We start from the raw sequence: 72,089 nt of genomic DNA, 5'->3' as shown, positions 1-72,089 counted from the left end.
CTTTATTTATTTGAAAATTATGTATGTTTCGTAAAACTATTATTCTTATTGTTTATTTGCAATAGGGCATAAATTAAACGGTGACTATTTATGTGACCTTACAGAGCAAATGCTAACAGAGCTTTTACCTTTGATAAAAGATAGGATAATTTTTTTTTGTCTTTTGAAAACAACAAAACAATCTGTTTCAGCAGCATTAGATAATTCTAAATCTACCTATATTGCAGTTGTCAGTGTAAATAACGAAAAGGGCGAAACAACAAATAGTTTTTTAGAAATTGAAGAAGCAGAATCTGTACATAGGTTTGTTATAGTATTTTTACTTTATATACATTTTTTTTTTTTATAATAACACTCTATCATTGATTTGAATTTATGAGAGTATTTGCATACTTTTATTTAATTTTAATACATTAATGTTTGTATAATACCTGTGTTTAAGAACTATTATGCATTTAATGATGAATTTCATTGTTATAAATTATACTTTTACCCATATTAAATTACAGTTGAATGAGATATTTTAAATCAGAGTAATTTTTTTTTTTTTTTTTTTAGATTATTCACCTCGCCAAGGCCCGAAGGAGGCCACTACAGTCGAGGAGGCTACTCATTTTTTTGTGTTTTTTTTTTTTTAGTTATTATTCGTGGTGCAACCCTCTCTCAATTCTTTAACTCCGATACACGAACCTTGCCGAGCAAGGCCGCTGCGCGGAGAAACTAAGTTGAGCGCGGTACTTCCAGGGACGTGGTGGGAGTCGAACTCTGAACCTCTTGCTTAAAAAGCGAGCGCTCTTGCCACTACACCACTACCGCATTATATTTAAAGAAATTACTCTGGTTTGCTTGAATTACTGTGATAGTTTATTTTATTTATTTAGCCAGATGCAAGAATTTCCTTTTATAAATCAGTTGCCACTTTTTCTGGATAATATTATAGCTAAGCTACAAGACAAAGCTAGTTTTGGTTTAGGCTCAAAAGCAAAGCCCTCTTAATTGATGCACTATTTGATGACTTAAAAAGACGAGACATTTTGTAAGTTGAAAATTATTGTTCTTGTTTTATACTTTGCCGACTCTGAGTTCGCCATTTCTCAATTTCTATTTCATCAATTTTTCATTATCAATTTTAAAATCATATTTAAAAAAATAATTTGTTCTTTACTTTGCCACATTTATATTATAATATTAATATTAAATATTTTGTAATGTTTTATCACAAACTGTTTATACAGGTATCCAGCCAGAAGAATATATTCTGCTATTAGCTCAGCAGTTAAATTAAAATATCCTTTTTTGGCTGATTACGATGGAAGTAGTGTAATGCAATTAGCATTCCATACTTTTTTACATACTTATATTTGTCATCATCTATTTAATAAGAAAATTATATTTTAAAATTCAATTTATATGTCTATTTCACATTTTATATGGGTATTTTGTGTTTAGAATACTATTAGAGTAGCTCTTCGAAGGAATTTTAAAAAATACAGACAGCCCCTTTGTAGCAAAAATTCAATTGATGTAACAAGAGAAAAATTTGGAACGCCTGGCGTTTCAGCAAGAAAACGAAAGGTAGATCAAGTTGAATTTGATCAAACTGACAACAGCACCCTCTCAAAAACAGCTCGAGTTAAAGTATGTAATAATGTATATAGATATTACTTGCTATAACTTCGTAAAATTATCGTAATGTTATGTTGTTTAAATGTCAAAAATGTATATTTTTGTTACGATTCACAAGTTCCAGCTGATTGGTGTAAGGTAAAATACTTCTATATGTACAGTTGTAACTATAACTTCTTTTTATTAGTTGGCTAATGTGATACAAGGTGAGGATCACATAAGCATTAAAAAAAACAAGATGCTTTAAAAAAAGAAATAAAAAAACTGACACCTAGCTTTGATTTGATCAAAGATAAAATAAAAAGAACTTGCGGGTACAGACAACTTTTATATTATTTATATAAAATTATATATATATATGTATATAGATATATATATAATTTTATATTATATATAATATATATATATATATATATATATATATATATATATATATATATATATATATATATATATATATATATATATATATATATATATATATATATATATATATATATATATATATATTTCAAAAAAAGGTCATGTCTCAAAAAAAAAAAGCCCTAACTTATCATTTCCTCAGAACATAATTTAGAACTAAAATTTTTTTTTTTGAGTTTTCGAAAATCCTAAGGGTTCCTAAAAGGGGCAATTTTAGAGGCGTTTTGTACCACTTTTAAAACTGTTTGTAGGAAGTCTTGTCATTAAAACTTTTAATTTTTTTTTTTATTTATTTTTGTAAATATTTATTTAATCTAAATAAAATGGGGTCTATTCTCAGAAAAATTTAAAGCTTATAAAAAATTGTTTCCAAAAACTCTAAAATCCATAAATATTTAAGAAAATAAAAATACAAATTATTCTTAAAGATATTTTTAAAACTCATAAAAGTATATTGCTTTTTTTTGTTTATTTTTGATACAGTACAGTATTGATTTCTCACTTATAATCAGCTTCAGGAGTTATTCTGGGAAATATATAAGAGAGAAGGCCTAGACAGAGATAAAAGATATATTTTTTGTTATCAATAGTGAAAATCTTTTTTCAAACAAAAATTAGTTAAGTTGTACAAAATTTTAAATCAATAGCAAGGTTTCTTTTAAATTAAAATACAGCAATCCCAGTAAATTTATGATCCTTTTTATTCTCTCTTGAAGAAGTGATATTTACAAAAAAATGTCATAAGAAACAAGACTTGTGTTTGTACTAGCGGCTTTTTCATAATTTATTTTATTCAAACCTTTTCTGTAACTTTTTTTATAACTATTTGTAAAAAGAAAGGTGTACTGCCTTTTTTTACTTCAGAATATGCTCTATTTATTAGGTCTTAAACTAACTTAACTGCCATCTCAGAGCAGTCATTAACAACATCAAACCCCTTCACTCTTGCTCTAAATCCTAGATAAAAATTGTTAAATTTCAAAAATTTTAAAGGAGTCTTTATCGATTGAGTTTCTGTTTTTCCATGCCTAAGCATGTCAAAATATAGCCACGACTTTTCTGTTATTAATGGAGTCAAACTAGGACGCTCATTTTTACTGACGTTGAGGCTATTCAATATAGCTTGGTCCGTTACCTGGTGCTCCAAAGGAAAACTGTCACTTGGACATCTTTGTAAACTATACAGTTTTTTGGCCATATCACCACGTTCTCTACACTTTTTATCTGTCTGGGCAAAAACTATTAAAGTGGGATCTAGATACCATATATGTTTGAGAATAGAGATTGCAACAGCTTATGAGCCAAGTAGATTCTTTTCCTCAAACCTTTTCATTTGCCAGCGTGCTTTTTTATCCTAATAAATAATATTGATTAACATTTTGAATTACATTAATCAATAATGAGCTTTCTTACTTATTAAAAAAATAATAAATGTCTGTAACTCTAAAAATTTTAGAAACCACTCTGTATAAAAAAGACAAATGAATAAAGCTATATCAGTTATTTCTTCCTTATGTTTGTAAGTCAGGTTTTGGATTTTATTCATTAAAAGGTACAATTTTAAGTAGTAAAAACCTTTTCCTTGAAAGGTGAACTAGTCCTTGTAAGTGAAATTTAAACCTATTTAATGATACAACCATTAAAGTAAGTTCAGCTAGTTCATGGTATTCTTTTCTTATATTTCTGTTCTAAAAGGTTTTGAATATATTATAAATTTGTAATAAGTGTAACTTTTTAAAAATTAGAATTATTAGAAATAAAATAAATAAAAATAAAAATATCACCTATTTGAAGATCTTTAAACTGATCACATTATGGCAAAACTGAACAGCAGCCAGCTTTTGATTATACAGTATTGGACAAAGCATTTGCAACCAACATCGAACAATGCTAAAAAGTGTTCCTAGTTTTACATGTCTTAAAAACGAAACGAACTATACTACCACAGCAAACAGTTCAGGAGTCTGGAGTTATAACATGCCATGACATAAGCAATCAGCTGACAGGTGACAGCACACAGGCAGAACTTCGTTGACAAGTGCCATTTTGCAGCGGACAAAACATGTGCAACTTTTTTGGTTTGTTTCATTTTCTTAGGTCTGGTCAGTGTCAACGTCACGGAAGTTTTTCAATAATTAAAGTAAGTATCCAGAAGCTTCCAGAAGTTTCCAGAAGCATGCAGAAGCTTCCAGAAGTTTCCAGAAGAAGCATCTGGAAGCATCGAGTATCCAGAAATATCCAGAAACATTCAGAAGCATCCAGACGCATCCAGAAGCTTCCAGAAGCATTGAAAAGAAGCATCTATAATCTTCCAGAACAAGTTCACACAGGTTCATTTTACTATATAAGAGACATGTAAATCGACATGTAATTCAGTCAGTATATGGAAGTCAATCAGTCAGTATTATCAAGACAGTTTATCGAAGTGAGTTTTATCAAAGTGTTTTATCGAAGAAAATCAATACAAGAAGTGAAACACAACAAGTGTTTCATTACATCAATACAGTCCACATCCAACCAAGACGTTGTGTTCCACAGAGCATTATTGTATCATCACAAGGTAAATGTAACACGGTAAGCATTGAGAAGCGTGATTATTTATTTTTATTATTTTTATGACTTCAAGTGCAAAAATGGCTCCCGACAGTCTTGGATTGGAATTAAGAAAGAAAATTATTGGCGATTACGTTAGGTGAATGTCACAAAAAAGTATTTGTGATAAATATTGCGTGAAAAGTGGACCGTATCAAGACTATGTTCCAAATATCGTTCTACGGGGAATTTGGCAGCAGATAACAAAGGTGGAAGACCGCGTTCCACCACTTCTAGAGAGGATTCTCGGTTCGTCAGATCCGTCAAGAAGGACCTCTGGATACCATCATTTGAGATACAAAAGCAATTAGAGCTGCCTGTATCGGACCGAACATTCAGACGACGTGCTGTTGAAGCCGGATTGTTTTCTCGACGCCCTGCAAAGAAACCGCTGATTTCACTAAAAAACCAGAAGAAAAGACTCCTGTTTGCTACATCTCTTATTGACTGGAATGTGCAGAAATGGCGAACTGTCCTGTTCAGTGATGAATCGAAGTTCAACATCATTGGGTGCAATGGCATTTGCCGTGTACGTCAATCGGCCGGAAAACGCCTCGATTTACGTTACTGCCGTTAAGCATGGTGGAGGCAATGTAATGGTCTGGGGGTGTTTTTCTGCTAACGGTCTAGGTCCAATACATCAAAACGATGGAATAATGGACAGTTTCATGTAAAAAATATCCTGAAAGATGTTATGTTACCTCATGCTAAATGGAATATGCCAATAAAATGGGTTTTTCAGCAAAAAAGGCCTGGGCAGCGATTCCACAAAGTTTCATTGATCACCTGATTGAATCTATGCCTCGAAGATGCAAGGCTGTGATCGACAACAAAAGATTCGCCACGAATAATTTATTAATTTTTGTGAACAAATAATGAACTTTGTGATGAATAAAACTTGAAGAACTTTGTCTCTAAACAGTTACATAGTTATTTCTCTGAATTGAAAAAATGCAGCACTTTTATATAAAGAAACTAAATTAGCATCATTTGGTTGCACTCGTTTTGTCCGATACTGTATATCCATGTTCCAGGTAGTTATATTATTCTTTTCAGATCCTTAGTTTCAGCATCAATACTGTTCCAGTTTTGTTTTAAAATTTCAAATAGTTTGTTTCCTGGACCAGAAGTTTTTCAGCTTGGATAAGTCTTATAAAATTGGGCTATGTGTCACTTAATTACATGATGTCTACATGCAATCAACAATAATGAACGTTGAACTTGTTGAATTAACCTCATGCAAGTACCTTGCCATCATCCTGTATTTTCTGAAGTTGTGTCAAAACAGAGAAATTGAACCTTATATTTTAATCCAAAAAAAACTTCATCAACTCCACAACAACTTGTCTAGAACTTGAACTAGAATCTATTGGAGGAATACCAAGTAGTTTACGCATCAATCCTTACCAAAACTGTAATGCCATTATTTTTAAACTGCTTTCCTCTGTTAATTCATTTACTATTTCTCCGTCAAAGTGTATAGTCATTAGTAAGTCTGATGTGTTACTGTGTTTTTTATTATTTTTTCATTTCTTTAGCTCTGACAGCTATTATGTTCTCTGCAGCTCTTTTAGGTGTGGATTTAGAACAATTAAAGTTTGCTACAGAACCACCAGCCATACCAATAGCACTAGTAATGCTGTATGTTGGTGTGGTGTTATACCTTCTTCCTCTGCTGTATGAGCGGTTGATTGAAGAGCAGAATTTCGAACATTAGGATGATCAATAAAAGTCAATATCTGTTTCCTCGCCTAATTCGTCGCTAGTGTAATTAGCAGAAGTTAGAAAATCTAAATCACTCTTATAAAATTCTGCTGATGAATTTCTATTTAACTTTAATGAACTTCTTTTACTTCTTACTACATAGTACTCATATCTTTTATCTCTACCTCCAAGTCATCTTTTTCTTTCACTAAGCTGGTCTTATAAGAAAGCAATATTTTCCTCTTTTTCTTTCCTTTTTATCATTTTATTTTTTAATATTTCTTTAAACATAACATAAGGATGTTCTCCAATACAAAATACTTTATTCATTCGCTCTTCAAAAAAATGTCTTTTTTTTTTTATTTCAGCAGGATTTGTTCTGTATCTTCGATCTTTTAATTTCATCCACTCCTTCAATAACTTATCAATTTTAACCCTGTAAAAATATTGTTTAACTGCATAGTTATGGAATAAACTTATGGAATAAGTTATAATAATTTAGAACTTGTTGAAAATATTACTTTAGCTTATGTATTGTAAGTACTCTAAATCCACCAAGTATCCAAAGAACCATTAGTTTAGACAGTATGCAGCAGTCAGACTGATCAAATGGAAAATTAGGTATAAAAGGGGAACTTTGGTTAAGACAACCTATTAAAAACTTTGCTTTTTCTTCATACTTTGATTTTCGTAGAAAGAGATAATATTGAATTATTTCTTTAGCAGCTGCAAATTTTTTTGCTGGAAGTTTTTCGATTAACTTTTTAACTAAAAATATTTTATACTTTAAATTTTTTTAACGGTGCCATTTTATTAATTATTTAAGTTTATAATCTAAAAAAAAATTAATATGAAATATATTTCAAGAAAACATGTTGTTTACTGAAAAGAATTAAAACTTTATATGAAAAAAAAAAATGTACTGTGTAAAAATATTTTTATTTGTTTAATATTTATAGATTTTTAGGGTTTTTTGAAATAATTTTTATAAGTTTTTATTTTTTTTTTTAAATAGAACCCATTTTATTTAGATTGAATAAGTCTTAACAAATATAGATATTAAAAAAAAAATTAAAAATTTTAATGTCAAAGACTTCCTGTAAACAGTTTTAAAAATGGTACAAAACGCCCTAAAATTACCCCTTTTACCCCCTAAAGAGACCCTTTTACCCCTTTTACCCCCTAAAGTACCCCTTAGGATTTTAAAAAAATTTTTAGAACTAAATCATGTTCTGCGCAAATGATAATCTAGGGCGTTTTTTTATTTTGAACACCCTAGTATATATACATATATATAAATATATATATATATATAAATTCAAAAATAGTCAGAACAGTGAAACAAATAGAAAATCCAGTAATTCTTTTTTCTCACAATGTTTTTATTAAAAAAAATATAATTACCAAACAAAATTACAAATACAAAATATTTTTTATATATATTTAAAAACTATTAGTACTAGAGGCCTTTCAAATAATCATCTTTTTTTTTTTTAAAGTTATAAGTTTGACGTTTAAAATAATTACAACTCTCATATTGGTAAAATAAACACATGGCGGGGGCAAGAAGAAGACAAAATAGTCTTATCGCTAAGCTCCCAATAATCCGTAAATAATATAGCTATCAAACCTTGTCATTAAAAAAGTTATCAAATATAAAAAGAAAAAAAAAGAAAATTTTTTTTTTTATTTTTTTTTTTTAAAAAAAAAAACAAAAGCAAAACCTAAAACAAAAACAAAAATAAAAAACAAACAAACAAACAAACAAAAGCAAACAAACAAACAAACAAACAAACAAACAAACAAACAAACAACAACAAACAAACAAACAAACAAACAAACAAACAAAAACAAACAAACAAACAAAAACAAACAAACAAACAAAAAAGGACAAAAAAATAGAGATAATAAATTCTAAAACTTATTTTCAAATATAATTGAACACAAAGCAAAAATGAAAAAGAAACAAACAAACAAAAATGATATTTGAAACAATATATAAATGTTTTTAATTATTGCGATTAAGAATTCTTAATTAGAAAATATAATGAAAAGAATTTAAACTTCTATAGCAAGACCTTTTGTTTTTCATAAAAAGAAAATAAAAAATAAAAAATAAGTTTTTTAGTGAACTAAGTTTTTAAACCTTTGCAAATAAAATGAAAATATACTATACAATATTTTAAAGACCAACAAATAAATATAGCTCTAGAAGAAGTCCTTCATGTTTTGATTAATTAAAATTATTTCATTTAGTTTTGATTTAAAAATATTTATGTTTGCAAGCGTTTTGATGTCATTTCTAATTACTTTACTCCATAGTTGTGGGCCTCTAGTTGTGATGGAAAACTTAGTGGCTTCAAAGTGATTTTTAGCTTGAACATAATTATTGTTTGCATGTCTAGTAAGGTATTTGTGCTGTATTTTTTTAAATAGCGTTTTAAAAATATTTGGCATCGTATCGTTATTGATTTTATACATAAAAATTAAATGATGATATATATTTATTTGGTAAACATTTAAGATTTTTAGATTAATAAATAGTGGTTGTGAATGAGAGAGACGGTCTGCGTTGGATATTATTCTTATGGCATGTTTTTTTTTGTTAAATAGTTTGTTTAGTTTTTTTTTATTGGTGCTGCACCAAGCAATGCTAGTATAATTGAGATAACAATGAATAAAAGAGAAGTAGATGTATTTTAAGCAAGTTTGATATAGATAAGGTTTTATCTTATAAAGTATGCCAATATTTTTAGAAATTTTATTTTCGATTAATTTTAAGTGGTTTGTCCAGGTGATATTTTCGTCAAGAAGAACACCTAGAAACTTCATTGAGTGTTCTCTTTTTATAAATTGATTCCCGATGCTAATATTTGGAAGCTTTAGAGGAATTTCGTCTCTCTGATAAAAGCGATGAAAAAAAATATGCTTAGTTTTGGTTAAGTTTAATGACAATTTATTTGTATTAAACCATTCAGTTACTTTTAACAGTTCTTCGTTGACTGTTTTAAATAGAGTTTTTATGTTACTATGGGAATAAAATAAATTGATATCGTCAGCAAACAAAACAGAGTCTAAAATATTCGAAACTCTGCTTAAGTCGTTAATGTAAATTAAAAACAAAAGCGGTCCTAAAATGGATCTTTGAAGAACTCCACAAGTGATTGTCCTATTGTCAGTTTTACCACCATTATAAGAAACATACTGCTTCCTATTAGACCAGTAGCTTTTAAACCAAACTATATTTGCATTCTTAACTCCGTAATTTACTAGTTTTTTTAGTAAGATATGGTGGTCAACTGTGTCGAAGGCTTTGCTAAGGTCTATAAAAATACCTAATGTATACTCTTTTTTATCAAAGACTCGAAAAATATCATGAACAAGTTTAAGAATAGTATGATCAGTTGAATAACCTTTTTTGAACCCAAATTGTTTGTTGTATAAAATATTATTTGTTTCTAGAAAAGAGAATAGTCTATTATACATTATTCGTTCCAGTATTTTTGAGAAGCAAGTAAGAATGGAGATAGGTCTATAATTAGAGACATTGAAGGATCACCCGATTTGTAAACTGGTATAACTCTTGCAGTTTTAAAACTTTCTGGAAATATTCCGTGTTTTAAAGAAAGATCAAAAATATGCAACTGTGGTGTTATTAAATAATGCATAGATTTTATTACAACATTACTACTTATTTCATCAACTCATAATCCTTTGTTTAGTTTTAATGTTTGAAAAGCAATTAATAACTCATTTTTAGTCAGTTTATTGTTGGTCATTATTGTATTGTTAGCAGTTAAATATGACTCTACGCTAAATTTACCAAGTTTTAGTTTTAAGGCTAGATTTCATCCTTCACTAACAAAAACTTGATTAAATGTTTTTGCAATTTTTGATTCATTAAGTGTATCAACGCCATTAAAATTTAATGTTTTTGGAAGACAAGTAGTTGATAACTTTTTTTTACCAATTAATTCTTTAATGATATTCCAGGTTTTCTGAGTGTCGCCTCTGAATTTAAGTAATTGATTTGAATGATATATTTTTTTTTGAATGATTTATAACTAGCTCAAAAATACCTTTTTTTTTTTTATAATTTTATATTATTAAATGATTTTTTTTTTAGAAATTTTTCGTACAAACGTTGTTTCTTTTTTGATAATTTTAATATTCCGGTAGTTATCCATGGGTTCAAATACATTTTAGATTTAATAATTTTTGTTATCTCTGGAAATGCATTATTGTAATGTTTTTGAAATATTTGAAGAAAATTTTCATAGGCTTTGTTAGTACTTTTTATTTGCAATATATTTTCCCAGTTTTCATAAGATAAAGATTGATTAAAAAGTTCGATAGAAACGTCATTAATGATTCGCTTGGTTATTTTTATTTTTTGCGAGTTTTTTGAAAGATTTTTGAGTTGCAATAAAAATTGGAAAATGATCCGATATATCAGATATAAATATTCCAGTTTTAACTTTTGTGTCTGAAAATTTGTTTGTTATAATTTAATCAATTGAGGTTGCACTATTTTTGGTAATTCTAGTTGGTTTATTTATGATAGGAATAAATCCATTTTGAAATACTAAATTAAGAAAATTTCTGACGTTTTTATTTGAGTCATATTCTAGTACGTTTAAATTCAAATCGCCCACAAGGTAAACGCATTTACTACAAACATCTTTATTTGTAATTAAACTTTTAATGTGTTTATCAAATATTTTCATATTAGCTGAAGGCGGTCTGTATAAAACATGCACAATTACGTTTTTGGTGGTTTTACTAAATATTTCAATTGACAATGATTCACAATCATTACTTGCTGTACAATAATCACTTCGCGGTTTATAAATTATTGAGTTGTGGATAAAGATCCTCCACCTGGTTTTTCAGAGTTTCTAAGTTGATGAACTATTTTATAATTTTTTAACTGAAAATTTGAATTGTTTTCAATTTCAATATGTGACACCATGTTTCTGTAAGGCAAATAACTTTAAACTCCGTTTTTGTGCTGAGTAAAAAAAGTTTAAATTTCTCTAAATTTTTTTGAATGCTTCAAATATTTAAATGAAGGATTGAGAATGCATCTATATCTATTTCGGGATTTGAAGTATTTAAGTTGTAATATAATGGACTTATTTTTTTGATTTCATCGCTACTATTATAAAAATTAATATCTGGATCTAAATGACTCTCTAGAAGAATATTTTTGTTTACTTGAAAAGATTTAAATTGTGAGTTTTGATAAAAATTTATAGTTTTATCCATTATAAATAGAAAAGTATAAAAACCAAAAAACATAATAAATCGAAATGATTAAATTTTAGCGTTCTGATTTTTTCGAAATTCTTTTACTATTAGTTTGTCATAAATAACAATCGAGTATATACCGTTGTTCCTGTTGACTTTCATTTCTTCAAGTAATTTTTTCCGTATCACCATTGTATTGAAAGAATAATCCTCGTTTATGTAAATATTCGTTCATTTGCTGTTTTTAGTTTTATACAAGATATTTGAATTAAAAACAAAAATAACTTAATTTTTATGTTGTTGCTATGGGTAACTATTGATTGTGAAAGATTGAATTGTAATTACCGTAAACCGGGGTAACTTTGGCCAGCGGGGTAACTTTGGCCATTTATAAAACTTTTAACTAAACATCTGTGACTTTTTAACAGTTAAGTAACGTTTTACTATTTTTATTTTGTTTGTAAATGCAATCTTTCTTGCTTAAATTTTGATGTGAAGTTTGTTGCAAATGCTCTTTACTATAAGTGAAAAAGAATGAAAACTACATCTTGGTAAAACACAATCAAAAACTGTAAAACAGAATGTTGTCTGGGCAAAGATAAAAATGATAGCAAACAACTAAGTTTTAGTTCTGTTTTAAAGACAAAGGTTCAGATAAAATTAAGTGAAAAGTTTTTGGCTCAATTAACAACATTCTGGTTTTTTTGCAGGGTGGTCAAAGTTACCTCGTAGGTTTATACTCTTTTGGGGTAACTTTGGCCATGTAAATAATATTCATTTTAAAGTAGTTTGATCGTTATTTATTCTAACTATAATATTTTTTTGAAGCATGTTATCCGAATTGTTTATTTTGAAAAACGGTTTTTAGCATGAATGTATTTTAGGATTATTAAAAAAGTATATTTTCTTGTTAAACTATTTGTTGTTGTTGTTGCTAAATCATAATTTTGTTAACTTTATAACAAAATTTAGAGACTCTTATTTTTAAATTTAATTGCAATTTAATAAAATTATATTATAGTTTAATAAATTACAACATTGCAGTTTGCTTGTGTTGTTTATATTCACTTTTGTTTAAAGCATAATGTCTCGTAAATATAACAAGCATAGTGTTGGAAAACGTGCATACAACACTTCTAATACCATTCTTTTGAAAGAGTGTATCGGTGCAATTAATGAAGGTATGTCTATTCGTCAAGCCTCAAAAAGGTTTAGTATACCAAGAAGCACTATACATAATAAAATAAAGTCAAAGCATAAAAAATGCATTGGTGCACCAACCATATTTACTTATGATGAGGAGCAGTTATTTTCATCTAGAATCAAGGTCATGTGTGATTGGGGATTTCCATTAAATAAACTTGATGTTAAAATGTTAGTAGCTGGTTATTTAAAATCGCAAAATCGTACTGTAAAAACATTTAAAAACAATATTCCTGGTGATGATTGGGTCTCAAGTTTTATGAAACGTTCACAGTTAACCCATAGAATAGCATCAAATATTAAAAGAAAACGTGCAGCTATAAACAAAGAGCAATTAAAAATTTATTTTGACGATATTAGACTTGAGCTTGAAGGAGTTCCACCTTGTAACATTTGGAATTATGATGAAACAAATTTGCGTGATGACCCTGGAAATAAAAAAGTTGTTATGAAGCGTGGAACTAAGTACCCTGAGAAAATAATGAATAGCAGTAAAGCTTGTTTCTCTGTAATGTTTTGGGGAAATGGTGTTGGAGAAACTCTTCCACCATACACAGTTTTTAAAAGCACACATTTATACAATTTATGGATAAAACATGGTCCGAAAAATTCTCGCTATAATAGAACCCAATCTGGCTGGTTTGATAAAGTTACTTTTGAGGATTGGTTTTTTCGAACATTTTTGCCATGCATTAAGAAACAAACTGGAAAAAAAGCATTAATAGGTGACAATCTCTCCTCCCATTTAAGTCATAAAGTTTTTCATTCTTGGGAAAAATATAACATTAAATTCATATGCCTTCTGCCCAATTCAACTCATTTACTTCAACCTCTTGATGTTGCATTCTTTGCACCATTAAAAAAAGCCTGGAGAAGTATACTTCTGGATTGGACACTTACTTCTCGTGGTAAAAAATTTGCAACGTTACCAAAAGAAGATTTCTCTAAGTTGCTGAATGATTTAATGACATCCATTAATGAATGTTCGAGAAAAAATTTAATCAGTGCATTTAGAGCTTGTGGTTTGGTGCCATTTTATCCTAATGTTGTGTATATCAAATTACCAAGTGAAAACGCCTTAAGTCCTCGTAAAGCTTTAGACCAGAGCCTTTTAGACATATTAAATGAGAAAAAAAATGAAGGTGGTGATAAGAAAGATGTTACACAAAGTAAAAATAAGAATTAAAAAAATATATCCAAAAAAAGACATAAAATTGAACCAGGAAAATCTATTTCTGTAGAATACAATAGTGAAACAGAAACAGCATCTGAAGGTGAATCAGTCTCTATTGAATTTATGATAGATTACAGAAGAGATGCCTAAATTTTTCTTAAAAAAAACAGAGTTTATGTTACAAATTGTTTGTTTATGTTACAAATTGTTTATGTTACAAATTGTCGCAATTTGTGTTACAAGTTGTGTCATACAAGTTTTGTTATAAATTGAAATAAGTTGTGTTACTAAGAGTTTATGTTACAAATTGTTTGTACTCTCTTATTTTTTGCTTTTTCTGACATTTAATAAAAAAATAATTGAAAAATAAATAAATTATTTTAGCTATTATGTTTTTTTAATACTGTTTATATTTATTTTTATTGTCCCTTTTTTAATTTCTTGACATATTTTAGGTATCCCTTTTTGAAATAAAAGCTACTGTAAGTTTAAATTACATTAAATGTGGTTAATAACACTTAATTTACATCCGGTGATAAAAAAACAATTTACTATGACAAAGTTACCCCATTGCCGGGTAACATTGACCACCTCATTATTTCCATAAAATCTTGGATTTGGTGAATATAATGAATACGCCATTTTACTAATTAAATGATATTAGTAATGCACATCTTTTAGCATCAAAATAGTTTTGGGAAAATATTCCTTTTTTTCAAAAAGTTATCTTCTTTATCAAAATTGGTACAAAGTTATCCCGGTTTACGATACAGGAAATATCAATTAGGGGTATCATGTTTTTGTTTGTGCAAATGCTTTTCATATGATAACAAAAAACTTTCATTGTTAAGCTCAAAAAAGACGAAAAGTTGGAAAAAAGGTTCAATTACACTTTCGTGGGCACGTTGACAAGTATAAACATGGTTGTCAAATCGATCAGTTGATAAGCCAGTTCTGCAACTAGAAATATGTCCGTTTATACGTAATCTTAAATTATTAGTTTTACCAGTATATGTTTGTTTTTTGCATGTTATAGATCGGCATATTCAAATGCAAAGATATTCGGTGCAAAATTTGCAAATTATACCTTCAAGAAGTAGATAAGTTTAAAACATCTAACGGAACCATTTGGAAAGTGAAAAGTCACATCACATGCAACAGCAAAAATATAATCTATTACCTAAAATGTTTGACAACATTTAATTTTTCATGTATATTTAAATATACATGAAAAATTAAATACTGAATGCGATACTTCTAGCGGTACGAGGACTTAACTGGCAATACCAATTCAAAAAACAGCAATACCATATTAAAAGTTAATGAAATTAACTTAGAAGTGAAGTAATGTTTAGTCAAGCTGCAGAATAAAAATAATGACTTAAAGAAATGAGTCTAAGCACAATGAGGTGGTAAGTGACTTAATCTTAAATTTAAATCACCTTTAGCAAAATCACCTTTAAAGTTAAGTATTGCTGATAAACAAATATTCAATAACAATGGCGTTGCTTTAGATTTTGATATTATACTAATAAAAAAACTAGAAGAAAAAGTCAATTTTTTAAGAAAAGAGAATAACATTAAATCTGAAATTATTAAATCACTCACGAACGGTTCACTGAACCATGACAAAACCGATTTAGCTTGTAAAGTTACAAAAAATAATTTTTGCACTAATTGCTCTTACAGGAAAAAAAAGTAAACAATTCATTTTTGCTAGATAATAGTAAAAGTCAAAATAAAGATGACATTATCGATATCAGTAACTTATGCTTGGGTAACGCCATCAGCCCGCAATCAAGAAGTTCTAAAGATTCATATATAAAATGTAAGAAATTTGCAAACACCAAAAATTCTTTTAATCAACGATTAAAAAATCTTGCAAATTACAATAAAAATCCATGATTTAGTGATAGTTAATCAGGAAATAAAAAACAAAATAATAAAAAAAATATATATTATTATCGTCTGTGCCCCCGTGCCTATCCTTAATAACAGCGAATATTCAGTCTTTGTTACCCAACCTTTATCAAAACTTGGCCTAAACGTAAACTCATTTATGAAAATAAACTGCTATCCAAATTCAAACTCCAACTTTAAGCAATCTTGTCCATCAATTTATTCGTCAGTTGAACTAAAATCAAAAGAAGATTATCATCTTGCTATCAGAAACTCTTGTACAAAGTGATGATATTTTTATATAAAGAAAAAAAAGATTAAATGATCTTTTACAGAATAATAACACTCTTGATCAACCCCTTCGTTTCGTCGTCTGTGGTAACAGAGTTCGTTGCCTTGACCACCCAAAAAGTTCCGAAGCTTAAAAAAATATTTACACCGAACGGCATCAATTCATTGCTGCAATTAAATATCATTGCTCCTAATAATACCACCTCCAATCCGAATCAGTCAGACCTTCATTTTTTTACAAATTATTATCCAAATAAAATAATAATCGGTCACATAAACATTAGTTCAATCAGAAATAAATTTGAATCTTTAAAAAAAACAAGGCAGAATTGATATCCTAATGATATCTGAAACTAAAATCGACCACTCCTTCCCCTCAATATGCTATATGTTAGAAAAGATATACCCTCTAGGATACTAACAAAAACCTCGTCAATCAATCAGTTTATTATAAATCTCGAATAAAATCTCGATTATTTTTCAGGAAAATATGTATATTTAATAGTCATGGACGATTTTAATGCCAAGATGATAAATGAATTTATGGAAGAAGTAGGTATTATGTATAAATTAAAATCTCTTATAAAAATACCAACCAGTTTTAAAAATATTCATAAACCAAAAGTAATTGACCTCATCTAAACAAATACTCCGAAATATTTTTGCCAATCAAATGCAGTTGAAATAAACTGAAATGAAAGTTCATAAACTGGTAATCTCGGTCTTGAGATGTAACTTTCCTAAGCAAGTACGATGAATAGAAACATACAGATGCTTCAAAAACTTTGATAACGAAAATTTTTAAAATGAGCTAATAAAGGAAATAAATTTAAAAAAACGTACAAAAGTCTGGATTTTTTTGGGTTTAAAGCTACCGTAATAGTTACTTTTAATAAGCATGCACCACAAAAAAAGGTATGCACGAAAAAACCAAGCAGTACTAATGAAAATAGAATTGAACAAAGAATTGGTCTAGACTACTAAACCGTTATTGTTAAAACGAATCTAGTAAAAAAGCATACAACCGTCAAAGAAATTATTGTGTAGGACTCCTTAGAAATACTAAAAGGTCATTTTTTGAAAATCTTCAAACTAAAAATGCTACCGACAATAAAACCTTTTGGAAAACAGTGAAGCCATTTTAAGGAGAACTCACGCTTTAATGAAAAAATTGTTTTAGTGGAAAATGATTGCATAACATAAGATGATAAATTTGTAGCCAATATTTTTAACGCATATTATTAAGACACTATATTGCAGTTGTGCATCAAACCAATCCCTGAAACTATCGAAACATTTATCTATGACCCCATAGAAAATTCAATATTTAAATACAAATCCCATTCAAGTATTATTAGGATTTAGAATTTAATAAGAAATTTAATATCCTTTTCTTTTTAAACTTTCCTATTCAAAATCTAATCATATTTCTAAACAAAATAAATCTAAAGCACGACAAAAGGACAATTACAAACCAGAATAATCAAAGATAACATTACCAATTATTCTAACTTTATATGTAAAGACTATAACTACGCTATTTCAAACAGCATTTTTCCAGACCTATTAAAAAACGCTGATATTACTCCAATGCACAAAAAAGGCTCCAAAGCAGATAAAAGCAACAACAGGCTGATCAGTATTCTATTCAATCTATCTAAGGTATATGAAAGATGTATATATGAGGATACAACTGGTTTCTTTGAAGCAATTTTATACAGACATCAATACGGTTTTCTTAAAGGTTATAGCGCTCAACAATGTTTGATTGCAATGACCGAAAAATGGAGAAAAGCCTTTGATCACAACGGATGCTTTGGCGCTTTACTAACTGATCTCTCTAAAGCTTTTGATTGTATATCCCATGCGTAACAGATTGCCAAACTAGATGCTTATGGTTTTATTCAAAGCACTATAATATTTATGTCTTTCTACCTTATGAATAAAAAGCAAAGAGTAAGAATAAATGATGAGTTCAGCTGTTACACTGGTATGCTATACGGAGTTCCGCAAGATTCTATTCTCGGACCTCTGTTATTTAAAATTTTTATATGTGGTTTATTTTTTTTCCTTCCTGGCATTGAAGTTGCTGGATATGCAGATGAAAATACTCCATACGGCACAAGAAAAGACGTTACTTCTGTAACTACCAACCTCCAAAAAGCTGTAAATCAATTGTTTATATAGTTTAAAAATAATGGAGTGAAGGCAAATCCTGAAAAATATCACTTTATCATTAGCAAACATAGTAACCTTTAAGTTACTATTCCTAGTTTAACAATTAACACATCCGCAAATGTTAAATTACTCGGAATAAAACTCAACAACAAACTTTCCTTCGAAGAGCATCTGAAGACTTTATGCCAGTATGCCAGAAGAAAAGTAAACGCACTTTCAAGAATCGCACCTATATGGATGTTTCACAGCAGGAAACTTAATAAGCGCATAAATCAAATCCAAGAGAGAGCTTTTACAATTATCTACAAAGACAATGAATCTTTATTTAAAACTCTCTTACTAAACAGCGGTACTTTAACTATACACCAAAAAAACCTGCATTGTTTAGTCACTGATTTTTAAAGTAAAATTACAAATTGCGCCTGTATCTTCAAATGAAGTTTTTAAGTTTCTCAAATCAAATCTGAGACATGAAAAGCCAAACTCCACCAATATTCGTACAACAAAATATGGATAGGAATCTCTATCTTACCTAGAACCTAAAATTTGGAAACTAATTCCGAATGATTGTAAAACATCTTTATTTTTGAAGGAATTTAAACTTAAAATAAAAAATTGGATTTCCAAGCAATGTCCATGCAAATTATTAATAGGTTATTTTAATGCATTTATCTTGCAATTTACATTTATAACGAAATTTATTTTTGAAGCATGAGAGTCAGTTGACTTAAATTAGCCAATTATAGAGCTATCAACGCAACAACTATATGTGTCAACTATAAATAAATAAATAAATCAAAGATGGATTTAAACCTCGTCAAGTCCTTCAAGTGAAGAGGTAAAAAAATAAATGTAAATCATATTCTCATTCTGCTTTTAACCTTAAAAGAGCTCGTCGATTGTGTAAAAATAATCCAATCAGAAAAAAAAAAGTCAGAAACAACCTACATTTATTGCAAAACTTTTATGACGTTTAAAAAAATTCAAAAAATGTCACATTGCGTTACTTTTTAACTGCTGCAATAGTTTAGCGTTTCAAAAGTAACTATTAACCTTTATTAAAAATCATCCTAGAAGATTTGCTGCACATTTTTGCTCCTTAAAGAAATATTTCAAATTAAGTAATACATAGTTTTATTAAATCCGCCTCTTTTTTTTTGTGAAAAAAAAGTTGTTTTTGGACGGTAGTTTAATTAATATTCAATCAAAAAACAAAAAAATAACTGTAACTGTTTACAAAAAATTAACAGTAAACTGACCTCACGGTGAAGTTAAAACTATTTTAAAATATCATACATATTGTATGATATTTTGTTGATTACTACATATTTCCGTTAAATGATCAGATCTGTAAATTATGAAAAGACATAAAAAATTAAAATGATAAATTTTGGAGTATCATAAAATATAAATGTTTATAGCAAAAAAAACCAAAACGAAGATTCTTTTTTTTTTTTTTTTAAATCTTCCAAAAATCACAATTGTCCAAATTTTAATAAGATTTTAAATAAATCCATTTTTTAGGTGAAATGAACATTATAGTTTAAAATTATGATCTGTTTTGATTGTTTATTGGCAATTTTTCTTAATTATGAGCTCTTTGTTGGTCAGAATTCTATATTTTTTGTGAAAATTGATACAAATATTGAGCTTTGACAACTATATATAGTTAATATACGTCAAACCGATTAGAACTTGGATCGATAGTAAATTAAGGAACTTTTTCAAAAGATTTTAACTAAATTCATGTTAACGCTGATGTGCGGAATTGATCTAAAGACTCCAAAATGGTGTTCTTTAGATTCACTATTACGGGTAGTAAAAAGGTTTTGAAAATTACATATAAAAAAGAAGTTTCTTTAAATAATATAAAAACCTGAAGCAAAAAAAAGTTATACCATTTAAAATTCTTGTTTGGACATAATACGCCGATAAAATCATGCTAATTCCAAATAAAAGAATTCGGATAGTTTCTAAATTGCCTTAACTACACTGAATTCGTTCTAATTCTAGCCGATTTCCAAAAGCACTAAAATCTTTAATAAAGTGTAAGATTGTTCTGTTATAAAGCATAAAAAAATAATATTTCTGCTTAGTAATTTTTAAAATATTCAGTTTAGAATATATGAAGACTAGGGTGGTTCAGATTAAGGTGATAAATTTTTTCAAACTAGAGTGGAAGCTTATAACGTGCGCAAACCCTTGTATTATATATGAGACATTTTTTTTTTTATTTAAAAAGAGTTTTAGGGTGGCACACGACCCCAAAGTACTGGTAATACTGATTTTTTTAAATTTAACAGTTTTTCATCATTTATTTACACAAACACAAGTTATTTCTTTGGATAAGGTCGAAGTTGTCACGTGATTGTAATGTTATCATCCCATTCGAAATGGTAGAATGGTGAATTGTTATGAAAACGTTAAAAAGCATTAAAAAAACCTTTAAAAAAATCGTTTAAATTTTTCTTTTATTCGATTTTTAGCAACAATGTAAACATTCTTTGCGCTGCTTTTTATTTCTAAGTACCTCATTGAGCTTCAGTAAACGATAAGTTATTGTTTATTAGTAAGTAACTCTTTTAGTTAAATATTTTAAGCAATGTTAAATAGATAATTTGTGATATCATTGTATGTTTATATTGAATATACGTTTATAAGCATGTCAAAATTTAGCAATAATAAAAAATAAACGACTTAAATTCCGTATAAAAGTTATCTATACTTTATTATAAACAGTTCGGCGGTTAATTTACGCAAAAAATTGTATAGAATTCAAATTTAAAAGTCGAAAAAAGTAAAGAAGTGATTAAGATAAATCTTTACACTACTTTACATTATGTTGTTGTTTGAACAATTTTGAATACGACAGGTTTTTAGCATATTTATTATCAATTCTTAACAACTTCTTTGTTCCTTTATATTTACTTCTTCGCGTGATCTCATAGCTCTTTAATAACCACTTCTTCACGTTATACAATCTTTTTTAATTCTTTAATAACCACTTTTTTACGTTATACAATCTTTCTAGTTCTTGTACAGTTAACCTTACCTTACTCGCATGACCTAACTGAACAACAGCCTATTGTAAATCAATTTTTAATTCCAAAAAAAAGAAACTGTGTAAAATAAAAATTATATCATTTTTTAGGCACGTTTTCATAATGATTTTCTTATAAGATTTTTAATTATCAAAAATTCTTTAAGGATTTTCTCTTATTTTTTGCTATGTTATCACCTCATTCAACTTGCCTGCCGATGCGATTGTTTTCGTTTGACGTCAGAGCGACTTGATGGATACACTGTTTCTATGACAGCAGTGTGATTTCATTGTACTTATGAGGCCGGGTGAATAAAATGAGCAGTTGCTCTTTCTCAGTAATTGGTCTGCTTTACGTGAATAAAAACTTCAGCAATTTTGTTTAACTTTTTATTCACGTAAAGCTGAATTATTACTGAGTAAACTGCTTAACTTTACGTTAATAAAAATTTAAGCGAAACTCCTTAGTTTTTATTTACGTAAATCTGATCTATTACTGAGTAAAAGCAATTGCTCATTTTTATTCACCCGGCCGATGTATTAACCATGCTCAATTTTCAACATCTGCCATTTTAATAATGTTGGACAAAACTTTAACATGTGTTAAATTTTGATTTTGTAACTTTAAATTTATATATTATTGGTTCTTGCATAATATTCAATGAAATATGTTTTTAGAAATTCTGTCAACCAGCACACTGAAATCATAAGCAGTGTTATTATTATCTCAGGAGGAGAAATAAATGAATTTGCTTTATCTAAATTATCATCTCTTCGAGCTATAGATAAAGTGATACATTCAGAAGCTCAAAAAATAAGACAGTATATTAAAGACTTGGCAAGTTCCACATATAAGCTGATTTCTGTTCATTTTGACGGAAAGTTATTTAAAGAGTATACAGATAACGTTTCAGCCACAAGAGAAAGAGCAGAGCCGGAACCAGCTTTTTTTGGTCTTTGAGATAGTTAACTTCCACACATGAAGCAAACGCCAAACATGTATATGTTTATACTTATGTCAAATAAGGATGCTTTGCAAAAAATTGCGATGATTGGAGGCTGGGAACAAAAAAGCCCCAAATTTTGTGCTCCCCCTGCCCCAAACGTGAGAGCAACAAGTTGATTAAATATTTTTTTGTACTGTTTTTAACTAGGCTAATATTCATCGATACATTTTAAATTTCATAGTAAAATATTTTAGCTTTCAAAAATTATGACCATATAAAGTTTAAACCCCCCTCAATTTGAGGGAGTTATAAATTTTATATGGTCGTTATTTTTGAACGCTGAAAGATAATACTATGAAACTTAAAATTTATCGATGAATATAAGTCTAGTTGAGAACAGTACAAAAAATATTTAATTAACTTGTTGTTCTCACGTTTAAGGCAGGGCGGGGGGGCACAAAATTTGGGGCTTTTTTGTTTCCAGCCTCCAATCATCGCAATTTTTTGCAAAGCATCCTTATTTGACATAAGTATAAACATATACATGTTTGGCGTTTGCTCCATGTCTGTAAGTTAACTATCTCAAAAACCAAAAAAAGCTGGTTCCGGCTCTGAGCTGATTAGTAAAAGTAAACAGGAAGAGTGAGCTTCAAGACATTCCTCATATTGAGTCAGGCTCTGGAAAAATACAATTCGATGCAGTTTATAATGTCATAAAATCTTTTGGGATCAGCCATTATATACAGTGTATATGTTTTGATACTACTGCGTCCAACACAGGAAAGTACCACGGAGTTATAACAAGAATGATTCAAAAGCTTGGGCGGCCGCTACTTCTCCTTCCCTATAGACATCATATTTTAGAAAGACATATTACTCACTTTAACAAGATTTATCCCGGTATTAAAATGTCTGGTCCAGACAATTAGCTTTTTAAACACCTAACATCAGTCTGGAATGATCTTGAAAAAGACACTTTTAACAAGGATTCAAACTCATGCAGGAAATTGAGTAAATAAACAGCATCTTGAGGCTGAACAGGTCTACAGAGATGTAATAGATAATAGCATCTACGAAAAGGTTAAGAATAACTGCATTGTTTGTACTAATTTGATAAAATTAATTTTAACAATTTGTACGATCAAAATATGTAATACTAAATCTTTTAATTTTAGGAAGGTAAGTCAAAAAAAGATTATCAGGAGTTAGTTGAACTATCATTAATGGCAGTTTCTAAAAAAGAGAGGTTTAAATTTCGTTTTCCTAGTCCGTTACATCATGCAAGATTTATGGCAAAAGCATACTACCTTAAAATGTATTTACTGTTGGAAACTACTTCAAACTTATCAGAAGAAAATATAAAAGAGATTCGTGATATGGCTATTTTTGTAGGCATTTTTTACAGTCAGTGGTTCTTTAGGGCAATATCTGCAACTGCTGATCCGTTCCAGGTTAAAAATAATAATAGTAAATATGAAAACAGATTAAAAATGATTAGTTAATTGTTTAATTGATGAATTATTCTGATTTTGTTAAAATATTATGTAGGAGATGAAAATGCTGTGGCAGATGAAGAGGTTCATGGAAATAAATCTTCATAGAGCTATTTCAGAACGAAAATCATTTGACAGGTAGAAAATGGCTAGATTTTACACAAGATTAGCCTCAATGTCTTTGCGCTCTAGTAACTGAGCAATCTTGGCTCATCATTGATAAGATTGGACATGGAAAGAGTGAGTTGCAGTGACTTAAGATTTCTTCACAGTTCTGGAAGTTCAACAATTTTTATCTTGAGTTTGAACTTATTACTGAATTCCTTGATGTGGTCAATGACTTATCAGAGAGGGCCATTAAACTAGTTAAAGAACTGATTGGAAAATCAACCAAAGAAAAGAAAAGACAGGATTTGTTCTTGCTTAACCATGTTTACAAAAAAGGTAGGCAAAAAGCAAAGAAAACAGATTTAGCATCAAACACAAACTAACAGTATTTTAAAATAACAACTTGTTAATAACTTAATAAAAGTCTAATATTGCGTTAGTTTTTTTCTTCTCACTCATCCTCCTACAACTTGAAAGAAAGGTATATTAATAGACGAGAGCTAACCCACCTTACTTCTGATATCTCACTTAGTTTGATATTCAAAATAATATGTCATTTTTTAATAGCTTATTTATAATTTGATTTAAGTGGATTTTGTAATAAAAAAGACCGTAGAAATGGGAAAATAATTTTTTGTTCTACTTTATTACTTATTCTATAACTTTTTCAGTATTGAGAAAAAAATATACAGAAAGAGTGCTTTTTTTTTTTTAATATTAGTTATTGGGAGAATAAATAGAGAGAAAAAAATTAAATAAAATAATGTTAAAGGGTGGCACACATGGGTCAAAAATATCAAAAAAGAGTGGAAAAAAAAACTACTTTGGGGCCGTGTACCACCCTTGAACTTTTTTTAATTAAAAAGAAAAAAAAATCTTACATATAAAACAATTGTCTGCACACCTTGTATGCTTCCACTTTAGTTTGAAAAAAATTTTCACTTTAATCTGAACCATTTTAATAAAGACTTCCCAATGCTTCAAAAGCATATAGAAATATTTAATAAACTTCTTGTCTCGGTAAACTCAAAGTTTTTATGATTACATTCAAATTCTTAAACGTTTGTAAATCGCTCGAACTGCTAGTAATATTGAAAAATAATATTGTTAAAACTGTATAATATCAATAACTCTTTTAATTTGTGAATTTCTTTATACAATCAGAATTTTAAATGGTTTAAATGGCTAGAAATAGGTATTTTAGCTAGCATCTGAAAAATTGATACCTAAACACATGTTAACTTTAATTTTTTTAAAAATTTTATATAATTTTATTCATCGTTAAGTAATCTATTTAAATCCAAATTTGTTTTTTATATTATCCGATACGAATTTATTTTTTTTAATAAAGGTAATGTAGCCAGAAATTGGTCAGTTGGTCACCCGAGCGTAAACTATTCAATTGGTCACCCTAGCGTATTTTTTTTTTAAATATTCGCTTTAAAACCTTATTATATTTGATTATAAAGTGTTTTAGCTTGTATTTAAAAAAAGAAAATTAAATCTTTTTTAACAATACGTGAATTTGAAACGAAAAACAAAAGACTTAGTAAAGTCCTTGTTGAATTTACTAAAACTTCTTATTTAATTCATGATTATAAATTTAGTAAACTAAATAGATTATTAGAGATATTTATTTAAAATATCTCTAATAATCTATAATAAAAATTTTTTTAAAGCAATTTGGTTTGCCTAATGCACAATACTCTAAGGAAGCTCTAGAAAGCCTCAGCAAACTGCTCTGAAATGCAAGATTTGCACAGCACAACAAAAGTCATCACGATTTAACACTATGAGAGATCAGATCCACTATGTTTTTATCAGATCCACTATGTCTTTATTAGATCGGTTCCTTATAGATAAAGCATTTCCTTTGCAAAACTTCAGAAATAACAAGGAAAAGCATTGATTGCGTAAGCGTAATGTGTATTGTATAATTAAATGCGTAATAATTAAATGCGTAAGCGTTGATTTAATGATAATATATTTTGGTTCATAAAACCAAAATGTTTAAATATAAATAGTGGTTACAGTTGTTTAAGTTCTCTAAAGCACGTTTAAACGCGTACTTGTGCGTTGTACAAGTGCTTATTGGATGCAAAAAAAAATTCAGTTCCATATTTGAGTTCCTTGGCCGAAAGAACCCTTATTTTGATGCTAAACTTCTGTTTAACTCATGCTTATCTAATAGTTTAGTATTTTTTTACGTTTTTAACTTTTCCGCCTTACCGTGGAACGCATTCATTATTAAAAAAGATTTTCTCTCGTCTCCTCAAATAATTTATGAAAGTTAAAAAATTCTAGCTATTTAAGGTAAACAAAAGTGTCTTAATCAATCTTTATTAGCATTTATCTTACATCAGGTCGAAACAACAAGGAATCTCTCTTTAAGTATGCGCAACAGTTAAACCTTCGTCAATTATAAAAACTATGAAAACGTAAGGGAATAAGTTATTGCTGGAGATTTTCTGTCATATCCCAAAAAAATCTACGATTCTGAGTACCGTAATAACAAAAAATGCAATAAATTTTTTAAGCCTTTCTCTAGTTTCATTAAATCAAACAAACTTTTGTCTATCGATATAATCAGTTGCGTTGGTACAACATACACTAATCAGCATTAAACTCTCTCTAACCTGTCTTACATCGATCACATTGCACCCCTAAAAACGTCATCTTTATCCTTTATAAATACCAAAGTTATTCTTCTTTTTGCCATTTAACTTAAGCGATCACTTACCAATAGTTTTGAGAATTGCTATTGCTCATACTAAATTATCAACCGTAATAAATAGGGGAAAGGGGGCTAAATAGCACCCCCTAAGGAAAAAAATTAATAAGAATAAAACTAAATGTAGGAAAAAGCTTATTTTTAGATAGAAACAAGCATTGATGAAACTAAAACAAACAATCATGATTTCAAGATGTAAATATTAAAATAAAGAGCAAACTAATAAAAACTAAAAACAAACAAAGTGGTACTAATTACCCACAAGAAGGTTCAAATAGTACGACTAGTGAGGCTAATAAGTACCAAAGGGTATGAAGAAAAAAAAAGCTCAGCACTAATAATAAGTAATAAATAAAACAATAACTGGTTCATTCTACACTTGTAAAATATATTTATTGACATAATTCACATTTATAACTATCATGTGACCCATTTTGAGACTCAGATGATGAGCATGCAACATGTACCCATGCTCCACAAATTAAACACTGGATCATATCCTCCTCAATGTCCTCATCACACATGAAGCAGTACCAATGCTGCCCTTTGTTATCTTTAGAGGTTGGGGTAATTAGTACTACAGGTACGATTTACCCCACCATCACAGGTACGATTTACCCGACTATGACTAAACATAGTTTTCTACTTCAGTGTTTTAATGGGCAAAGTGAATCGGAAAAAAACGTATTTATTAATGAAGAAGAATGGATGGGCTAACACCATAAAAAAATATAAATAAGTTACGTATATCCACGCCTGCAAGGTACGACTAGTAGGACAGTGTAATTGTTACATCAAATAGTGTAAAAGGGAAACAGACTTACCTCCTTTCTTTAACGTTCGATTCCGCTATTTTTTGGTCAGTATACATATTTCATCTGCTGGCTTGATTTTATCGCGTTTCCGCCGATTTCAACGAATCAGAAAAAGAACAATGACGCTGGTACGAATTGCACAGCGGTACTATTTACCCCCCTTTCCCCTAGCATTACAAAAAAATATAGTTATATTCTAAAATACCCTTGGAATGAAAAAAATTTGATTTACCTCAAATGAGTTCAGTCTCTCACAAGGAGTGCGACAAGGTTCTATTTTATCGCCTTATCTATATAACTTTTATACTAAAACCGATCCTAAATGCATTAGCCTTAGAATGCAAAGTAGGATCGACAATTAATGGCATTTATACTGTATCGTTGCATACGCTGATGATGTAATTTTGCTAATTCCTACGATCTCTAGCCTACAAGATTGATTTTAAACCTTTGGTCTGCAAGATTGATTTTAAACCTTTAGTTTACAAGATTAATTTTAAACCTTTAGTCTGCAAGATTGATTTTAAACCTTTATTCTGCAAGATTGCAAGTCTGCAAGAACTGATTGATAGATTCTAAACATTTAGAGTAGCAATATTTCTCAAACTGAGAAAACGAGGTTTTTATATACCTGTGTTTCCAATCAGATAATGATACTAACAAGAAACAGATTGCAACACAAGAAACAGTAACATTCTCGTATCATGCCAGACCTTTTAATTGAAAGGTTACCAAGTTTGTTGGAGCATATTTTGACGAAAATATATCTTGGAGGAATCATATTGATGTCTCCCCTAAAATTTCTAAATACATCAAAATTCTTTGTAAAACAAGTGACATATTTAGTAAACACTAGTTAACACAATTATATTATTTATTTATACATTAACATATAAATGCAAATATTATATGGGGAAGCACTCATAGAACGAAGCTTAAATCTCTTTGTCTTTATCAGAAAACAAGCATGCTAGCACAATAAGTTTAAAAAATCGTTTTTTCAACACAAAATAATTTTTTAAAGAAATGAATTTTTGAGATGTGGATCAAATGAAATAGTTAAAAGTTTTAATTCTTTTTTTTTTTTCATGAAGTTATTTGTAAAAAAAATTTTTTAAGCTTAATTTTTATTTTAAAGTTCATAAAACCATTTCAATCTACCCTCATATTTGAGTTTCATAAAATATACAAACTGGTGGGTAATTAAAAGAATACTTAACTGAAAAATACAACCAATGATAAAAATTAAAAAGCGAGTTGACTGTGGAGTTGTGCTTGGAGCTGGTGCTACACAACGTATACTGATGCTAGATGTTGTTGGCGTAGATTTGAAAGGCAGTAGCTGAGATGGTGTAACTAGTGGTGCTGGTGGTGGCACTGGGATAGATTCTGGTGAATAAGATAAAAAAAGCTCAGGTTGAGATGAAAGTGCTTCACGCGTATTAGCAATTTATAATTTAAATTGGTTGATGCTGAATGGAAACCAACCATTATTTTGAAATCTAGTTGGCTATTTAAATAAACGTGGTGCAGTGGTTAGAGTTCTGGCTCAGAACCCAAAGGTCCGAGGTTCGACATCGGCTCTGGTGAAGAAAAGAGGCGTAAACTTTTATGTTAATTTTTCTTCCGCGGTGTTTTGAAATAAGATCGTTAGGGCTACTGGGAACACCAGGTAATAAAAATAAAAAAATAAAAATTGCAGTGCGTGCAAAACTTCACCAGCTAAAACGTTTTGCTAACAAAATGCTGAGTCTCTGCAATTTTTGCCTCTGCATAAAATTATTGAAGTAACTTGCGCAAGGCCTTTTTGATATGGCAATAAGCAGTGACATCTACTGACTGCAAAATATGTGACAAATGAGCTGGTAAGCCAATTAATAGGATATTGTTTTCTATATAAACAAGTACAGCCCAATAGGTAACAAAATATGAGTACCCATAATTGGATAGCAGCCGTAGCGCAATAGTTTGCGCGCTTGCCTCAGAAACTAGAGGTCCGTGGTTCGATGCCACCTCTGTGCTAGTTTTATAACATCGGTAAGGAAGAAGACGTAAACTTTCTTTCAAATGCTCTTTTGTGGTGCTCAGTGATAAAATTGTAAGGACTTCATAGGTCACTTAAAATTATAAAAATAAAAAAAGCAAAGTTTGATTTATTCAATTAAATAATTAATTGAATAAACTAAATTTTAACAAGCTGGCTAAACTATTTAACTGGACTTTTGTTAATGGCAGAAATATACACGCCAGTGAGCACAAGATTGATTCCTTATCTTTCATCCATCCGGACGGAGATACTGCGTATATGCCATTGTCTGAATCCATTAAGCACCAATTTTTGTACAAACATTTTTTTGATTTAAAAGTATAGTACAAAACAATAAGCAGCAGAATATATAAAAAGATAAAAACAAAAAAAAATTTTAAAAAATAAAAATTATAAAAAAAATAAAAATTTGATGTATGTGAATGGATATATCTGCAAATATTGTGTGTATGATACTTTTGGAAGTTAACCATCCTTTGACAGTGGTTTAGCATTTTTGTCGGTGGAAGCGTAACCGTCAACGCACCAACATTTGATAAATTCTTCTACACAGTCTTTTGGACAACCCTAAAGTGCATTTGGATGTACCTAGTGCAATCATATTCTTATTATTTTCGTTTATTTATTAATTAATTAACAATTAAAATTAGTGTAATTGTAAGATACATTTGAGTAACAAGAATCAGTGATCGTATAGATGCGAGTAAGATGCGAGACGTATTTGGTTATCCAGAATAGTATGATGTGATTGTTTTTGCTTGAGTCATGCGGTTCAGAAGAATTGGTATTTCAATTCAAGCCATAAAGACCATAACTAAAGAAAAGTTTAAAATTTGTATTTATTTTTGTTTTTTCTAAAATCTAAATTAAGTTAAAAGTTCTTCAACAGCGGTTCTCGGTGACAAGACCTTATGGTCTTCTTTGAGTTTCCGCATTCTTTATCTTTATTCTTTATTTTTTTTTTTTTAACGATTACTTTGCATGTAATTTTTCTTATTGATATATTTGTAAATATTGTATTAACAATTGTAATAGAGAACAAAAAAAAAAAAAAAAAAAAAAAAGAATTGATGCAGAATTTTCCAATTGTATAATTAATTTTTTCGATATTGCCAACCAATTTTAATGGTCGTTTAGCACCACGTCTGCAAATTTGTCGCTTTTCTTGATTACCACAGAAGCTAGTTTGATCAAAATTCCACAAATGATATTAGTTAAACTCCTTTTGAAGTGCGCTGAAAAACACCTCTATTATTTCTTGCTTGCAAGAAGCGGCTCTGAGTGAAGTATTACTAACGGCTTTTGTCCTTAACGCATGAATCCACCGATGCTAAAAAGCTTGTACTAATCTTTCTCTGGTGTACTGTTGGAAAACAGATGAGATTGACCTTGGTGTTGCAAATATTTGGCAATATAGGGATAACGTTATTTTCGGTTCTGCCAAAGTCCCAATTGGATAATTTGATGAGTGGATCTACCAGAGTTAATTCAAAATGTTGCGGAAACATGGGTTTGAACCGCCGCTGATTAATTCCCCTTTGCCGTTGACACGCCTATAAAGAGTTGCTACTTATATGTTAAATGATTAAGCAGCTTTGTTGAGTGAAAGCCACTATTTATTTTCGCTACTGTAAGCGCGTTTTCGGTGTATATATATATACATTTTTTTTTTTTTTTTTTTTTTGCGTGCTAGTTTTTTCGAAGCGTAATTTTTATTAGAATAGATTTGATAATATTCGATTTAAAAATTGAAATAATTGTTTATAAAGATTCATTGGTCAGTTTAGATTAGTGATGTGCATTTATCGGTAAAATTTGAATCTAAATTTACCGGTAAATTTTGCATCGGAGAGGGTAAATTTTCCTTAGTGAAACAAAAATTCAAAATTTTCCGGAATAATTCAAAATTTACCAAAAAGTTTATCGGAAAATTTTCCGGTAAATTTTACCTTCGCAACACTAGTTTAGACATAATTAATTAAAAAAAGTCCTATTTACTAAGCAAATTATTGGCGTATTTATTAAACCCCATAGTTTACCGTTTCCATTTTTAACTTTTTTTACCGGAAATAGCAAATTTAATTTTGGAATAAAGGGTTTAGCTGGCGTAAAAAGTTATACAATTATGCATTTTTAAGTTCAATGTCAGCAAATTTCACTTCCGAGAGCTTTATGTCCATTTTTCAACAAACAAACAAACAAAAATTAATACGCAATGGAAAATTCACCATTCATAAAAAAAAAATTATTTCTTTTTTATTAAAATTTTTATATCATCTTATTCAGAAAAAGATTCTCCACAACGCGATCAAAAAATATTTGCAAAATTTTTATTCAGTAAATAAGTAGGAGTAAAAGAATAAACAGCGTCATAACTACTTCATGTCTATTCTCTATTTTATTTGACACGTCATAAGTAATATTTTGTGCTTTATGTTTAAACACAGTAAAAATTCGTCACTTAATGAATTTAAAAGTTTTTATAATTTGAAAACTAAGGTGGTAGTTATAATTTTACAGCCTCGTTTGCCAAAAAGAGGCTGTAAGATTTAATTAATATTTTTATAAAAAAATAGTAATCCTTAAGAAACTTAATAAAATCCTATGTTTATTAAGTTTCTGTTTGAATGCTTATATGCTTCATTAAAACAGAAACTTAAAAAAGTTATATTTTCAATAAAAATATATCTTCATTTATTTTTAATCGTTTTTTGTATATTTTTTCGTTTAACAATTTAACCTAATTACTTACTTAAATCAAATACATTAAAGTGTATTATTATTTCACTACAGTCAATGTATTTTTATTAAAAATGACACATTTATCATTGAGAAGACCTCATGGTCTTCTCAATGATAAGACCCACGTGATCTTTATGATTTATCTGTCAAATGTAAAATTGTAAAACATATTTGGTTTACAAACTATTTTTAAACAGCAAAATATATCAATATAAAAAAATATTTTTAGCTATGCCAGAATGATACAAAAATTTAATTTATTTCTTGAGAATGATACATACTAGAACTTATTTTAAAAAGTACAAATTTCATTTTCAATTCAATACAAATATGATTCAATTTCAATTCAATACAAATATGATTTATTTTAATAGCTTTTGGCAAAGACTGCGTTTTTATTTTATGATTACCAGTGGTTTCATTTATTATTTGCCATGTGTATTATAATGTGTCACGTTTTGAATAATATTTTTATATCTCAAAAAAGTTTGTTACTATTTTTTGCCTTAATTTTTTTTTTTAATTTTTTCTTTTTCTTTCAAATTGCTTTGCGTAGTTTTTATAAAATTTTTTACTTTCAACTTTTTGGTTTTATTTAAATGATGTAAAATTTTTGAAGATTTTCTGAGACCTTTATTGATTTGTGATAATTTGAAAACTTTTCTTTTACTTTGCAAATTTCCTGAATATTTTTGAAGATAACGTTATACATACGTAACCTTCGATACAATACGTTGATAGGTATTATTAATGAAGCGTTTGATCAAGACCTGTTTTTCCTGTTGTAATGAACCGCTATAGGAAAATTATTTTAACCGCTATAGGAAAATGATCAGATGTTACACTTTTAATTATTCCTTTCTTACTTGTTTATTATATCAAAGGTGGTTATATTATTGTATTATAATGAAGGCTGATATTGCAGTTAAGAAAACTCATGTTGTAGTTAGTAAGGTCATTTTGAAGTTATATATAAGTTTTAATTATTATTTCAGTTTAAATGATATTCAAAACAATCTAAATTCATATCGGCAATTATGTTATTCAATTTCTTTTTGTGAAACTTATTAAATGTCAGCATTTGACATGTAATAAATTTTTCAATTACGCCTAAAGGTGGGCAGTAAAAACAGCTTAATAACTACGCCTTTAGGTGAGCAATAGTAACAAATCAATAATTACGCCCTGGGTGGGCGATAACTACACCTCAATAATTATATTTATAGTGTTGTATTGACTAAATGGATTCTAGATCTCTGGTTAGACTAGTTGTTTTTTTCTTTGAAAAGTTTTTTAAACTGTAAACTTTTAAATGTTACATATAACTTTTTAAGGTCATCTAATACAAAGAGGTTATTTAATACCGTCAAAATCATTTTACAACCACTTAAGTTATTTTATTGGGTGGGTTGAGTTAATGGTTTAGATGTATATTTTACACGTCTTTTATTAAATGATGAACTGCCTATATCTTAAACTTATCAGAAAACATACCAAGATTTGGACAATCTTACTGTCAGTAAGATTGTCCAAATCTTGGTATTTACTTTTAAAAAGCGTTTTTTTTTTGTTTTTTTTTTTGAGACTTAATTTGTCATTTCAACTTTAATGTTGTTTATTTCTAATGCTTTAATAATAAAAAATCTATTTTGTTTGTTTAGAGTTCATTATTTAATGTATCTTCTGCAAATCTAAAATTTTATTTCGCTTCAGATTCTGATCTTAGAATTATTAAACAATCATTGCTGTATTAATTTCCTGTTATAAAATTTACTTTCAGTATAATCTTTATTAAAAGAAACAATAAATTATAGAATGAAGTTTTCTTCAAAATTTATTACTTATTTATTGCAATACTTTAAAGTAACTTAAATAAGTTTTATTAAATAAAATAAAATTTAAAATTTCTACGAAAAATGTTATTTTTTTCAGAGCATCATAAGAAATAACTCGCAGTGGAAAAATTAATAAAGATAATTGAAATAAGGCGACGTCCATATATTACACCTTGCTCTTGGATGAGAGAGTGAGAGGAGTAGGTAGTGGTTTTGTGCCGACTCGTACGGCGCTAGGTACTAAAAAGTTACAATGTATATGTCGGTCAAAAATTGCGAGACATAATTTATGGACGACCCCCAATCCAACTTTAGCATTTTTGCATATCGATTTTGCAGTGTCAACAGACTAATCAATATATTTTAATTTTATTGAAAACATTACAAAACATTTTTGTTCATGGTATTAACAAAATAAAGTAACCAAATACAAAGCAAATAATTACTAATATTTTCTTCTTCAAAAATTCAAAAACAACATTTTTGTTTTTAAGCAACAGTAAAGTTAATAAAGTATCACTTAATAGTTAAGATAAGATCTTGTTCCACATCTTAATGCGTAAAAAAAAAAGTCCTTTAGAAAAAGAGTGTGTGATTAGGGGGGGGGGGGGCAAAGACGGTTGTGCCCCCCATTGCTCCTCCGGTTGCGTCGGCCATGCTTGTTAAGAAAATAACAAGAAAAAATGATTGTTTTTTAAGTTTAATTTTATGAATCTTAAAATAATTAAATTTAATTTTATGAAATGCTACGTTGTACGTTTGTACTTAGCATACACAAAGTAAAGTTTATGTACGAGTTTTTATATACGATCTATATATCTAAACGCAGTTTGTCAGTTTTGAAAGGAAAAAAAACAACGTAAACTCGGAGTCCGTCCCAGGAAATAAAAGCCGTTGCTACGCCAATGTTAACCATACCAAAAAATACTTTATAACAGCAATATAATTTCAAGATCAAACAAAACTATACTTTACGTTATCCAAATTTTATATTGGCTGTATCTACATTATTTACCGCGTCTCGGTAATTCTGACAATTCCAATTGATTAGCCTACAACCTTCATCTTCATCATAAGTCTACAACCTAAATCTTCATCATTAGTCTACAACCTATTTTTACATGCTAGAGGGGGCCTAGTTTTATAAGTTAACTTTTGACAATATTTAATAATATTGTTTTTGAGATTACTAAAATAGTTACATTTTTAATAATTTTAGTATTAAAGATACTATTATTAAAGATACTAGTATAAAAGATACTAGTATTAAAGAAACCAGTATTAAAGATACTAGTGTCAAAGATGCTAGTATAAAAGATACTAGTATTAAAGATACCAGTATTAAAGATACTAGTATTAAAGATACTAGTATTAAAGATACTAGTATTAAATATACTAGTATAAAAGATACTAGTATTAAAAAATTTCAAAAAGCTTAAACCATTATAAAACCTTATTAAAATTTTAATTTTATAAAATAACTAATAAACTTGTTGTTTATTTATATATCGGATTGTTTTTTTTATTTTTGTACTGCGTGCCCGTCCAAAACGCTTTGTCTATTTTTGTTTTCTATATAGGTCAGTGGCCATATGTGGTTTTGCTACGGAAATTAACAAGCATGCTTTTAAAGCTCTATTAAAAACAAATATATTTAACTTAACTATCCCATGTTCCTATAAACTGTTGGTTTACTCTATTTAACTATAGTTATATGCCGATAATCATATTTTAAGTTAATCTAATTTTAACTAAGAGCTTAAGTAGGTATTAAACAAGCGTTTATTACATTAAACTATGTAAATTTATAAATCGCTTATCCCAGTGGGCATGCTTCTTCCGGGGGACGTCCGTCGGACGTCGTACGGACGTTTGTATGTCCCCCGGACAACTCATGTCCACTGGGATTTAGTATTTTGTATTAGATAATATCAACCATTATTTCACATTTATTTTAAAAGTTTTTTTCTTAATTACATGAGTTCCTGCCTATTCAATACTTTTAGTTAAAGGATTTTCTGAGCATATTTCTATACAGTTCAGTGGCTTTGGGTAAACTTTGCATCAAAGTTGAATAAACATGTTTTTGAAGTTCCCTATATGCAAACATGTTTAATCCGACTAGTTTCCATTCCATTGTATAGAATAGTTTTTCTACACAATTTAATTATAACTATATACTGAAATTCATATTTTAAAATTGAAGTATTTTTAAATTAATTAATTTACTGTAAAAGAAGCATAAACCCTATAAATTATTAACTAACTTCTTTCTTACCTTTGTATATATAGAAAAAAAAACTAATTATTATTTATTCACTTATTTTGAAGATGTTTTATCTATTAACTATTAAACTGCCTGCCTTTTCCAAAACCCTTAATAGCTAGTAAGGGTTTTGGATAAGCACGTACATCCTATACATCTAGATGTATACGCATACATCCTATACATCTAGATGTATACGCATACATCTAGATGTATGCGTGCACATTTGGTAAGGGTTTTGAATTGGAGTTTCGCCTCACATATCCCTATATTTACTAAATATAAATTTTTCTTTAAAATAAAACATAGGTATTTTAAATTTCTCTTCTAAGTATTTAGGTTTAATTCGACTCGTCACTATATTTTTTTTCATGTACTTAAAACTATATACTAGATATCTTTGAAGTTAATCTAGTCATATAAAACAAGCGTTAAATAAAGTTAAACCTATAACTTATTTATTTATTTGATATGAAATTAATAAATTTTTTTTTTTCTGACAAGTATACTATTTGTAAAAGCATGTGTGCCTACTGCACATATCCTCATTTAGATAAATGCATAAATGCCCACTGCGCATATCCTTATTTAGACAAATGGTTGTGGGTGGAACATGTTGTGCCACCCTTTATAGAAATAAATAATTTAAAATAATATTTTGATGGAATCTTAACTCTAATGCAAAAATAAACTCCTAATCATAAATATAATGTCTATGGTCTCCGCTTCCTGGTTCAACTGCCAAATTAACCAGTTAATATGTAAATTTACTTAATTGTTTTCATAAAACTATGTTTAAAAACTACTTAATTTGAACTTGCTGAAAAAAAAAAAAATTATTTTGTTTTGTTTTTTAATATAGTTACTAATATGGACCTTTAAACACAATTAACACCTTATAAACCCAGTGAAAATTATTATGTTTGTAAAGTTTTCTTCTAAGCGTATAAAATTCAACTCAACCCAATACCTCCAGCACCCAATAAATATGCATATAAATTATTTAATTGTTACCACTCCTTCTTCTCAAATACTTTTTTTACACTGAACGTTTGTCAATCATCTAGCATTATTACTTACTCAACAATTACTCTAATATAATCTTTTTTCTTCTTTCGCTTAAGAGTGTATTTTAAATAATACTTTTTGCACTAGCTGCAAGCACTATTGTTCAATCTTAATTAGTTGTTGTGAGTTTAAAAAAACAGCAAAAGAAAATTAAATTATGCGCAAATAAATATTACTTATGTCAAGTAATTTACCATATAAATATTATTAAAATGAATTTATTGCTTGAGTTGATTAGTAAATTTATGCATAGATTACTGTGCTGGCAGTATTTGCTTGCGTCAATTAAATAAGTTTTACTTATTTTTGTAATCCGAAAATGAGTAAAATCTTTTATATAAGGGGCTATAAAAGCCTGACTTTTAAGTTACCTAGTTTGTCGTTTCTTTCTCTTTTTAGAGAATTTGTCAATTAAATGAAATTGTATAAGATTTTTTTTTTAAAGTAGTTTTTACGTCATTACTCTGTTTTAACTATTTATTATTATTACTCTGTTTTATCTAAAACTTGTTATTTTTGTTTTATTTACGTCTTTTCAAGAGGCGACAAAAAATGTGTTTTAGACATCTTTTGTACATGGTTTTTGATTTAATATAAAACTCATCTTTAAAATATGCTTAAAGGACGTATTTTTCCGTTGTCAATAGCGTAAACGTCTAGTAAAAACTGTTGTATGCGTATATTTACGTAGTCAATAGTCAATAAACTTATTTTTAAACTGAAATGTAACTTTTAAAGATTAAAGGCTTGACAGCATTTTGATGACAGATGACAGATGACAGCATTTTGATTTATTTTATTTAAGAACATGTATAGGTTTAGATTTTGATTAGATAAATAGATTTTTAAAAATAACATATTTATTTTTTGTATATGAAAGTATTTCACATTTTGTGTGTGAGAGTATACCAAAATTTGTATTTGAGAGTATTTCACTTAAATATTTGAAAATTTATATTTGATAAAAATGTATTGTAAATAAAGTGTAAAAAAAAAAACAATTTGAACCGTCTTTTAGAAAAAATGTTTCCAAAATTAGTCTTTATTGAGAAATGGATTTGCTTTAAAAATAAAAATTTATGCAAGTAAATAATTAACACGAAATGGTAACTCTTTATGCATAGAATCGTTTAAACTGAATATGTTCAGTCAGATGTTTCAATGTTTTACCCAAAAATGCACTAAAAAATTAATTTCATGTGGGTTTTTTACCTGGTCTATTTTAGGTTTCACAACTTTACCTGGTATATAATAGGTTTTACATTTTCAACTGGTATATGAAAATATTGTATATTTTTATCTGGTATATAATTTTCCAAGTGATACTAAACTTTATATTTAAAATTTTTTTCATAACATACTAAAAAATTGTCAGTTCCTCTGATAGAATATATAATAATAACTTTAATAGTAATTCTTATAATAACAATAATAACCATTTATTAATAATAATAGTTTTTTAAATCATTTTCTACAGTAAGTCGGCAAAATAAAAACCGTTGAAAAAGAATTAAAAAAATTATCCTTTTTTATCTTTTGATCGTCTTTCTAAAAATGTTAATATGAAAAATTTTAAAATGAACTAAATTGAATCCAGAGTCAAATTAGGTTCAATGAGCAAACGAAATTCTTCAAAGATAAAGATTTTTTGTCTTTATTGGCATAGCAAAAAATTCAACTCCTTAGAAATGAATTTGGGCTGAATTAAAATCAAAAATAAATGTATCAGATGAAGATGAATCAGAAAATAGGCCTATTTTCTGCATGAAATCTTGCATTCTGAAGTGTTCTTTGGAAACAATACGTTTTTTTTTTTAATGTTTTTTATATTGTATTACTTTAACTTTGTAAATAAATTTTCTGACTAATTGTCAGAACTTGACTTAGTTTAATATGTTTATTGAGAAAAATTTATTTCATCATTGGCTGGAATGCAATCAACTTCTTAATTAAAAAACCTTCGTTTTAAGAGTTACACTTAATGGTTTAAAAACTGGATGAAAACTTCTTTAAACGCCCCCACTCCTCATTTTTTTGCACGTTTCGCTTTGACATAAGATTGGGCAGTCCCCAAAAACAAGGCTGAAAAAAATATAGTTTTTCAAAGTACAAATGTAAGTTTTTGTAGTCAAAGAAAAAAGAAATTTGAGAGAATAATATTGCTTTTTATTTAGATATAAAAACTTGATAACAATGTGATTGAAATAATATGAATCAAGGGATTAAGGTTTATTTAGTAATTTATTTTGATTGTGACTGTAAAGACTTTTCAACGAATTTTTTAGATTTTACTAATGTGTGTCAATCAATATAAATCATGCAAGTTAATCATGCTAAAATCCATCAATATAAATCATGCATATAACCTTTGTTCTTATGCAGACCAGAGATATAAAATATCTATAAAAAATAAAACATATGTATGGTTAAGTCAATAATTATTTTTAATTAAAAAAAGAAAAAAAAACTTTCTAACTACAATAGAATTTTAATCTAAATCCTATTTTTTTAGTTTTTTATCTTTATTTTTTTGCTTTTATTAAACATTTTTGAGATTTAAATAAAGATTTTCAAAATATTTTATTTCTTCAATATATTATAACGGAGAATATCAACGATTTGTGTAACTATACACAGCGTAGTATATGTATAAACAACTTATAAATAACTCTAAATGTGAAATTTTATTAAATACTAAATTTGGAATGGAAGCAACAAGTTTTTCATTTCAAATTGCAACGAACTTGTTTTTACTTTAAAAATCAGTTTTACCTTACATACATTTTAGTTAAATGGAAACTTTATGTTATTTGTTATTTTGAAAACATTTTTTTATTATATGCCTTAAATTATTATTTTAAATTGCAACATCAAATGATTTTTAGATACTAAGTAAAATTCGTACCACAAACTGCAAACTGCAAATCGGTGCTTAAAAACATTTTTTGCGCATCACATGTGATCTTATTGGTAATTGGTGATGCAGCCGTTTTCGACAAAAATCGGCTCCAATCAAAGCCATCAATCGGTGTAGGCACATTTATTTTTTCATATTCTTATTGTCGGCTAATGTATGTACATTTAAAAATATACAAAAAGTTATTATACGTATTTATTTATCTATATAAATGAAGAAAATGTTTATGGTATATGTTTGTTTTTTTTCAGTAAAAAAGTTTGCATTTTACCAGGTCAGAGTTCACGGTTTACATTTTATTATTTAATTTAACAACTGCGTTCTATTATTTAATTTTTAGCGCGATTCTGATATTATTATTAGTTTAATTACCTACTGTAATTACCTACTGTAAATTTTTTTACAAGGCAAGAGTACAATATAATGTATATACATATATATATATATATATATATATATATATATATATATATATATATATATATATATATATATATATATATATATATATATATATATATATATATATCAAAGAAATATTGTAAAAAAAATAAAGAAAAAGAGATCATTTTGGAATAAATTCTTTTTGAATTTGTTTGAATGTTTTTCTGTTCTTTTATATACCACCATTCCATTGAGGATTTCAAAGTTCTCTCAATATCTTTTGAAATTTTATCACTGAAAACTGCAAGGCAGGTTCTCTTTTTTTCTTTCTTAAAGATTTCAAAACTTATTTTATCACTTCGTTTATGACCAAAAATTTTTGCAGAGGTGTATTTAAAGTACCCTTAAATACACGTACTTTATTAATTCCTTAAAAAAGTCTTGTACGAAAGTATTATTGTTGAAAACCATACCTTAACCCTAAGCTTTTGGGTTAGGCTCAGAGTTTGGCTAAGGGTTTGTTTAGTGTATGGCTATCAAATATACATTATCGTTGGGTTCAGGGTTGTAGTATGGTTTTCAATAAATGTTTTGCGTAAAACGTGTCTCGTTTTTTACGGACTAACTAAAAGGGGTGCATAAAACACATGTCCACCAAAATTTTCGATACGTCATTATAAAATTCTTCTTTAGAACGTTTTTACACGTTTTTTAATACTTTAGAACGTTCTAATCTTTAGAACGTTTAGAAGATGTTTTAAAAATGTTTAAAAGACGTTTAGAACGTAACTTTTAAAATCAAATATCCGTTGGGGTAACTAATATAACAGTAAAATATTTTAGTTTTTTGTTTGTTACGGTAACTCTACAAACACCTGGTGGTTTTATCCAAAAATATTATTATCAGAATGGCTTTTAATGAAACGGTTTCTTATTTTAATCTTCATCAAAGACTTTTATAAGTAGAGTAAGATTAAAACTCTTATGATGCAGCGTTCTTACCACTACGCCTCAGCTATGTTAAAGAAACCTATCATGCATTGTATATTCAGGCTAATTTATATTAAATACGATAATAGTTTAATATAATGCAGTAAAAAAGCTTTGCCAAGAGAAAATAATTAGGTTAATTCAAAAACGCATAGGAAAGATTATAAATTTTTTTTTTGGCAAGTTATAAATGTTTTGCAATTACTTAATTGTTTTTATTGGCGAAGTTTATTAAAAAAAAAAAAGTATATATATATATATATATATATATATATATAATATATATATATATATATATATATATATATATATATATATATATATATATATATATGCGTGTGTGTGTATGTATGTATGAATGTATGTATGTATGTATGTATGTATGTATGTATGTATGTATGTATGTATGTATGTATGTATGTATGTATGTATGTATGTATGTATGTATGTATGTATGTATGTATGTATGTATGTATGTATGTATGTATGTATAGACACACACACTAATAGTTGATATAAAAATTTTGGATTTGCAATATAAATGCCAAGACGTTTTTTAAAAAAATACTACGTAAATATCGCTACGTACGCCGCAATTAGAAATTCAATTAATCTAAATTAATTAATAATTAACTTGTTTAGGAAATATGCTGCAAATAAATGCTTTAGGATGTGTATCTATTTCCTAATGATTATTTAAAAAAGTTATCTCTGGGTATAATTTGTTGTGTTTAAAAAAAAGATTTAACCGTGTTTAAAAAGGTAGGTCTTAAAGAATTCTAAATACTTTTTGTATAGCTGATATAAAGAAACCATAATTCTACTCTTAACAAGAATTATTACGAAGGTAATTCTTTTATCTTTATTTTAAAAAAAATAACTTATCGGCTCAACAAAATTTGACTTCCTAATTTATAAAACGTTTGCGTATATTCGTTTTGCGTATAAGGCCTGGATATTAAATTAAGTGAAGCACATCAGTCTTGCAAGTCTTTTTCTTCACTTTACGTACTACTTTGCTTTAACAAATATCAGGTAAAATAAAATCGGTTGGTGATCAAATGCATTTGGTTGGCGATATGCAGATAAACATTTTTTGTTTATTCGTTCTATTTATTTTTTCAAACAAATGCAAGTAAATATTTGCCAATATACTTTTAATTTACTTAAAAAAAACTTGAATTGTAATAACTTTTAACTATTTATTTTAGATATCTTTCAGTTAAAAGTAGTTCATAAATAAAGACAATATATGCAATTACAAATGAAGTGTTACAGACAAATAGCAATTCATATCTTTTTGCAAGCAGTTTTAGGTAAATACTTTGTGTGTGTGTGTGTGTGTTTGTGTGTGTGTGTGTGTGTGTGTGTGCGTGTGTGTGTGTGTGTGTGTGTTTATACATATATATATATATATATATATATATATATATATATATATATATATATATATATATATATATATATATATATATATAAATATATATATACATATATAATTCAACGGAAATGAATAATTGAAAGATACATGTCTATTGGAAACAACATTCCAAAATGACACTTGAAGTGTTTCCTTTTTTAAAACATCTTAAGGAGTTTCGTATGTACCAAGGATAAACAGAAAAAACTTCCATTAACAAAAACCAAAAGAACAAACGTTAGATAAAAACTTTAATTTTCTTTTTCAGTAAATTTTGCATAAGAAAAAGTTTAAACAACCTTGTGTTTGCATATTTAACAAAAAATATTTCATCTATGTTAATATTTTGTTGTCTAGTTGGCGGCATTTTTAAAAAGGGTATTACTAAGTATTATAATATTAAAGTTACAAAATTATATTTTTAAATTTACATTCTAATACATTTATTATTATTTTATTATAACTAATGTACTTTTAAGACTTCCGCTTTTTATGATTTTTTTTAATTCTGTCTATTTAAGGGTAGAAAGTTTTTAAAGTTTATAAGAAAAGTTTTGCTATTTCGGCTTCCTATCGCCATTAAAAGATGGTAGCGAAGGATATGTTCTAAAGTTATTTGTTTTGTTAAAGACGGATGCGTCTGGTTTTTTAAAATTTTAATTATAGTTAATGCTAAACACTATTTAATGCATTTTAATTTTTCAATTAAAATAAATTAAAAACTCATGCTGTTAAACTTAAGTCGATGTTACACACAGATCTTATTACTTAAGATATATAGAGACAAAGGTGTATAAAAACTCTCCCAACCTCTTCCTATTTTGCTCAACCCTTTCTATTATTTAAAAATAGAACATTTAAAAAAAAAAATTATATAAACAAATGCTTTTTTTCTAAATGTTATTTAAAAGAACTTTAAATTTTAAAAAAAAAAATTATTTTTTAGGATCGATTTCTCTAGTTATCAGCGACGCACCAAACGCTCTGGAAAACAGAAAATTTTTGTTAAAAAGTAACTTTTATTTTACAAAAGAAATGAACCGAATAATTTTCCACATGCCGCATGCCACAGTCTGTAAAATAATACAAACAGTAACCAAAGAACACAATATTGGTTATTCTTTATATTATAGTAGGAATTATATGCAAAAAGCTTGGAATATTTGCGCTGAAACAACGATAAATGTCAAAATGCCAGCTACCCCTGAAAATTTTAATGTAATACTTGTGAAGGTATACAATCTTCTTCCAATAAGCTTTCAATGCAATATTTTAAACTTAATTATATCTCAATTGAGCGGTTTAAAAGATAATAAATGCGAAAATGCGTTTCAAATGAGCGATGCTAAAAGAAAAACATATAATGCAGTAATGTATTTAGTTGAAAACGAATTACGAAAGAAATTTTCCATAATGCCAATTTCGTCACAATGCAATCAAATTTTTTCTGGTGCCACCGGAGTGTATGCAGACACTTTAAAGTTTTCATTTTCCAATCTAAAGTCACCAGGAATAGAGTCAACTGAAAATACATTAAGAAGTTTGGTACCAAAGTTGGTTGAAAATTTTTATAAAGAGAACGATATGAGCCTACCAGATATGAGCCCGTTTTGGAAAAGAATGATGAACAGTAAATTTTTTCTTCACTTCAGCAGCTACGAAGAAAATGAGTCTTTTACAGTTAACTTGAAACTCTTTTATGCCTTAAATGGCGAGCCTCCGCAAAGTGCGCATCTTGTTTTGGCTTCAATTTATTCATATGGCATAGAAAAATTTGAAAAGAATATTGAGGCGTCAGTAACGATATCATTTGAAAACAAAAATTTAGACACAAAAGTAAAGTTTGAGAGATTTCCTGATTTCTTGGTAAATTATTTTAACAAAAGTGCTAGTTGCGAGAAATGCATAATCTTAAATAGTATATCGGTATACTCCAACAAATCAATAGACGAAACAATCCAAAAACTGCATCTCATGAATAAGATTACGAAGAATTCATGTCCTGAGCTCTACCGTGAAAGTAACAAAAATGAAAATACTATTTTAAGCAATCAAAAAAGTAATGAGCGACGAAATGGAATATTAACTCCTCAGCAACAAAAAACCGAACAAAGAAATAGCTCAAATCAAACCATTACAAAGATATCAGTCGTAGAAGTGTTTGTTATCATATCGCTTAGTTTTGTATTTATATTTGGGGTGGCATTTCTTGGAACTATGATTGTTTATTTAAAGCGCAAAAGACAGAGAAGAGAATTTGAAAAAGCCATGGACATTGATTTAAAATTATCTAAATCATCCATATCTCAAAACACAGACAGTTTGAACTTAGCCACAACAAAAGAAAGTAACCATACCGACAAATCTGAAAAAGAATCGTTATACTTTCCGACCGAGCAATCATATAACTACAATAAACCTTTGAAATGTTTGGACACATTATCTCAAACATTCGATGAAAACAACTTTTCCCTTAAAAACAATACCGAAAACATTTTTAAAGTTAAATCTAGTTCTTATCTACTTGAGAAACTAGACAAAAATTATAATCAAACAATAAAACACTTTTTAAACCAAAATATAAAAGAAACAGATTTATAACGTTAAAAAAGACAAAGCGTTTTTATAATGTTTATATGTATATACAGATTTAAAACAAAAATTATTTATGAATGTTAGTTTATAACATTACGAAATGACATATTTATACTATTAAGCATTAAGGAAATTCTCCTTTAACTTTGTAAAAATTTATTGGTTTATTGTTTATTTTATAAATCAACTCCACTCCCCCCCCCCCCCCTCCTCCAAAAAAAAATTTGTCAATTTTTTCAACGTCCCACAAAACAACATGCTTTTTGCAGTAAATTTTCACCCTGTGAAATGATATTGAATGACTAACTGTCATTCACAATTATTCCAACTTATTTTAAATTAAAAAAAAAAATTTTTTTGTAATCTTTAGATAATCTTTATTTCTATATAACTACTTGTCTTAATTAACACTAAATTTTTAATTGTCAGCTCGCTTTAATTTTTTGTTGTTTTGTAAATTTATAGACGTTAATTTTTTACATTGATTAAATAAATTTGAACTTAAAAATGCGATAAAATGCTTGAAAAAAAAACTACGGTAAAGTACACTGAAAAAAAACACGATAAAATGCTTAATAAAATATAATAAATTTAAACAAAAATAATGACTTTTCAAAATAATTATTAATAATTCTTTATATTTTATAATATTCCTTTGACAATAGGGAACAATAGCCAAATTAAGTAATTTGTTAGCAATGTTAATTTGTTTAAATTAAAGCTTTTCAATAATGTAACTTAATTAGAACAAGAATTAAAGTACAAATCAAACTTATAAATACAGTTATACAACAAAATAAGTGTTTGTTGATCAATGATGAAATAAGCCTAGTTATTAGTAATCGTCGTTTATTTAAAAATTTCACGTCGTGAGAAAATAACCTTTCGACGTGCGCGCTAGAGTATCTTATCTTTTATCGTCGAAAATTTGTATGTCACGAGAAAATAACCTTTATTACTATTATATATTTTTATGGTATATTAAACACGTTTTATTTATGAATATTATATTTGCCATAATAAAAAGTTGCAACAGTAATTGCGAATCAGCAGATTATTTAGACTGAATATTCGTAACTTTATTTATGAAATTTTTTAGATTCAAAATAAGATCAGTAGTTTTATTTAAAAAGCATCTTATAGCTAAGCATTAATAGAACAAGATAAATGAGACAAAAAACCGATAAACATTAAGTGCAAGTAAAACTAAGAGGAAAGCTAATTATTTATTTAAAATATCTGATGCACATTAAAAAATGGTTGTAATCGTGCAAGTCTAATGATTTTTTTTAATAAATAATTAAGCATTCCATAAAATGATGTGTTCATAATTAAACAAAGATAAATTAAAAAAAAAAACCCCGTCTACATAGAACTGTTTTTGTGTATTCGGAAAAAGGCAAAAGGGAAAAATGTAAACAATACAAATATGACGTGTTTTAAAGGTGTTTACAATAGAACTTTTGTTTTCTAACTTGTTCCTGTCATTTTTTTGTTTTATCTAAAGTTTAAAACGTTTATAAATGGATGATGTAAATTAATATATACTATATAATTTGACAATTGCGCATTACAGTTACATTAAATTCCGTATCGGCAAATTAAGTTTGTGTTTACGATTAGACCCGTTATTTTATTATTTCGGATTACTGTTGGACCTGGTTATTTTAACAGCTCTATTAAAATAACCTGTTAAAAACTATTAAAGTGCAATAAATATTTTTTTCAAAACAGAATTAAAAATAAAAATACTATAAAAATAACCTTAATTGAAACGTTAGTTAAAAAATTAAAAAGCCTAATTGTTAAATTAAATGTTAAAATTGTTTTTTTTAATGTCATTAACATACTAATAAAAACATCTTTTTTAAACATATTATTAGAATTTTATACGTAATAAATTATATTCGTGTTTTTTGTTTTAATAATCTTCAATACCATCCTTTTTGCTACCGACTTCTTTATCTATGAAAAGCCTTATATCAATACCAGTAAAAATTTTATTAACGCCGCAATTTTAAATGTAATCCTTCAAAGCTTGTATGTGGTTTTCATTTTTTGCCGAATTTGACAAAGTGGTATTAGGGTCATCGTCGGAACAATTGTTGAAGTCAAATATTCAAATGAGAACAGTGTTATGTGTTTAGCCAACAGATTAGAATAAAGTCATATTTAAGTTTGTATAAATTTACGCAAAATAAATACTTATATCCGTCGGTTGCTGTGGTTGCTTTGATAACAGACGCAAAGAAAAAAAAAATATTTTTTTTATTAAAGGTTAACGGGATACCGTCTAGTTTTATCATACTGATTTTTTACAATGAGTTTTTAAAACATCAAACTTAAAAACAATGTCCGTATTATTATATGATAAACATAAACATGTAATGTAGATTATTGTGAAGAATAAGTAAAAAAAATGCGTACTAGTATATCTTGTATGAATGCACAATTTATATATACTATGATGATGCTTCAAGTATTATTTGTGTATAATATTTCAAATATTGGCATACCTAAATTTATTTAAATGTTTTAATCTGCAGAAAAATATCACGTGACTTTTCATGCTTCATATATTAAACACAATGCTTAACTGCCAATTCATTTGAAGTACATCCTTGCCTGCAGAACGTGATCTTATCAGGTTTGCTGGGTGGCTTTGTACCTAGGCTAGAATGCTGTATGAGTCTAATTAATTAGTATAGACGTGAACAACCTAACGAGCAGATACTGACAAATACCAACTGGCTCTAGAGAGGCTAACAACAATTTTATTTAGGCAAGATAACAAAAAAATGCCAACAAAGTTTTGTCAAATTCGAATATATTATTAGTTTTTCAAATTCAAATATATCATTAGAGTTGTTATAATTAAGCTATTCCGAAAGTGCAATAATACATAATTTTCAAAAATAAAAACAATTTTTTTTAAAATTATTTAAAATAAAATCTCCTTGTAAAAAACTTTAGGGAAAATGAACTTTTCATTTATCTTGTAAAAAAGAAGTTTTTATCCACAGAAATCTAAAATTAAAATGGAATTTCTGCTTTTTCCAGACAAAATTTTGTGAAATTTGCATCGTTTATCGTGGACCCCACCTTTGGAATATAATTGAATTGCGGAATTTTAATCTACCAACTTTTTTTTGCCTTGCCAAACTCAGCCTCCAAAATGTATTGCTTCACTTGATATACTCAGATATCTTTAATATTAAGAAAATTGTTATTCAACTAGAGTGTCTTTATTTTTGCTTGTTTATAATAGGTTCTGACGACAAAATCTTATGATCTTTTTTTAGATCCTAGCTTATATTCCATTGTTAACAGTTTATGTATGTGTACATCTATACATTTGTTTGTATATATATATATATATATATATATATATATATATATATATATATATATATATATATATATATATAAATATATGTAAATTATGTTAGTGTATTTTACAAATAGAGTGCTCAATGTTCTTAAAGAACAGAGCAATAATTAATTAGTAAAAAACACTTATCTAACTTTTATCTTCGACTCGGAGTTTCACCATCGCTGGATCATCAGGAAGAGTTACTAAATCTCAAAAAAAATTCAATTTATAGAAAAAATATTTTACAGGAAGTTATAAATTATTATAAAAAATTTTTAGTTACTATATTTTTTTGTTAACGGGAAGTTACAGAAAGTAATTATGAAATAATTTTCTTTGGAATGGGGATATAAATATATGTATATATAATTATATACATATATTTATATATATATATATATATTTATACATATATATATATATATATATATATATATATATATATATATATATATATATATATATATATATATATATATATATATATATATATATATATATATATATATATATATATATATATATATGACAATATTGTACCGTGACATTAATGTAAGCAAAAATAACAAAAATTTTTGTTAGCTTTGCTTGCATTAATGTCACGTTATGTTAATAATGTTTTGGATACCAATTTTAAGTAATTTAGAGTAGCAATACTCCAAATATTTTCGGACATAAAAATTACGCACATTCAAATTCAAAAAAAGTTTAATTTCACTGATATTTCAACACGTACTTTTTTTTTATCAAAATTAGTTATTTAGGTACTCCAAGAAATCCACAAAGCACCACGGAATACAATATAACCAGGAAGTTTGCACCTACTTCCCTACCAACAATGCATTTACCTCCATCTCTGAATCCAGAACTCTAACCAGGTGAATGTATTAGTACAGTGGAGAGAATAAATTTAAATGATTGAAACCACTTTTTGAGTGCCTTTACTAAAGTCAGTTGATGATCTTCTAAATCAAGTTCTTCAAGAAGTTTCAAGGACTTCAGTATTTCTTTTGGTTGTTTCGACAATGGCCGGACCGCCTCTATGCGCGCACTCTATCTTGTTTGGGGCGTTTGAAGAAGGTACTGCCCAGTTGCCTCAGTCAAAATTTTCTACAGCGCAAGGGGTTACTTCTAAAAAAGTTTTACAACAATTTGATGTTGCTTAAATAGTTCTTGACTACAGTAAAAGATTCTGCAGAATGAACACCAGCTAGATTGAGACTATGAGCACTGCAAGGCATGAACAAAGCTGGAAGATTTTTCTCAAGAATGATAGCCTGCACTCCTTTGTGTACACCAGACATATTAGTCCTGTTATGATAGCCCTGGCCTCTACAGTTTTTTAAATCGATTCGGCATGATCCAAAAACGTCTATAATCAGCTTTACAATGTCAGAACCCTTTTTTTTTTTTCCAGATTTTCTGCCTTCAGAAAACGCTCTTTTACTACCCATTAGTTGTCAGATCCTAGGCGGACAAATCGAAGAGCAAAAGTAATTTGTTCCGTATGAGATAAGTCTGGAGTTCCATTAACAATAATCTAAAAATAAACGGCTGTGTGGAACTCTTCGATAATAGCAGCAAAAACTGTTCACCACATGCCATAATGAACTCATTCTAAGTTCTCCAGCTCAAATAGTCCGCTTGCATTCTTGTTCCTTGTTTTTGGCGTCAAAAAATTTCTTCTTGATGGAACTGAAGTGTGTTATTGTGCCTCCCCAACAGCTCAAGGGTGGATAAAAAATCACCATTATAATACTCGTCCAACATGTTTGATGAACATGACAAATATGAACATAATATTGAAACAAAGTAAACTACACAAATATGAACATAATATTGAAATAAAGATTACATCTAGATTAATACTCCAAGCAACATTAAAATTATTTTATGAACATAAACTGCTAACACAAAAATTTTATGAACATAAACTGCTAACCTCAAAAATTTAGATTTCTCGCAGCTAAATGGAGAGTGACGTCTAGTGCGCAGCGTAAAATTTCATACCACAAAATGCCTTATTTCTTATTGAGTTTTCAAGTTCTGAATCAATCCCTGTCTAATTTTTCTAGGCTTCAAAAGCTGATTTCCAGACGATAGAGCGATTTCTTTGTTGAACGTACACCGGTGGTTTTTAATCTTTTCTCCTAGCTTTCGTCAATTATCTTTTATTCCGCCATTCCACATCAAGAGGAAAAACTGAAATCCAGGGTAAAAATTATGCTTTTTTCCAAAAATAGAGCAGGGAAAATAAAACAAAAGTTTTTGCAGTTCCAGATAAGCCAGTCTCTGTTAATCTTCTTTCTGTTGAGAGAAGTTTCGTAAAAAACGGAGGCAGAAACTTTTTTGTTTGCAGAATTTCTCAGAAAAAGTGTCAATTTTGAGGTTGTCCATTTAGTATGACTAAATCGCGTTCAACTTTGAATGAAACCCTCGTCAACAAAGCGGTTCTTCTCTAACTGCCTTATCACCCAGTTGAATCGCCTCTTGATCCTAAATTAGAAAAAGCATTTGAGAATTGTGGTATGTTTTTAATATCTGCAGATATAAGTTATATGTTTTTAGAATCTACAGATATTAAATAATGTTTTAATATATGCAGGTTTTTCATAAAATAAGAATGCATCCCAAACTCATTTAATTATCATCTTCTTCTTCAGAGACAATTAAAAAATTTGAAGGGGAAGATGGCTTTCTTGAACTCAAAGGTTCATCAACACTGTTGGTGGAATAAAGTTGTATATATAAGATTGTGAATAAAAAAGTAAAGCTTTTAACCTATACCTTGACTACTTGGTCGGACGCAGAGCTATTAGATGTCTTTTTTTTAAAACTTTATTGAAGCCACGCTTTTCCAGCGTACGTTTGTTCTAGAATTTTTTTACAACTTTTTCTACAGCTTTTTTCTAACTTAGGACCCTGAATCATGCTTTCGAAAACTTGACATGAATTTTACTTTAAGATGTGTGTTACTTATTTTTAAATAAAATTAAAAAGTTTTTCATTTGTTTCGAAATCGAAATGAATTTTTTATATAGAATTTAATTCTCAAAAGAATTAAAGAGAAAAAGAATTAAATGCAATTTCACAATATCAAATTAATTGGAATGAATGAATTGAGAAAGAATATAAAAAGTGTTGGAATAAGCAAAAATGTTGTATTACTAGAACCAACAGAACCACAAAAGTAATTACCAAAACACGTAAGAAACAGATGACGCCATCATACTCTGAACCTTGTCAAAAGTGAAATTCCAAAATTGTTTGAAAATGGCGTAAAAATGGCATAAGTTTATACATACGAAAACACTGGGGTGGAATGACAAATAGCTCAAATATAAGGAGCTTGTTACCCTTAATCGAAAAGTTATCCGATGGGGAAATTTAATTGAGGAATTGTTTCTAGAACTTTTTTAAATACAACAACTCATCTAAGATCTATGGAATTGCAGCTGCGTCTCATCCTTAAAGATTTTATAGAAGTGGCACAAAAGACTCGGCAGACGCTGACATAACTTTAACATTTGTGGCTGATAATATTTTTGAATTCAAAACACTAAAAGTTGAATACAAACTAATCAGTCAGCAGCCATTTTCGAGTATTTAAGAAATCTATAAAATTTTCTGCATAGTCTAATTGACTTATAAACATTTACTTTGAAAGTTTCAATTTTTACTTTTTTTGCTTCGGTGCAATAAATGCTCATAGCTTCAGCTACAGAGCAGTTATTGCACCGAACTTGTTTTACAAGGTTTTTATTTTGTGGAGAAATCTTTGAAATATTTTTTAATAATATTATATTTAGACTTTTGACGATCATTGAACAGATTTTGATTGGGTAGAGTTGTTTTATAACCGTAGCTCTCTAAATTTTGTTACTTAGTGCAATGTTGTAGACATATGATACCAACAATATACTTTAACAAACAAAATAGATGTTTCTTTAGAATGTCTATCTGTCACAAAACAATATCTGCGAGTTTTCATGAAGTAAACAAGTATTAATGTTTTGTGAAAATCGAACGAGAATCTTACAAAAATAATCTTTATATATTATAATCGATAATATAAACTTGAAGATCGAGAAATAAAAAAAAAGTTCTTTAGGATAATATATCGTAATTAACTATGAATTAAAAATCATACAAAATAGGTTCCGACATGAAGATGAAAATAGAAGTTATATAATTGTTATTAATGAAATATATAAAAATATAAAATGTAAAGATAAAAAATAGTATTGATATTGACGGGAAAAAAAACATACTGAAAATTTTTAGTCCTTGTGTAATAAGGATTACGATGTTAACTAACAATAATAAACAATTCACACCCAGGACGTAATTCAATATTAAGTGTAGTAGCCTCCTTTTCAATCAAGACTTGACAAGGCTAGTTTGTGCTGAAAAGATGGCAGCATCTAAACCAAATATCTCAACTGAGACGCAGTAAGTAATTGATGACAGCAAACTCGGGTGATTATCAGTAACTGAAGGTTATCAAAAAGCTTCCAAATATGGTCAGCTGGATGTGTTTTTGCACTTTGTCATTTCAAAAATGAGAGATGAAATAAAAGGTATGAAAAACATGATGTATGGCCAAAAAATTGAAATACAAAACCTGAAAGAGTAAGTCAAAGCCCAAAAAGTTACTGTCATAAGTGCAACAAACCCATCTACCAAAACGTTTGCAACTGCTTTCATTGAAAACTCAACTGGACAAAAATCAACTCACAATATAGTAATAAACGCTTGCACAACAAAAGAAAAAAGCAGAAGCTTCAATGAAAGTCATAACTACAAGTTTTAACTGTTTTAAAAGTTTTAAATGTCACAACTAAAACAAAAATGACGGTGAAAAAAAAATAGCTGTATCTGGTTTTTTTAATTCAGCCGGAGTCTCACCGGTGTGAATTAAAAAAATGAAGTTATCAAACTTCATCAAACCAAAAACGTCCACCTCAAAAATGATATTCTACTTAATGTTACTCTCAAAAAGCCTAAAGATCAGATAAAATTTTTTTCATTGCTAGGCACTACAGGGAACTGACATAAAGTATAAAAACATCTATGTCAAGGAAAACCGTACACCAGCACAACAAGTCTAGTTCAACAAGCTAAACAAAAAACAAAAATAAAAAAACCACCAAACTAGACAACCTAGTTATCCTCAATCAACCCTTTTGTTATGCCATCCACCGACTGGATTGCACTATCAAACCAACTGACAGTAATAAATCTTCTATCTTAAAATCAACTATCTGCGCTAAACCTAATGAAGAAACAATCAAAGTAATAAAATAACAGCTCAGTGCCTTAAAAATAAAGGCCAATGCTGCTGCCAATAACTAATCGACTATCAGTACCACAAACACCAAAGAGACAACGCCGTCTCAAAACCCGGACTAAACTAGCTCAGCTTAGCTTCCGTTCTTCCAAACCTATTTCTGAACTCAGTCAACTACGCTTCTGGGCAAACAACCCTTATTTGCTAAAAGCTTATGAACTTAGAGCACGTATTGCTAATACTAAAACAAATCAATGCATAAATTATATTCAATCACAAATTGTATTTATTTCAGAAACCTGGTTTATTACTACATTTGCACTTCTGTAGCGGGGTACCATCTCTATCATCAAATGAACGTTAACAAACGTGAAGGAGGAGTAGCGATGAACATTAAAGAAACCATCAAAACAACTGATGTTGAGCAAACACAACTCAACTCTGCCTCCATTGAGCAAAAATGGCTGATCTTCCGAGACAGTAGCGAGTCACTACTGTTAGGTTGTACTTACCGTTCCCGCCTCCCACCCCCACCTCCCATATAACAACTTAAATGTACTAAATCAAATAAATATATCTTTAAAAACTCAATCTCAATCTCTAAAATCACTCGGATATGATTCAATACTGATTTACATGGATTTTAATTTTTGCCACACGCACTAAAAGTATTTAAATGTTGAAAGAAGTGTTTTGACAGTTCAAAGTATGGATGGTAACCATGCTGCAGACATACAATATCAAAGTGTTCTTGATAAAATTTACTTATGCCACTTTATAACTTTTCCATTTTATCGTAATTCTTACAAAGAACAGCCAAAAACCACTCTAGATCTCATCATAACATAACGGAGTATGAAACACTCTCCTTGTACATTGTAGAATATGATTGGTTAAAAAATTTTAACGTTCTTTCAGAGTCAGAAAAATACATTTTGTTTGTTGATAAATACAATGAAGCAGTAAGACTACACATTCCTTTGACAAGCACTAAATTTATGGAAAAGAAAAGACAACTGGGTTACAGATATAGTCATAAAACCATTCATAGTTTACATAAAGCAGCATGAAAGATAACAAAAACATAAATCAAGTTAGCGGTTTTTAAACATAAAAAGGATTTTTTTTTTGTTCTTTTTATTACATTTTAAATAAGCATTTCGTTACAATATCTACAACACAAATATATAGTAATAAAAAACTACATACCCTATGGGCTTTTGTTTTTAAAAGTTACGTTCTAAATGTCTTCTAAACGTTTTTTAAACGTCTTTTAAACGTTCTTTACGTAAGAATGTTTAAAAGATGTGTTAAAGACATTTAAAATACATTTAGAACGTAACTTTTAAAAACAAATGTCCCCTGGGTAGTTATATTATATTATATTATAATAGTATATAGTTATAAAAAAACTATATGCTATCATAAGAGGATCAATTGATTCTAATCCCGAAAAATCAGATATTGTTTATGTTAATGAAATATTAGATGCTCTTAGGTTTTTTTTAGATTAAGTGAAAAAACAAACTCACCTGAAAAAAAAAAAAATCCAATTTCAACTCAAACAGCGAACCCACCTACTAAACCAATTCCAAATACACCCGCGCCAAGCTTATCATCTATATCAACTTCAACCAATCCAATCTCACTTTACCCTGATTATAGCGCACCAATCTTATTTGAATTCTTTGATTCAAATACCCGAAGCTGAGCTCTCGACAATGCTAAAAAATTAAAGAATGACTATTATCATCGTATTATTCTGACATAAGCTCAAATTTAAACTTGAACTATAGATCACTTAATGTTAAATCTTTTTTATCAAATTACTCGCAATCAGTATTAAATTGCTATTATTTAAACGCAACCTCTTTAGACAACAAATGAAACAATTTTAAGCCAAAATAGCATTGCTTGAATATCCGCATTTTACTGCTGTCACAGAGACCTGCTTCACTTCAATCTCTCTGACTCAACTAGACAGTTATTCAGTATATCTACGCAATAGATAACGAAGAGGTGGTGGAGTTGCTATCTGTAATAAAAATGATATCAAATTGTTGGAATGTAGATTTAACAACGACCAAATAAGCAAACAAGTTTGGTGTCAGGTGATTATTGGCTTCGAGCGCATACTCTTTGGCTGTGTCTATCGTCATCACACATCAATCATAAATCTAATATAGTTATTAACAAATCAATTGCGCGTGCAAAGTTGTTAGTCGACAATAGAAAATACACTAACGCTTTAATTGTTAGCGACTTCAATCACAACGATATTATTTGGTCTGATTTAGGAGGCATATTTACAAAAAATAAACAATCAAGACACGATTTTCTTGATCTTGTCAATGACTATTTTTATACGCAATTTGTTCGCGAGCCAACATTTTTAAATAATATTCTTGACCTCGTGCTCTGCGATGATCCAAATTGAATAGATAAAGTCAACGTTGGACCACCCTCAATTGCACACAAAAAAATCACTTACACAATACTCTTTTTTGGGAGTTCAGATTAAAAAATAGGTAAAATCTATTAGCTTCAATAGTATAAGGTACTGTTATAGTAAAGGAAACTACGTTGAAATTACGTTGACTGGGTTAATTTATCTTATGACAAGTCAGCTGGCGAATGTTTCTAACTTTTCCGTTTAGAATAAAATAAACTGTGCAACTTATATATCCCAAAACGTACCACTAGATTTTGTTACAATAAATGTAATCCTAAATGGTTTAACCCTGCAATTAATAAAGCTTGCTCAGTTTGTAAAATTGACCAGGCTTCTTTAATTGTAAATCAAATCTCAAATTGTAAATCCAACCCAATATGGCTCTATTCATATGTAAACAGTCAAAAATATTGTAAAATTGTAATTTGTTCTATTTTTGACTTAAATGGTAATCAACTAGTTGATAAAAATCACTTGCAGAATGTTTCAATTTTCATTTTTCCAAATCGTTTTCTCCCATCACAAGTAACCTAAGCTTACCAGTGTTTTGTATTAGAACTAATGCAATCTGTTTTCCAGACGTCAGCTCCTTATTCTCTCGCAAAAATTTAGAAGCTTTATTATTATCCCTTAATACTTTAAAGGGTACGAGTATTAAAAAGTTGCTCTGCTAGTTTCTGTAGGCCACTTTCACTTATATTTCAGTTATATAAAAAATGCTCCGTAGATTCTGGTCAAGTTCCATCATATTGGAAGCTTGCAAATGTCTTACCTATTCACAAAAAAGGTTGTCGTACTGATCCAGAAAACTATCAACCTATTTCACATACTTCTGTCGTTTGTAAAGTTATGGAAAAGTTGCTTCACAACTTTATGGCGGACCATTTTTACACCCACAATTTATTATCCTATCGTCACCATGGGTTTTACAGTTGTTGATGATACATATATAATTTTTATAAATTCATGTTTAAATAGAGGGTAAAAAGAAAGATTACTAAAAAATATCAAAAGTATAAGCTGAACGAAATTGAAATACTAAGAAACGAATTTCAAAATGATGTAGATAAAATAGCTAAATGGTGTCAGGAATGGAAGATGAAACTTAATATAAGTAAATGTAAAATAATGCATTTTGGTAAGTGTAATCAAAAAAAAAAATTATACTATCTTTGACTTTAATCAAAAAATACGAATTCGAATTGAATGCTCCGATTCAGAGAAAGATCTAGACGTTATGATATCTTCTGATGGAAAATACAGCCAACATATCAATTACTGTGCCAACAGAGCAAACAGAATGCTTTTTTTAATTAAACACACATTTGAATTCTACACCACCTCAATTGCTGAAATATGGTATAAAGCCTTTGTTAGATCGCTTCTCGAATATGCAGCACCAATCTGGAATCCATCAAAGAAATACGATTTAGCAGCTCTTAAAAAATTAAAAAGAAGAGTAACTCAAACAAGAAGCCTTTCACATCTTAGTTATGAATCACGATTAAAAAGGTTTAATAATTTTTTATTTTTTTATTTTTAGGTGCCCCAAGAAGTCCTAACGGTCTTGTCACAGAGCAGTAATACAACGCACAGTGGGTCGGATATTAGACATATGGTGGACAAAATTATTTTGATCTTTTTTTTTTTACTAAAACCCTTTATATGTCCAAAGAATCACTTTGTATTAAGATATATTTACTTTTATTATAAACTTTAGTTAAGTAGTTGCTAATTCTAAAAATTATTTAACAAACTTGATAAAACTTTAAAAACGCGGATTTGCAATTTTTTAGTTTCAAATCCTATAACTTCTTAATATTGTGGAACTGAATAACAAACTCTTCTGGTGGAATAAACTAAAAAAAAATTGATGCAACAAACTTTAAAAATAAAAATGCGCACTTCAGAAAAAATGAAAATTTATCACTAGATTTGAAACTCTATTATCGATATTGTATAATAGATTTGAAATATATAGATAAATTTATAGAAATATATAGAGAATATAAATGAATATATAGATTTGAAACTCAATTATTGAGGTAAAAAAGGTACTATGCAAATAATCAACAAGCACTCTTCATTCGTCACTATTTTCATTTAAACTTACCTGTTTGTAAGCACTATATCCTGTAGCACCAATAAAACCAGCTTTGCATCTAAACGTCAGTTTAGTTAATTCCTTAGCATTATGTTTTGTTTACCACATAGCTTTTTAAGAGTGTGTTTTAGAAAATCTTTTAGCGGTATTTGCACTGAATAGCCATCCATTTGAATGTTCTTGGAATAGCATTTAGCTTTTGAAGATCCTATACTATTAAACAAAGGATATATGTGGCAGCCGTTTTTTCAGCACCAATTCTTAGAAGCTGGTATGTTAATTTTGATATATCACCATTAATTATGAATGCTTAAGCTTCATCAAATGAATATATCTAAGCAGGTTTAATGGGTATTTATTTTAAATAATAGAAATTTTTGTGCCAGTTTTGTACTTAAACTCACTTCTTAGTTTCAATTTTGTTGCATGTTGCATATTGCATGTTGCATGTTGAAGTAATTTATGGCTAAATAAAGTATTAAAAACATTGTTAAGCTTATTCTTTTTGTTTTGTTACAAGCTTTTTCGAAAGAGCGACATGGTTTCCCAACTTCATTAACTGATGATGTAGCATTTAACGAACTGTAGGTGTATTGAAAATCTTGAGCTAGCCAGTTTTCATTACTTCTCTCAAAATGAGTATTATCATTGCTTGCAGCAATTAACTTTTTACATTATAATTTTATAACGTTTTTCACTGGGAGAATCCTCTAGTTTAATATCTGCAGAAACTAGAACACTTAATTTCAATGAAAAGAATGGTATATCATAAAAACTAGTTTGTTTTGTTGTATAAGTCCGTAAATGTAACCAATTTTAATATTATTACTATATAAAATATAATATATATACTATATAATATATAAAAAAACAAAAGAAATGTTAGTTTAACAGTGCAATTTGAATTGAATAAAATAACAAACAAAATAACATGTATTTTTGTTTACGATAATAAAAGTTGATTTCAAGCAAATAACATAAGCTATTATTAAGTCATTATTTTAAAATGTTAAAGAAACCTAAAAGGGGAAGTTAGGGGCAATGCATATAGTTCAAATAGGTTGTACACATATTACATTTACAAGTTTAAGCATTCAATATAGGTTCTCGTAGGTTCCCTAAATTATGTGACACTTTTTGTACAAAATAAAAGTATTAAATGTTAAAAATTTACCACGTTATTTTAAAGCCAAATTATAAGTGTATTATAAAGGCTGATCTTTACTATATATTTTTTTCGAAAAGCTTTAGTGTTAAATATTTTAAATATATAAACTAATCCCGTAAGCTCATAAAATTTTAAAACTTACTGTTTACTATAGCTATGCATAAAAAATAAAAGTTTCACGCTTTTTTTTAATAAAAAAAAACTTTTCATTGTACATGAAACCGCAGTTGATTTTTGTGGTTTTAAAAGATACTATTATACTCAAAACAATTTTTAAAATTTTAAACGAGAGTATTACAAATATGTTTTGTTATATGGTTTTGAATATAATAAACATTTCTTTTTTAGGTTTTTTCCACCACCTGGCCCACTGTGCAACGCTAGAAACTCGAAGGCTAAGAGGAGATTGAATTGAGTGCTTCAAAATTGTCCACGGTTTCATAAAAGTTAAATGGTGTATATCTACGTCTAAAATAGTAGTAAAACCTGATGAGTTAATGGAACAATCTGCATACAGCAGAAATCCCATTCGATCCAAAAAAGAACTAATAAAGGAATGTTGTCCATTAAGAGAGAATATTGTTATTAAGAGAGAATATATTGTCCATTAAGAGAGAATTTTTAATAGAATAGCCGCTAATGGAATTGTCTTCTTCCGTCAACGTGCTATTTACATCATGAAAACATTATCGATTAGACGAATATATTGAAAGCGATTGTTAAGTCACCGGCTGATACAGAGCGTGCTTATTACACGCTCTCGTTTAACATTACGAACATTTAAATTATTTTAATTGTTATTTTGTTAAATTTCAGCAATAAATAGCTATTGTTATATAGTATACATAGTATTGTTAATAGTATATTGTTAAATCGTCGATTGTAAAAATGAGTTCTTTAAGCTTTCGTTTAAAAGAAAAGTAGTTACCCAGTAGGCACAGCGACGTGACAAAAACGTGAATTTCACGTTATTTTGGCACGTGACAATTAGGTGACTTTTTGCTCCCATGAAATGACTAATTCACGTGATTTATGGACGTGTTTTTTACGTTACTTTTGGCACGTGATATTTAGGTGACTTTTTGGTCCCAATAAACTGTCCAAAAGACGTGCTTTTTACGTTTTATTTGGCACGTAATATTTAAGCAATAATTATGCTTTATAATTACAATTAAAAGTGTTTGGATTCGTGTAAAGAAAAAAAACTCATCGTCGAGGAAATATTTAATACGTATTAAATTACATGGTTTTATTAGTCAGTATATTAGTTCTTGACATAAAAATTTTTAATTTGTAATAAAAGCTGCACTTTTGTTAAAATATCCTCCTTATATTCAATAAGTAATAAGTACAAAGTCGTAGATCTGCAACTTACGAAGAGCACGCTTCAATCCACAAAGAGCACACTTCAAACTTATATATCTATCTTAAATCACAAACTTTTAAAACAAATCTTACTTTGAGAGTTGCTAAGAGAGTAGTATTTAATAAAAAAAGATGTAACAAAAAAGTCAACAGATGATTAAAAAAAGAAGTACAAAATAAAAAATACAAGTTTAAAAAAATATTGTTTATCTATATATATCTATATCTAATATCTATCTATAGATATATCTACATCTATATCTATAAATAAAGTTAATAACTGATGGGTGCAAAGGTGACAGCCCACGAAGTTGCTTTAAATGAGTAATCTACAAAGTTTTGAACAGCATTAAATGTCATTTTAAAATGCACACAAAAATTAAAACAATTTATAAAAATGTAATGTGGTTATCACATAACCACACAGCATTATAGTGGGGATTTTATATCATGATTTTCATTACCCATGGTGAGTTTTTCACCTTGAGGCTCTATTTGCTGTGAAAACATTCACCACGGCTAAGGAGCCTCATCTACCCCTAATTATATATAATATATTAAGTATAAAACTAAAAATATGTATAATAAAGTATTGTCAAATTAGGTCACCAATAAATACAGAGTGCTTAAAATTCAACTCAGAATCAAGTCGCATTCTCCAACAAGCAGGCCTTGTTAAGAAGCGTTATGCAGCTCGCATTTTGCTTGCGAAAAGGCTATTTGCCTACGCCTTCAGCAGTTTTGCGTTACGCAAAAACTTAAATCTTTTAGAATATTTTTAATTATCTTTTGATATCATGTATGTGACGTTTATTCTGAAGAAATAAAGTCGTAAGTAAAAGCATTTGTACCGCAATTGTAAACTAATAGATTTTTTTTAAAAAAACAGTTTGTTTAATAATTTTTTTTATTGTTGATAAAAATAAGTTAAAAAAAATAAAGTGTTTATGTTTTATCTTAAGGAATTAAATATATAAATTCCTTTTAAATGTAAAAATTATTTTTTGTCATAATAGTTTAAAAAATGCACGATTTATTTTAATGTAAATATTTTATTAATAAGATATTTTGTTTATTGTTAATTCAATAACGTCAAGTTTTAATGACGTTCGTTTAATTTATGAAAATAAATTATGGTCACGAATATGTTATCGGTAACTGATAAATAACAAAAAAAAACTCTATTGTTAAAAAAACATTATTAAAAAGAGTTCACAAATTAAATAAGAAAAAATTTATTAACACTTGATAAAATAATCAAAAACCAACTGTAAAATTATAAGAAAATAAACAAACATTATTTTACGTTTCATGAAAAGAATATTTTTTTCAAAATAAAATTTAGTTCATATTTGAAATAATAATAAAAATGATTTCTTTAATAAGAACTTAGATTTTATTTGTAACTTTTGTTCTAGTGAGAAAAAAACTAACTGTATGATTTTTAACGCGTTAATAAAATAACTTTAATTACAATGCGGTACTTGAAAAGACGCTAGTGACGCAATAAACTTCTAACGATGCAAAATATATTTGCTGAGTTGAGTTACTTAGAAATGCGTTACGCGTTTTCGCTACGCAGCGAAATCTCGTAACAAGGCCTAAATAAGATATGAACTAAATCAAATTCTTACTACAGGGTGCGATCTCAAAAGAAGACAAAGAGAGGGAAAAGTGAAATTTCTCAAACTTTAAAAGTTAAAAGGTTATTGGGTCTTACTACAGAATGATATTACTAGGCAATAACATAACAATACCATTGGGTCTTCTTAGTCAATAATATTTTATGCAGAACTTATCATTTGTCATGTAGCTTAATAAATTTAATATTAAATAAGTTATAATAACTTATTTATTATCAAATTAATTACATCGACAAATTTGACAGTTTAAAATAATATACAATATGGTAGAAAAAAAAGTATACCTTGTAATAGGGTTTGATCTTTTGCGTGTTGCAATATGAGAATTATGTGCCATAACGTTACACAATTTTGAACTAAGCTATATAATATATTTATTAAACCTAAATTGATAAAACTTAGTTATAAGATAATATAATATGTTTGGATAAAATATTATATATGTGACATTTTACTTTTGTCAAAAATGCATTGCGACGTTATAAGATATCTTACGCCCTACTTTTTTAATTAATTATTATAAAATTACAATGCAAAATAATTACATTATTATAAAAGTAAAATAAAAAGTGATTACAATAATGAATATATAAACTACATATTTCATGTAATCATTATATTGTTTACGGAAAATATCCTGAAAAAATTCAGAACATTTCCCCCCTCATTTTTCCCTTAATTTTGCATTCAGCCAAGTTGTTTCTCAATTTTTTAAAAACTTTTCTTAATTTTTGTGTGAATGATGACTAAAACAACATAAAAACAAATAGATGAATAATATATACTTGTTATATGTTGTAAAATAAGTTGTTTTTATGGAACTTGTAATATAAGTTGTTTATATGGAAAACTTTTCGGATATTTGGAAAAAGATAAATTTCAGAAAAATATCTGGTATTCCGGGAATATTCCGAATAAGATAATCCCTGAAACTAAATTATAAAAAAATAGTAAATAAAATAATCAAGTAAAATTGTCACCTGGACAAGGTCACCTAAAATATACATGATTGAAACGTGAAGAAGGAAACGGGGTAAGAGCACGCATCAAACTTTATCAAATGAATAAGTCGATATTTTCTCCAATAATAGCTCACAACACCAAATTTAGCTAAAAAGAAACAAATAAAAACTTAAATAATAATATTATTATTAAATAATCATCTTAAATCACAAATTTTTAACACAAATCTTACATGGTGAATCACCAACTGTTTTGGCAACAAGATTTTCTGGTGTTGCTATTTCTTTGATCTAAATCATTAAAAAAAATTTTAAAAAGTAATGCTATACTTGAGAAAAACTTGCTTTACATATTGGAAGGTCGTCAATATTGAAAGATAAGTAAAATGCAGTTTCAAATACAATAGCATCATAATTATCTTTTGGTGGGGAAAACATCGAACAAATCCGCGTTAACAACCTGTTTTATATTGTACATAATAACAATAGTAATAAAAGTCATATAATATATATAATAATAATTTCATATAATTCAAATATATATATATATATATGTGTGTGTGTGTGTGTGTGTGTATATTAATCAAATAATATTTAAATAATATAAAAAAAGGAAATAAATAAGTATTAACCTTTTTTAACAAGTACAGCATGAAATCAAGATGTCATATATTATAACAAGATAAAGTATTTAATAATAATATATACATATATCAATAATAAATAACATAACACATTTATTTATAGATATTATCTTGGATAAATTCTTTAACCTTGTTGATAAAAACCAAATAAAGAAAGAAAATCTATTTTGGGTTTTTATCTAAACAACTCTTGAGTAATAATGTATGCAGAAGTTCTAGAGACATTATTATTGCTCAAAAATCAAGAGTAAGTTCTGCTAGAGCTTATAATTTGTCCATGTAGCTTACTTAATTTGATATTAAATTTGTCATAACTTATTTTGTACTAAATTAAGTAAGCAAAATGGACAAATTCGCCAGTCTAAAATATTATATCATAAAGCAGAAAAAAAGCATACCTTGTATTTGAGTTTAATCTTATTTGTGTGGCAAATAGGGACGCTTGGTACTAATTTATTTAACTTAATTTGATATAATTTGGATATTAGATATTACAACTTAAAATATATATTGTTCTTTTTAGTTCTGTTTTAAATGCATTGCGTTATAAGATATTATATAGACCAATTTTTTTTTTTTTTTTATTATGATAATACTATAATAAAAATTAATTATCATATCATAGCAGTAAATAATTATAACTAATATAATAAAAATTAATTATCATATCATAGCAGTAAATAATTATAACTAATATAATGAATACAAAAACTATACTATAAAAAAATAATTAATATAATAAAAAATATTATTTCACATTTCTGATGCCAGGTTTTTATTGAGAATAAAAAAAGTTCCGAAAGACGAGACATTTTGACACGTAACTTTCGCGTAAAATAGTAACCTGGACGAAGTCACCTAAAATACACGTGATTGAAACGTGAATAAAACGTTGCGTGCCTACTGGGTACTTTGATGAATAAAATCCTCAGTAAAAATTTTTTAAACTATTTTATTCCATAAGAATGGTGCGCGATAATCAATATAAAATTTAAAAAGATTTGTTTGAAAAATGGGCTGCTCAATAAAATTATCATTACGTAAAATCTACTTATTTTAATCTTTTGATGGATATCGCTTGTGTCTTTAAAATTGAACTAAATAAACTACATTTCTATGTAAATCATTTAACGCAAATTTATGACCATAATTGCTCACTCAATCTTGATCAAGACACGATTTCTACTCTAAACCAGTATTTTCAATCTGTATTTGAAATAAAGCCAGAAGGTCTTATGCCAGATTTCCACAACCGAACCAAAATTGAATGTTCCGAAAGAGAAGTTATTATGAATTACTAAAAAGTAAAACCCAGACACAGAACTTTAATGTGACCAAACTAAAAGGATTTAATGGAGTACATCCTAAAATCCTACGCTTTTGCAGTACCCCTTGCTCTTCAATTCCTCATTTGCAACTCTGAAAGTTCCAGATATCTGGAAGAAATCGGAAGTTACCACAATATTCAAAAAGTCAAATTGTAGTAACCATAGACCTGTCTCGAAGACATCAATATCGTGTAAAATACTTAAGGGAATACACGAATCAATCTATGATACTTGATAACCAATGGTTTAATTATTAAAGTTCAGCACGGTTTTGTAAAAATAATAGGATGCACAACAAATCTGTTGGAATCTCGCAACATTTTTACTGAAGCCGATAATCATAACCAACCTGTAAATGTTGCCTGTACCAATTTAGCTAAGACCTTATACATAAATTGAAAGCTTACGGCATACTAGGAATGCTCATAAAATAGATCAAATTATGGCCATTCGGACATCTACAGAGAGTTACAATCAGACATAAAAAATCTGAATGGAAAAAAGTAACGAGTGGAGCTCCTCAAAGATCCGTTTTAGGCCCCTTACTTTTTGTGATATACATAAACGGTTATCAGACAACATTTTCAAGTATATAAAACTATATGCAGAGGACAAAAAAAATAATGAACACATAAATACACAATGTTAGGCCAATATGGACTTTCATAAAAATGTAACACAGCCGTGTTTGACCTTGATCATAAGCAGATGCAGCAGTAGCAAAAGCAAACTGGAAGTTAGGTGTGCTAATAAAAGCATTCAGAGGACGCGGTGTATTCCTCTGAAAAATATTACACACTTCATACATTAAACTTCCTCTAGTGTTTGCAATCCAAGCCACACCTTAGTGGGAATGTCAACAAATTAAATCAAATTCCACATCGTAAAACAAAACTAATAAACTCCCTGAGACTCCATACTTTTAAAAAAGATTAGAAGGACTATGACTGACAACACTAGAAGAGACAAGGAAAAGAGGGAATCTTATAAAACAATTTAAAACTAATCAAAACCTTGAACAAGTAGGTTTATATGTACCACAACGTTCTCCCTTTTCCAAGTCAATGCCATATGGCCTAAGATGTAACGACGAGTTTATGTTTCAACCACAACAAGTGAAAAAACTGTAAAGAGAGACTTATCTTTTTTACAAATCACATTTGTGCTGCATGGAATTCACTTTCCAGAAACACAACTAATTCAAAATCTGTCAATATTTTTAGGTCAAAGTTGCAGGATCAGAACACTTGCAAATAATAGAACTTTATGTATCAAACTCGTCAGCATGGCAAGACCTAGCGCCAAGCTCCGTCAAACTTAATAACATTTTTATAAAATTTGATCACTGAATAAACTAAACTAAATATAATTATCTCTTGAATTTATAAGTTGTATAAGTTTTTGTGAAGTGTAAAAGAGAATTAGTAAAAATTATAAAAAGTATATTAATATAACATTAATTAAAAAAAAATTTTAACTTTTAAAAATTTTAAAAATTAAAAATTTTAACTTTTTAATCTTTCGTTTAAATGATATATTGCATTGTTAAAAAAAATCATCAGAAAACTATTTTGTTACTAATGAAAGTTTATAGTATATATGAATATTAAAAAGTAATCGGGCTCGAACTAATATTACATTTGAACATAAAAATATATGATTATATATATACAACATTGGTTAATTCTTAAATAGTTAGGGAGATAACAATAGGGAGATTTATTATTACATAGCCTTAAAATACTTTGAAAGGATTTATTGTGTAATTAGAATAATTAATTGCTCTTTAAATTTATTATCAAAAAATGCACAAAAACCATAATTTTAAGGCTTACTTGATAATATAAATCTTATAGGTTGCTGCAATCAGGAGCGAATCCAGACCGTCGAGTAAAATATAAGGGAAGCAATCTGCAAAATATAAGGGAAGTGCGTCTTGTAAGTGGGGCATTTTTAGAGATATTTTGATTTGGAGGAAGGCAAGACCACAAAGCATAACACATTTTTAGTTATTTTTTCTTTAAATATCAATCTTATACTTTCTTAGTTTATTTATCTTCTTTTTCAAACAATATGCTACCTTAAATATATAGAAATAACAGAAACAAAATTATTTTTAAAAATTCTAAGAATGCTGGGGGCTAGAATGCTAGAGGTTATGATTGGGTACAAATACCCCCTCAGGGAGGGGGTAATTGCCCATTCCTAAGGGGGAATTTAAACCAAAATTGTTTCATGGTGCCGGCGATTGGGGCACCATGAAACACTTTAGGTTTTTGCTTTGTAGCAATTTACAACTTCTTTTTTTTAGACGATTGGTTTAATTTGTGGATTAAATTTATACTTAAACAAATAAAATTTATTAACAACCAAAATATTACAGATTAAACTTGTGAGACTATTTAAAGTAAAATTATAAATTTTTACCAAGGTCCATGGTTACCTTGTTACCACCCATGGGTTACCTTGATACAAACTATGAGTATCATTAAAAAAGTAAATATTAAGTTTAAAACTTAGAGACTTTTTATTTGAAAAAAAAATTAATAATTATATTTCAAATAATGCTTCCAATGGTCCAAAACCCATTTGAGATATTTAGATGATATTTGTTTTTAATGTCATCTTTTAGCGTCAATTAAAATCTCCTATTATTATATTTACATAAACCTCTTTAAAAATTTATTGTAAATATTTAATTTTTAGGATTGTTTTTGACACAATGGAGTACTAATCTACAGTTTTTTTTTCAAGTTACCCAATATTTAATAATAATAAAAAACAATCGCTTTATTTTTAGTATCAACTTGTTTTTTCAATAATTTTGTATAATGAAGTATAGAGCTTATGGATTGTAGTTTAAGAAAAAATGTTACAAACCGATAGACACATTGAATAACATAACTTAAAATTTAGCAACATTAAAAACTAATAAATTACTTTGTCATCAAAAAAACATAAAAATCGATCCCTCGTAGGACTAATGATATCAAATGATATAACTTTTTTTGTCAAAACATTGCTCTAGTAATAACTGTGTAGTAGTTGTAATTTTTTTACAACAACAAAGTCAATGGGAAAATAGTTTTCTAATAAAAAAAGGTAAGATCATAAACACTGGGTTTAAGCAATTTCTAGATTTTAAAACTTTAGTTAGAAAAAACCACAAATTCCTGAAGTGGATCCTTTGGATATTGTCTAATTTTAGCATATCATTCAATAAGAGATCAGATATCTTGTGGAAAATATGGTGTCTTTTTTTAATATTATTAATAAGGTTATTAATGCATTTTTAGCAGAATATCCAAATCAAAGGACAGTATGAAAAATTAGACAATGTTGTAGCATTGAATAAAATAATAGCTTGTTTTTGTGATAAAATGTTTCTTTTATGAGAGAGAGAGCAAAGCTTTTACTATTTGCTTTCCCAAGTAGACTTGTAATATAAATACCAAATTTAAATACTTATTAACTGTAACCCAAAAAAGTTCAACTTTACAGGAAGCAATGACCTTCACATAACCACATTTACAATTAGACCATCACAAGTTTTCAACCCAAATTAAAATTCATCAGGATTTGCAACCATTTTATTCCTAGCTAACAATGAAATAGCATTTCCATTTCTAATTGAAAATAAGAAAGAACTCTCTCTATGTTGTTTTTACAAACATACAGAGTGTTATTGTCAGCAAAGTTAGATATGTTGGAGTCTTTAATAAATAACAAAAAATTATTTATAAAATTATTAAAGAAAATTGGTATGGTAGATTTTTAGTTAAGTAGATTTTTATTTTGTTAAGATAATTTTACTAAATAAATATTTGTCATCTTTTAATATTTATGAACAAAGATAATGAAAAAAAGACTCCAAATCGTTTCAAAACTTTGTTTAAAAAAATACAGCACTTATATTATACTAAATATTGAAATAATTATATTCAAGCTAAAACTTATTTTAAAGCTACTCTTTTCGATCACCATCAGAAGCCATCCAGTATGGAAGATAGTAATCAATAATAACATTAAAACGCTTGTAACCCTAAACCATTTCAATTTAAAACTAAAACAAAAATTTTAAACAATGAAAACATCGCAGACTTCTTCAAGAGCTATATTTATAAGGCTGTCATTAATCATACCGTATATTTTCAACAGTCAATAGTCATATAGTCATATATCATATGGTATATTTTCATTTTGAATGAAAAATTTAAGTTTAAGAATTTTAAGCTTTTATTTTTATTGTAATATATAAATATTTTTAAGTTAACATTATGTTACTTAATTCTAAATTCTTAATGGAAATAGTTAAATAATACTTTTTAAATGATTTTGATATTTATTTGAAACATTTTATATTTGTAATTTTTTTTAACTTCTTACTGTTAATTTATTATTCCTAATAAATTTCGGAACTTATAGCAACTCTCTGTTTTTACGATTTTCATATAGGTTGTTTAATGATATATATTTGTATTTTTATTGAGTATATTACATTTATAGAATGTTAGGGGCTTGGTGATACGACTATTTCATGTCTTCTTCTGGTCGCGGTTATTTGTATATTTTATAAATACGAAAACTATGAATAACGACAAATAAAGACACGTTATTGTTAATACAATAACAACATACACCAAAAAAATAAATAAATATTTTTTAATTCAAGTTATTTTTTATTTACTCAAATGAGTTATTTAAACTATCACTGTAAAAGAGACTTTAATTGGAACGTATTTTTAAAAAATACAGAAAGAGAATCAAAAATTGATTATTTTTGATTTTGTTACTGTATTTTTTAGAAATACGTTCTGATTAAGAAAATAATATATTCCATGTTAAAAAATTGGTTGCTTTAATTGGATCTGAATGGTTCTAAAAGATCTTTTAACACGTTGAAAAAAATTAAAACATATTAAGAGACAATGATGACTCAAGATATTTATCTGCGTTAGGCTTTTTTTTATTATTGCTGCCATCATAACAAGCTGTGAAAGCAATAATAAAAAAAAATTTTCTTTGGTATTATGTTAGAATTTATCTTAGCCATTTGGTCAGTTAAATTAACAATATGTTGCATGAATAATTTTAATTTAGCGGGGGAGAAGGAATAAGGGATAGAAAGTAAGTTAAGCCCCAACCTACATTCTATCCCTCATTCCTTCGCCCCTCATTCCTACCACCTTTCATTTCTACCCTAACCGTTAGGGTCCAGATGAAATTTATCTTTATGAGAGGAAAATTCGTTCCTACTGCTTTCAATGGTAGGTGATATATTTTCAGATATTTCATTTTTGCTTGTAACTATTTTTCAATTTTAATTTTGTCTAGATCTTGCTCAGTTTTTTTCTAGCACCTCTGGAAATTTTCTTTTTAAGATGCAAAATATTATCCTACACACTTTAACTGTTATTTAAAAAAGCAAAACAATTAAAAAAAAATAAAAATAGAAAAAATCACGTGGATTTTATGTCTTAGATACCGCGTAAACAATATATAAGGATACCATTATTTTTTAATAAAATAAATATTATGAATGTAAGCCTTTTTTAGAAATGGTTAAATAAGTTTAAAAATTAATTATAGGAAATGCAAAAATAGGATATTATTATAAAATGATGCAACCTTTAAAATCTTTGTAATTTAAAATTTTTTAAATCATTGTAATTTAAAAATTTATAGACAAAATTTATGCTTAAGAGGGGTACAGGATCCTTGGCAGATAGGTATGTTTACGAACCTGATAAAGAGGATCTTTACTTATAAATATATATAAATATATATATATATATATATATATATATATATATATATATATATATAATACATATATATATATATATATGTGTGTGTATATATATATAATATATATATATATATATATATATATATATATATATATATATATATATATATATATATATATATTGTATATATATATATATATATGTATATATATATATATGTATATATGTATATAAATAATATATATATATATATAAATATTTATATATATATA

General features: G+C 27.9%; 3 protein-coding genes across 9 annotated transcripts in view; all 3 read left to right on the top strand.

Moving 5' to 3' along the window:
* Positions 1-12,679: 12,679 nt before the first annotated feature.
* Positions 12,680-18,034, top strand: LOC136086156 (uncharacterized). The gene is made up of 3 exons (XM_065808433.1): positions 12,680-13,967; positions 14,022-14,072; positions 17,688-18,034. The coding sequence occupies exons 1-3, from the start codon at positions 12,680-12,682 to the stop codon at positions 18,032-18,034; spliced, it is 1,686 nt and encodes a 561-aa protein (XP_065664505.1).
* A 22,281-nt stretch (positions 18,035-40,315) lies between these two features.
* LOC105846361 (uncharacterized) lies at positions 40,316-45,855 on the top strand. 4 transcript variants are annotated; one of them, XM_065807340.1, is made up of 3 exons: positions 40,316-40,462; positions 42,935-43,039; positions 44,090-45,855. In XM_065807340.1, exons 2-3 carry the CDS (start codon positions 42,976-42,978, stop codon positions 45,742-45,744), a joined length of 1,719 nt encoding a protein of 572 aa, XP_065663412.1. In that variant the 5' UTR covers positions 40,316-40,462; positions 42,935-42,975; the 3' UTR covers positions 45,745-45,855. The 4 variants fall into 4 exon arrangements, with proteins under 4 accessions (XP_065663412.1, XP_065663410.1, XP_065663411.1 ...); XM_065807338.1 differs by lacking the exon at positions 40,316-40,462 and adding an exon at positions 42,645-42,854; XM_065807339.1 differs by lacking the exon at positions 40,316-40,462 and adding an exon at positions 42,655-42,758.
* A 25,686-nt stretch (positions 45,856-71,541) lies between these two features.
* Positions 71,542-72,089, top strand: part of LOC100210587 (cilia- and flagella-associated protein 251) — an 81,024-nt gene continuing 80,476 nt past the window's right edge. For 2 of the 4 annotated variants that reach the window (XM_065807335.1, XM_065807333.1), the window contains exon 1: positions 71,687-71,796. Coding sequence is in view for 2 of the 4 variants with exons in the window: in XM_065807334.1 (XP_065663406.1) it covers positions 71,603-71,608 (6 nt within the window). In the remaining 2 variants the exon portion in view is untranslated. Of the gene's footprint in view, positions 71,609-71,686; positions 71,797-72,089 lie in introns of those variants that run through there. The other 2 variants (XM_065807334.1, XM_065807332.1) reach the window with 2 other exon arrangements.

Source organism: Hydra vulgaris, chromosome 10 (genome assembly GCF_038396675.1).
Source record: "Hydra vulgaris chromosome 10, alternate assembly HydraT2T_AEP".
In the NCBI taxonomy this organism is placed as follows: domain Eukaryota; kingdom Metazoa; phylum Cnidaria; class Hydrozoa; order Anthoathecata; family Hydridae; genus Hydra; species Hydra vulgaris.
Note: the sequence above shows the minus strand (reverse complement) of the source record. Positions and strands in the feature narration are given on the sequence as shown.

Bases quoted from the DNA above. Each gene is read 5' to 3' on its own strand.
- LOC105846361 (XM_065807340.1), top strand. From the start codon at position 42,976: ATGCAATTACAAATGAAGTGTTACAGACAAATAGCAATTCATATCTTT. The intron at 43,040-44,089 runs GTAAATACTTTG...ATTATTTTTTAG, and splicing joins CTTTTTGCAAGCAGTTTTAG to GATCGATTTCTCTAGTTATC.
- LOC136086156 (XM_065808433.1), top strand. From the start codon at position 12,680: ATGTCTCGTAAATATAACAAGCATAGTGTTGGAAAACGTGCATACAAC. The intron at 13,968-14,021 runs GTAAAAATAAGA...AAATTGAACCAG, and splicing joins TAAGAAAGATGTTACACAAA to GAAAATCTATTTCTGTAGAA. The intron at 14,073-17,687 runs GTGAATCAGTCT...TTATATGTAAAG, and splicing joins AACAGAAACAGCATCTGAAG to ACTATAACTACGCTATTTCA.